At 48.9% G+C, this 67761-nt stretch overlaps 1 protein-coding gene across 1 annotated transcript; it reads left to right on the top strand.

Annotated features, from left to right (window-relative positions):
* TMPRSS5 (transmembrane protease, serine 5) lies at positions 13051 to 24660 on the top strand. The gene is given in 14 exon segments (XM_021063949.1): positions 13051 to 13164; positions 13339 to 13451; positions 13831 to 13916; positions 14624 to 14668; positions 14671 to 14748; positions 15989 to 16124; positions 16455 to 16568; positions 18351 to 18394; positions 19030 to 19192; positions 20154 to 20332; positions 21835 to 21933; positions 22410 to 22552; positions 22759 to 22911; positions 24003 to 24660. Coding segments are annotated over 14 exon segments (1482 nt in total). The 3' UTR covers positions 24018 to 24660.

Genomic DNA, 67761 nt, shown 5'->3' with positions numbered 1-67761 from the left:
TAGTCGGATTCCTTAACCACTGCGCCACGACGGGAACTCCAAACCTATGAAAATTTAACGTGACGTTCCCTGAGAACTCCATACAATCTTAACTTTCTGGGTTTTTGTCTGTTGCTAACTTCTGCAAAGCAGTAAGGAGAGTGTAAGGAGAGTAGTTCATTTAGAGGAGAAACAGACCTGTATTGACAACTATTTTTTTTATAAAATCATGGGCTCATTAAGAAAGTAATAGTATTCTTCCATGAAGCAAAGACAGTAAAAACCTTTTTTGATTTGCACCGAAGCATATTCCCCTTGGCACTGGCTTCAGAGCAGAAGAAAGAGGTTCCCTAGAAGCCCCTATTCTCCACTCTCTGTTTTTTTTTTTTTTTTTTTTTTTTGCTTTGCTTGGGAAAGCATAGCAGGAGCTGTGGGTGAGCATGTTGTAAAGAGAAGGGAAGAAGGAGCGGAAGGCACCCAGCTCTGATCCTCTGGAGGATCTTGCGGTGGCCAGCAGGTCTACCTGGACTTGGGTCAGAGGAAGGGTGAGAGAGGCAGGGTCGGAGGGAACTATGGGGTCACATTGACCTGGGGTCTGTACTCAAGCCCATAGTCACTTTGTTCTGCGACCTCAGACAAATTAATTATTCTCTCTCGGACCCAGAATCTTTGTTTGTAAAATGGGGTTAATAAGATAACTGACCTCATTGAAGTTTCAATGAGTTAATTTATGTGTTTTTTTTTTTTTTTTTTGTCTTTTCTAGGGCCGCTCCCTCGGCATATAGAGGTTCCCAGGCTAGGGGTCCAATTGGAGCTGTAGCCGCCAGCCACAGCCACAGCAATGCTAGATCCGAGCCGTGTCTGTGACCTACACCCCAGCTCACGGCTAGGCCGGATCCTTAACCCACTGAGCAAGGCCAGGGATCAAACCCACAACCTCACGGTTCCTAGTTGGATTCGTTAACCACTGAGCCACGACGGGAACTCCAATGAGTTAATTTATGTGAAACACGCAGCACAGGGCCTGACACCGAATACTTGTCATAGACATGTTGCTAGTGTTTAGCACCTGGAGCCCAGTGCACTCAATTCAGCGTTTAATAGGTAGCTCTCCAACTAAATTGAGGACAGAAATGGTGCCTAATGCTTTTCTTGGGCAGAGCAAGCATCAGAAATAAATATAGATTGATTTAAGGTCAGCCCCACACACTGTCTGGCAACACTGCCCAAATAAAGAGAAAAGTGGGGAACCTTTGTGGCAAGCGCTGGAGTGTCCTTGTCAGTAGCCCGTGAGACCCCTAATATGGGAAGGATTTGGCATAAGTTCCCAGAAAACCTCCTCTCTTTGGCTGTGTGTGGATATTTTTATTTATGTATAAAAACCTGTTTAAAATGTATACCACCTGGTAGTACAAGTTACCTCTAGTTCTTGTTATCAGGACTCTTCAGCACCGACCGAAGCCCTCACAACAACCCTTGCCAAATTCTGCAAGGCTTCTAAACCCTTAAAGAGCAAACCGTCCCAGTGTACTTGGAATTTAGCATATTTACTTTGCATTCTATTTCTTGGGAAGGAGTCAGACTTCAGCTTTGATAGAGTAACATTTAAATAGAATAGACAGTTAACCAAAAGAGCCAACCTCTCAACAAATCTGGACAAATAGAGCTTTATTCTTTCTTTCCTTTTTTTCTTGTTTGTCATGTCCATGACATGTGGAAATTCCTGGGCCAGGGATCGAACCTACACCACAGCAGTGACAACATTGGATTCTTAACCCACGGAATCACCAGGAAAATCCAAAATAGGGCGTTATTCTGTGATTTTATTATTACTGGAAGTGTCTTTCCATTTGGTTTTATTCTCATGATTATTTTTGGGTGGAGGTAGGAGGGTTTAAATAAAAGGCATTTTTTAAAAAGCAGGCAAAAATAAAGGCAAATCAAAGTGCTTTTCTTTTCTCTAGGTCCACATGGCTGTCTCCAGGCGTGAGCTCTCGAGTGAAGTGGTGAGAGGCAGGCCCTGGGGGCTGCTGAATTCCTTCCTGGCCCGAGTCTGGCAGGAGAGCTGAAGGATGGGGCTTGTGAGCATAGAGCTCAAGTGTCCAGTCAGAGAGAGAGGGAGGAAGAGATGTGAGGAGATGTAGTCGGAGGCCCTGGGGTTGGGATTTCAGCATATGAATGTTGGGGAGGACATACAGTTCAACCCATAACATCAGATAAATCTCTTACAGGTCACACTCTAGCAGCTGTGCTTTCGATGCCTTGTTTACAGTGACAGGCCTTTTCCTACAGCCCCTTATTGTCTTTGCCCATTCTATTTAATCCGTGAATGAACAGCCATGAACACAGTCACCTTCTAAGTGGGCCTGCCCACTGCATTGAGCTTCAGGTCAATAAAGCATTCAGTGGCTCTAATTTAATTAGCCAAGTTACTGGGACAGCTGCTTTCGTAACTGGCTCAGGCGCTGGCAGAGATCAGAGAGGAGACTGGCAGAGCGCACTGCTGATTCCAGGCAGCCTGAAGCTGCCCCAGGCCCTAGGATCTTTGCTCCTGTTCTGGCAGGAAAAGAGAGGGGAGCTGAACAGGCATTTGGAATGAGTCTTAAAATTACCTGGGAACCACAGTAAAAGTCAAGGCCCTGCAGCTTCATCCGTCTCTTTCCTCATTTGTCTCAGGTCAAGTCAGTTCTTTCCCATAATTTACAAGGTTCCTGAAAATCTCCTTCAGTCGGATTTATCAGCTGCTTCCCCCGCAGTTGTCCAAGCTGGTGTGGTTCCTCAAGCCTCTCCCTGTCTCTTCCACATAAATCCCAGCCCCAGACCTGCCTCTTGCTCCAAGGGCACTGATGTTGTCAGTTTCTCTCTGGGCTTCCTAGGTCTGTGGGAGGCAGCCTTGGAGAGGGGGGCTGGGGGAGAGAACTCCAGATTGATTGATTGATTAATTGATTTTGCTTTTTAGGGTTACACCCGCTCAGTATGGAAGTTCCCAGGCTAGGGGTCAAATCAGAGCTGTAGCTGCTGGCCTACACCACAGCCACAGCAATGCCAGATGCTAGCCAAATCTTCAATCTATACCATGGCTCATGGCAGTGGATCCTTAACCCAATGAGCAAGGCCAGGAATAGAATTCACATCCTCATGGATACTAATCAGATTCATTGCCGCTAAGCCACAACAGGGACTCCAGAACTCTGGATTTAAAGTATATATTCAGGTTTACCTTTTGCCCACCAGTGTGAACTTGGGCAAACCATTTAGCCCCTTTGCTCAGTATGATCACAAATCGAATGGAGGCAGAAATCCCTGCCTAGCTCACTTCCCAGGATGGTTATGAAAACTGAGGAAACTTCAAAGGAGCTGTGCTCATACAAAATGATGTGAAAACGAAGAAAACTGGAGTTCCCATCATGGAGCAGTAGTTAACGAACCTGACTAGGAACCATGAGGTTGCAGGTTCGATCCCTGGCCTTGCTCAGTGGGTTAAGGATCTGGCATTGCTGTGACCTGTGGTGTAAGTCGAAGACGTGGCTCATATCCCACGTTGCTGTGGCTGTGGTGTAGGCCAGCAGCAGCAGCTCTGATAGGACCTCTAGCCTGGGAACCTCCATATGCCGCAGGATCTGCCCTAAAAAAGGCAAAAAAAAAAAAAAAAAAAAAAAAAAGAAAAAGAAAAGAAAACTGATTTTCCTTATGTTGTATGATCTGAATGGTATGTTACTGGGGCCATTTGGTTGGCTCTGTTCTGCACGAGTATGTCAGAGTTGGACGGTGAATTCCAAAAGAGCAGAGAATTTTGCACAGGGCCTCACCCTCACAGTCTGCAACCAGCCATTGATGAGTTTTAGATAAATGATGTCTTGGAGAAGAAAGAAAAGACCAGTGGGTAACAAAACAGATATCAAAGAAAGTTGCACATGGAGAGAGTGGCTTACTTTCTCTGAGCGACAAAGGTTTTACAGTCAGGGCAGCTTAACATTGATTTAAGGTGTTAGCTATTGCTGACCTTGAGCAGACGTTTAGGAAGGTACTTTTTTTTATGGCCACGCACAGCATATGGACGTTCCTAGGCCAGGCATTGAATCCAAGCTGCAGCTGCAACCTATACCACAGCTGTGGTAATGCCAGGTCCTTAACACACTGTGCTGCACTGGGAACTCCGAGGAAGGTCTTTTTTTTTTTTTTTTTTTTTTGCTTTTTGCTTTTTTTGGGATTGCACCTGTGACATATGGAAGTTCCCAGGCTAGGGGCTGAATCGGAGCAGCAGCTGCCGGCCCACACCACAGCCACAGCAATGCCAGATCTGAGCTGTGACCTATACCATAGCTCAGGGCAATACTGGATCCTTAACCCACTGAGTGAGGCCAGGGATCTCTCCCACGTCCTCACAGATACTAATTGGGTTTGTTACCACTGAGCCAAAATGGGAACTCCAGGAAAGTACTATTAATTAACACAGGATTGATAATTTTTGCTACTCTTTTGCATCTTAATTAAGGCAGATGAAAAATGCCCTTTGTGTCTAATAGTGATACCACTGACTCATCATGTGGGGAATTCTTCTCATAGTTCATATTTGGCTGAGAATTTCATAAGTTTAAGTCTTTCGCTATAAATTTGAATGGCTCCCAAAGTAAACGGCTTTTTAAAAAGTGAAAAAAAAAAGTGGTTGCCTAACAAAATGAGCAATTTGAGGGGGGTCACTTTTATTTATAGTGTGTAAATTACAAATGTGGTTTTTTTTTTTCTAAGCTTGAGAAATTGTCCAGAAACAATGGATGATTCTTTATAGGCTTAGAAATCATTTCCTAGAATACAAGTTGGGTCTTTTTTTTTTTTTTTTTTTTTTTGGTCTGAAAATTTGAACAAGGGTGGCCTTGTTTTCCTTCCCCCCGGGAATGCAGGCTCCTGTGTGGGGAGGAGAGACGCTTTCCCGACCCTCCGACCCTCCGACCCTCCGACCCTCCGACCCTCTGACCCTCCGCACTTGCTTGGCCTTGGCCTATTCTAGACTTAGAATAACAAGACATGAGAGTGCTCAGAGACAATATGCTAATGAGGAAGCAGCTGATTAGCATATGAGACCACATAGATTTCTTTCCCTTCTAAATCCACGTTTATCCATTTCTTTGTATTCAAAGCAAGCAAACTGGCAACAGACACTTGAGGTATCTTCGCTGCTTATTGATATGCAGTAATGGTCTGGGATACGGTAACTGGATGGAGCATTTTCCCAATTTTCCCTTATTAAAATTTCTCTCTTATCAGACTTTGGAATCACTTCTCTCTCTATGAAAACCACTCTCCAGAGAGCTGGATGGAAAGGGTATGTGATTGGCTCTCATGAGGCAGTGGGGTGGTAGTGGAGGGGCTGGTGGCTTGAAGTAACCTCAGTGGGATGATCCAAACCCAATACGAAGGAGGTGGGGGGCTGTTTGAGGGGATCTGGGGGTATCATGGATGCTGATGGACCATGCGACAGATAGAGAGGGGGTGAGGATGGGGGATGCATCCTTGATGGACAGAGCCAAGGAGGGGAGAGGGATGGGACTGAAGGCAGTGTACAGAGCATCCCAGAATCTCGAGACTGCATCTTTTTTTCTTTTCACGTTTTAAAAATTATAGTTGATTTATAATGTTGTGCCGATTTCTGCAGCACAGCAAAGCAACCCAGTCACACACACACACACACACACACACACACACACACATATACATTTCCTTTCTTATATTATCTTTCATCATGGTCTATCCCAAGAGACTGGACACAGTTCCCTATGCTGTAGAGCAGAACCTCACTGCTCAACCATTCTAAATGTAATAGTTTGCATCTACCAACCCCAAACTCCCTGTCCATCCCACGTCCTTCCCCCTCCCCTTCAGCAAACATAAGTCTGTCCTCTATATCTATGAATTGGTTTCTGTTCTGTAGATAGGTTCCTTTGTGCCATATTTTAGATTCCATATATAAGTGATATGGTATGGTATTTGTCTTTCTCTTTCTCACATACTTCCCTTAGTTGCATCCATATTGCTACAAATGGCATTGTTTTGTTCTTTTTTATGGCTGAGTAGTATTCCATTGTATATGAGGACCACATCTTAATCCATTCCTCTGTCAATGGATATTTAGGTTGCTTCCATGTCTTGTTGAGTCTGCATCTTATACCATCTATGCTTTCATCACCTCCACCTGGAACACCAAGCTTTGCCTTTTCAGAGGATAAAGAGACAGTGATTCTGGAGGCTATCTAAGCAAGTCCGAAATCTGGAAGGGTGGTGGTCAGGAAGAGATGATCATGGGCAGGCTTAAATCCACACCAAAGTTGACGCTATCATCCACTGGCAGACACAAGGGGGAAATGATGATCCAGATGGTACTCAATAGGCACTGGCCAGAACTGTGATCCACAGGAGGAATTGCTTCTCTCCGAGTCTGCCTGTTCAGTGAATACGTGGATTTGGGGCATCATGGGAAGTGGGGGAGAGACGCTGGACCAGATATCAGGAGACCTGGGCTTGGATGATTTCCAAGTGCTGTGGCATAGTCACCTTTCAGAGCATCACTTTCCTCCTCTGATAGGAGAGAGAGTAGATTCAACGATCTCTTTAACAAAACCCGAGAATTCTGTATAACTTGGACTTGGGTATTTCTGTTTGAGTGGAGGAGAAGACCGCAGTGCTTTTTGTCTGGAGGTGCCAGGACCCAGCTGAAGGGCAGGTAGAAAAGGCCCTTGTTGGGAGTTCCCATTGTGGCATAGGGGAAAAGAATCTGACTAGAAACCATGAGGTTTCGGGTACAATCCCTGGCCTTGCTCAGTGGGTTAAGGATCCGGCGTTGCCATGAGCTGGTGGCAGACACGGCTTGGATCTGGTGTTGCTGTGGCTGTGGTGTAGGCTGGCAGCTGTAGCTCCGATTTGACCCCTAGCCTGGGAATCTCCATATGCCTTGGGTGTGGCCCTAAAAAAAAAAAAAAAAAAAAAATGCCCTGTTTGAGTTCCCATTGTGGTGCAGCAGGCCATGAGGATGCAGATTCAATCCCTGGCCTTGCTCAGTGGGTTAAAGATCCAGCACTGCTGTGAGCTGTGGTGTAGGTTGCAGATGCAGCTTGGATCCCGAGTTGCTGTGGTGTAGGCTGTGGCATAGGCAGGCAGCTGCGGCTCTGATTCGACTCCTAGTCTGGGAAATTCCATATGCTCTAGGTGTGGCCCTGTAGCAGAAACGAATCTAAATAGTATCCATGAGGATTTGGGTTTGATCCCTGGCCTCACTCAGTGGGTTAAGGATCCAGCCTTGCTGTGAATTGTGGCGTAGGTTGCAAATGCAGCTCAGATCCCACGTTGCTGTGGCTGTGGCATTGGCCGGCAGCTACAGCTCCAATTTGACCTCTAGCCTGGGAACCTCCATATGCCACTTCCATATGGACTTAAAAAACAAACAAATAAATAAATAAATAAGAAAAAGTCCCTTGTTTTTGAGATTAGTGATTGAAGAAGGAAAGCAAGCAAGATTTTCAGGGCTCATAAATGGAGGCTCATCCACAGAAGTGGTCCTGGGGTGTCAGGGAGTGGTCCATGGGGAGGAGGCCAGGACTAGGGTAAGGCTACATCTGAATCACCAGGTAGGAATACCAAGGGGCTATGCTTCAGTTGGTTTCAGATAAGGCACCCTAGGGCACACAATTGAAGAATGCATCACCCTTAGATTCAGGTGCTGGCACTCCCCTTGCTAGTGAGTGCCTGAAATTCCTGCCACCTTACTCTAGAGGAGGGTATTCTGTCCAAACCAGGGAAATGTTCAGGGCAACCCAGAAGAGTCATCTGGAATGGGAGGCGTATCAGAGAGATAGAGAAGAGAGACTGCTTGAACAGCCAGGCAGAGAGGATGGCCAGAAAGGGCCAACCTCAATTTAATCTAGAATCACTTTTTTTTTCCTGGCTGTACATGTGGCATGTGGAAAGTTCCAGGCCAAGGATCAAACCTGAGCCACAGCAGTGACAACACTGCTGAGCCACCAAGCATTCAAGAATCACTCTTTTAAAAAATGTTTTATTCAGGTATAACTGTCAAATAAAATTATAAAATAGTTCAGTGTGTATCATGATTTTCTATCCGTATATGCTGTGAAAAGATTTCTCCCATATTGTTCATTAACACATCCATCACCTCATCTATTTACCTTTTAAAAAAATTTTGGTGAGAACATTTAAGTTCTATTGTCTTAGTAAATTTCAATTACATCTTACAGTGCTATAAACCATAGTCACCATGTTATAACTTCTATGAGTTATAAGATGCTCAGGATCTATTCATCCTGTAACAGAAAGTTTGTACCCTTTTATTAACCTCTCCCTATTTCTCCCACCCCAGGCCCTGGAAACACGTTTCTACCCTTTATCTCTGTGAGTTTAACTGTTTAGATTGCAGTTGAGGCAGGAGAAGGTATTTGTCTTTCTCTGTCTGGCTTACTTCATTTAGCATAATGCCCTCCAGGTCCATTTATGTTGTTGCAAATGGCAGGATTTCCTTCTTTCTTATGGCTGAATAATATTCCCTTGTATATATATAAACCCCATCTTCATTATCCATTCATCCATTGATGGACACGGGTTTCTCCACACCTTGGCCATTGTGAACTATTCTGCAGTGAATGTGGGAGTACAGACATCTCTTCCATGTCCTGTTTTCATTTCCTTTGGCTATATGCCCAAAAGTGGGATTGCTGAAGCATATGGTAGTTCTATTTTTAATTTTTCAGGAACCTCCGTACCGTTTCCATAGTGGCTACACCAATTTACATTTCTGCCAAGAGTGCCCAAGGGTTCCCTTTCCTCCATATCCTCATCAACACTTGTTATCCCCTGTCTTTTGGATGACTGCCATTCTAACAGATATAAGGTGATATCTTATTGTGGTTCTGATTTGTATTTCTCTGATGATTATTGATGTTGAACATCTTTTCATGTACCTGTTGGCCATCTGTACGTCTTGAGAAAATAGTCTATTCAGATCCTCTGTCCATTTTAAAATTGGACTTTTTTTTTTTTTTTACTGTTGAGTTGTAAAGTTCTCTACATGTTTTTCATATTAACCCCTTATCAAATATATGATTTGCAAATATTTTATCCCATTCTACATGTTGCCTTTTCATTTTATTGATAGCTTCTTTTACTGTGCAGAGCCTTTCCTTTTAATTGTACATAGTCCCACTTGTTTATTTTTGTTTTTGTTGCCTTTGCTTTTGGTGTCAAATCTAAGACATCATTGCCAAGACCAAGATCAAGGAGCTCATACCCTATGTTTTCTTCTAGGATTTTTACAGTTTCATATCTTAAATATAAGTCTTTAATTAATTTTTTTTTTTGTCTTTTTGTCTTTTGTTGTTGTTGTTGTTGCTATTTCTTGGGCCGCTTCCGCGGCATATGGAGGTTCCCAGGCTAGGGGTTGAATTGGAGCTGTAGCCACCGGCCTACGCCAGAGCCACAGCAACGCGGGATCCGAGCCGCGTCTGCAACCTACACCACAGCTCACGGCAACGCCAGATCCTTAACCCACTGAGCAAGGGCAGGGACCGAACCCGCAACCTCATGGTTCCTAGTCGGATTCGTTAACCACTGCGCCACGACGGGAACTCCAGTCTTTAATTAATTTTGAGTTGGCTTTTGTGTGTGGTATAAGGTAGGAGTCCAGTTTCATTTTTTACATGTGGCTGTCCAGGTTTCCCCAACACTATTTATTGAAGAGACTGTCTTTTACACGTTGTATATTTTGCATCCCTTGTCACAGATTAATTGATGAAGGGTTTATTTCTGGGCTCTCTATTTTATTCCATTGATCTATGTGTCTGTTTTTATGCCAGCATCCTTCTGTTTTGATCACTGTAGCTTTGTAACATGGTTTAAAACCAGGGAGTGTGATCCCTCCAGCTTTGTTCTTTTTTTCTGACTATTTGAGAGTCTCCTGTGGATCCACACTAATTTTAGGCTTGTTTGTTCTATTTCTGGAAGGATAGGGAGTTCCCATTATGGCTCAGCAGTAATGAACCTAGCTAGTATCTATGAGGATGTGAAAGTTGACACACTGATTATGGGAGGAAAATAGGGACCAAAAAGGAAAATAAAGGTTGTGTGAGTGAGGTTCAACAGTAATAATAATTAATCGTAATAACAATAGCAGCTAATATTTACTTAATAGAGTCTGTGATGGATAATAGATAGAAAGCCAGGGGTTTTATATTCAATAGCTCATTTAATTACAGCATCAACTCTACGGAAGTAGGCGCTAATTGTATAGGTGAGGCTGAGAAAGGGAAGAGGCAGAACTAGGATTTCAGGAAGGCCTGACTCTAAAGTCCATATTCTTCACTGGCCCATCTGCAGGACCTGTGAGAGGCATTTAGAAGAGGGGGAACCAGATCAGCCTTTCCCTTCCCTGGGACCTCTTCTGCCTCCTTGACTAAAGAGATATAGCTCCCAGGTGTGCCCAGCCCATCTCAGGCTCAGCTGGGCCACCCTGTGCTTTGATGCAGCATAGTACTGAGAGCTCCTGTAGTCACTGGCCCCAAGGGCAGTGGTGCCCTTTCCCTGGCATTTGGATGACAGGCGCAGCCCAAGGAGGGAGGTGACAAAGATGCCTCCTCCTCATCATCCCCATTCCAGGATGGTGACAGCCCCAGACTGCTGGGAGAGCCAACCCACACAAAGGGGAGATCTAATCCAGAGGACTGAGCAACATTTCAACAAATGCTAATATCAGTTTCTTGAATGCAGCCCTGTCAGCAGGAAGGGGGCACTGTGCTAGCGTGCATGGGGCACACTTTTTGGCACAAGGGACCTGGTTGCTAAGCAACAGTTGTTGGTTTCCCCTCCTCCTCGTAACCTTTTTCTCTGTTTCTAAGCTTCCAGTGAGCTAATGGGAGGGGCTGAGGCTGCCCAGCCCCTGCCTAGCCCTTGGTCCTCTTTCCTGCAACAAGGGGTCTATTCATGGTTTCTGAGCAGAGTTCATTGTCTCTCCGGTGTGTGTGTGTGTGTGTGTGTCTGTGTGTGTGTGTCTGTGTGTGTGTGTGTAGGGCGATAAAGGGAGGAGCCATGTGTAAACTGGGGAGACCTTATACTTCAGCCAAGCTGGTCCGGCTATTTAATCAATGCTGATCCAAGATCAAGGGCAGAGCGCTGCCTAGCAGACCTTGAGGCTATACATCGGTGCCACTGACCCATATGGTAAGGCTACAACTCTGTGCCATCCCTAATCTGGCCTCTCTCTCTTTCAACCCCCACCCCGACCCCACCCTTGGGATTCTAGGCTTTGGGAAAGAGCCTCCTCTGGCAGCTCTGGTGCAGGATCTGGGTCCTAGAGGGGGTCCTTGTGGCCAATCTCCTGGGTTTGTTTTCCCCGGGGGTGGACTCCTACATCCCTCCCTTGTCCCCCACATACCTGGCCAGGTGCTTGGGCTGCAGGCAGCGCTTAGCAAATCATTATTACGTGGACGACTCCTCCTCAAAAGGAGGAGGACCAAGGAGTCCTGTATCATGAAAGACCATTTTCCCAGGCTGCCACACATGAGCTTGGACTGGCGAGTGTTGAAGTCGGGCAGGACCTGGGGTGAGGCCAGATTGTTCACAGGCTGAACTTCAAGCCAGGCTCCCTTGATACCGAGACCAGAAGAAGAGCTGAGCGGTCCCGGAGTTATCTCTGCATCAAGCTGTGCTGACCGGGAAGGGAGATGATAGCAACATTAACTTTAAGGGCTCTCTCTACCCTGCTGGACCAGAAATTCACTGAAGAAAGGAGCCATAGTGTGTACATATTTCTTAGTAATATTCTTATACTTGCTAATCGTGTTGTGCTTTATAAAGCCCTTTTAATTGCATAAACTTATTTAGTTTCTTCCTCCCTCCCTCCCTTCTTCCCTTCCTTCCTTTTATTCAATATGCATGAACTGAATTCCCACTTTTTGCTAGGCCTTGAGCTAGATCCTGTGATGCCTAGACCAGAGAGGAGGGAGCGAGAGAGAAATAAATGAGCATAATATAGGGTTACACTCTGTGCCATATGGGTTGAAGAAAGCTCCCTGGAAAAATGACATTTCAGCTGAGTCTTGAAGGGTCACAGGAGTCAGTGTGTGGGGAAGGGGACAGCAGGTGCCACGTCTCCCATGGTGTGAGAGGGTGTGAAGATACCAAGCAAGGATGGGCACGTGTGTTGGTATCACCCTGGGCTCTGCTGCGGAGGAGTTCGTGCTGGCAGGTGAGGATGGAGAGGAGAGGAGGGGTGAGAGCACAGAGGATGCTCTGAGCCCTGCCATGGAGTTTTGGGTTTATCCTGGAGGCTGCAAAGCTCATTGGATACTTGAGAGATGGGGTTAACTTGCTCCTGTTCGTATGTCAGAAAGATTGCTCTGGCTCAGAGAAGGAATGGACAAGAGGCCAGAGGGGAGACCACTCATCGGGAAGAAGGGTTTATCGCTCGTATTTCATAAGTGATAAAGTTGAAGTTTGGAGGGCTGACGAGTTGTCAAGTTCACGAAGTAGGCTGTAGACCTATCTTTGAACTGCTGGTCCAGTGTTTTTGCCAAGATCTTATTTCCCATTACTCCCCCTCATGGCACATGAACTTTAGGGAAATGTCTGACCCACCCACTCTATGCCTGCTTATCCCCAAGCCTTTGCCTCCTCCCTACCTTTTTCCTGGGACCCCCAATGTCCACACCTATCAGGTCAAACCCGATTCACCTGTGAGGTCGCCTTTCTGGATCTCCCCAACAAGAAGTAAGCTCTCCTAGTCCAGTGGCAGCTAAACTGAACTGTCACTGAGCATGTACTGCTTTGTTTACATGCCCTTATCTTCAGGACTCACACACAGATTCTTTGAGGCAGTGGAGGTGGGGTCAAAGTTCATTTATCTTGCGCTCCTTACAGTATCTTCCATCATGGCCTAGCCACTTGGGCTAAAGACTGTTTACTGGGTGAATGAATGGATGGTTTCTTGGGGAGGGGCATTTCTTCCTCTGAGACAGGAGGGAATGAGGAAGGGCGGGATCTTAGGATCCAGGCGGGATAGTGAAGGTTACAGCGATGCCCTCCAGGCTGGTGGAGGCAAGGGAGGGGGCAGGGAAGTGTGTGGGCTTTGGAGTCCGCAGGTCTGGGTTCACGTCCTGTTCTAACACTTACTGGCTGTGTCAGAGTAAGGTGGGTAGGGGTAGGGGCTCCTGGAGAGTGGGACCCCTGAGGGGCGTCGACAGGAACACACATGGAGTCCCCAAGAGGAAAAAAGGCTTCAAGTGGCAATGAGGGTGCACCACAGGGACTCGTGGTGGATGGTGATTTCTCTCCGTGGTGAGTGACTGACAGCTCTTTCCCCAGAGCATGATGCTGGATGGCCCAGCCCCTGTGGAGGCTCAGTATGCAGAGGAGGGTCCAGGATCTGGGATCTTCAGAGAAGAGCCAGAAGACCCCCTACAGAGCCCGGAGGCCCAGCAGCAACCCAGTAGGCCAGACTGGGCCATAGGGGAACGACTGGGTGCGGGCAGTGAAGGGACACTCTTCCTATACCCCAGATTCCTTCTCCCCAGATCTTCCTGGTCAGCCTTAAATGACTGAGGGGGAGAGCTGTTCACTCTCTATCCCCGACCTGCTTTTGCTCTGTTTCCCACATGGGGGCTTGAGTGGGTGCTGAGGGATCCAGTGATCAGAGCTGTGCCCCCCACGCATCCAGGACAAAGGGGCAGGGGAAGGGGGGCAGGTGCAGCCCCTCGGGGCTGCCTGGCCCCAGGGGTGCCTCGGGGTGGAGTGAGGCTGGCAGGTAGGGGCAGGGCCCCCAGACTCCTCTGCCCTCCCCAACAGTCTCCTCGGCAGGGCGCTGCTGCACCGGGTGGCATGGCTGGGCGTGCTGGGAGCCCTAGGGCTGCTGGCTGGTGTGAGCATCGGCTCCTGGCTTCTAGGTCAGTGCTGGGACCCTCAGTGGATGGGGGAGGGGCAAAGGACAGGATCTGGGGATGCGGGGAGAGACTGGCAGGTGTTAAAGGCAGGTAGAACGAGCATCTTCTGCATCTACTCTAAGCAGATAGCAAATGGAGGTGGGCCGGGGGTACCGGAGGCGGGCTTGGGCTCTACATCAAGAAGACTGTTTTGGGGTTTCTGTTTGGGCTCAGTGGGTTTAGTACCTGATCAGTGTCCATGAAGATGCAGGTTTGATCCTTGGTCTTGCTGAGTGGGTTTAGGATCCGGTGTTGCCATGAGCTGTGGCATAGTTGCAGATGTGGCTTGGATCTGGTGTGGCTGTGGCTGTGGTATAAGCCGGCAGTTGCAGCTCTGATTCAGTGTGGCCCTAAAAAGCAAAAAAAAAAAAAAAAAAAAAAAATTTTAGTCCTGCCATGAGAAATGTACTCAAATGGATGGCCCAGGGCCCTCGTCAAACTTTTCGCAGATATTGTTCCCAGACAGCAGGGGAGACAGACACAGAGACGGAGAGAGTGTGATCCACGCTTCTGTGTGCTGGGGGGACAGGGTGGTGCTGAGGAGTCCCCAGGAGGCAGCCTCTGCCCCTTTCTGCCGCAGCTCTCTTGTTCTGCTCCTTGATCCTCCGACAGGAATCGCTTCCTTCCTCAGCCTCTTCTCTGAGACCCTCTCCTGTCTTTGTCCTCTGCAGTGCTGTATCTGTGGCCAGCTGCCTCTCAGCCTGTCCCCGGGACCCTGAGGATGAGGAGATGACTTGGAACTGCTCAGAGGCCAGTGATGAGGAAGCCCTGCATCCCTCGTTCCCAGAACAGGTAGGTGACACCCCCAAGGAAGCAAGACTTCCACCCTGGCCAGGGCCCTGCAGAGCTGTGGGACTGTCTCTTCTTCCCGGGGGCGAGGGGACCAGCACGAAGGGCCGGGCGTTCGCTGTCATCCACTGTCTCCTGCGGTGTGAGGGGGGCTGCCGTCCAGCTTTGAAGAGCTGACTCTGAGTTAGGGCTTTCAGCACTCTGGGGACTGTCTTGATCTCTAGCTGCGGGTGGCGGAGAGCCCAGGCTGGCAGGAGTGATGGCGACTTGCCATGTGGGGCAATGAGCCTGCAGGGTGGCGGGAGGGGGCAGGTGTGTCTGGGAGCTGGTGTGTGATCCGCAGGGGTCTTGGCCCAGCGGCAAAGAGCACATCGAGGGCTGGGGACCTCACACCACACCATCTCCCCCTCCCCGACCCCAATCTCAGCCCCTCTGCTCCAGGTAAGTGTAGGGGGTCAGAAGACACGGTGCTGCCAAAGCTGGGGTTAGAATCCATTGCAGAGGTTAGTTAGGTGCAGCTTGGAGCCTGCCTTTCTAGCTGTGTGTGCCTTCGGGGACGTTGCTTTTTTGAGCTTCTGTTTCCTTCTCTGTGAAATGGAGCTAAAAGTATTTACTGCACCAAGCTGTAAGCATAGTAAGAGCTTAATATTCAAGAGCTTAGCACAGGGTTTGGAAAAAGCAGATGTGCAATAAATGGGGACCATCATTAGTATTGTCACAAGACTAGAAATCCGAAGACCAGGATCTAGCACTTGCAGATCCTGTGACCTTGGACAGGTAACCTCACCTCTGTGCCTTACTGCCCTCTGCAGTGTGGGGAGGACTGGAATGCTCCCCCCACAGGGCTGCCTGACACTTCGTGATGGAGCACGTTTAAAAGCACTTGGTTAAAACCCAAAACTAGGAGTGTGGTGCAATGGGATTGGCAGCGTCTCTGGAGCACTAGGACGCAGGTTCGGCCCCCAGCCTGGCACAGTGCTGTTGTAGATGGGGCTTGAATCTAATACCTGGCTGGGGAATTCCATAGACCCCTGAGACAGCCAAAAAAAAAAGGTCCCCCCCCCAAAGCTCAAAAGGAACACAAAGAGCGGTTATTTTCTTTTTGGAAGAGGCTGGGCAAAAGGGAACCTGACGTCCAGCGACTCAGATGCTAGTATGAAGGCCTCTTCAGGTTGGGCTTGCCCTGCCCGCACTGCCCCTCCATCCCACAGCAGGCGGGGAGTGTGGCTTTCATGCCTCGGTTTCAGTATCTTTCAGGATAAACCCAGAGGAATTCTTACTGGAAGTACAGGTGAGGGCCCGGCCAGACTGGCTCCTGGTCTGTCACGAAGGCTGGAGCGCTGCCCTGGGGGTGCAGATCTGCCGGAGCCTGGGGCATCTCAGGTAACTGGGGCCAGACCTGGGCCTGGGGAGGGCTGGTGGGCAGGAGGAGGGGTGCTGGTGACCTCGATCTGCTTGTCACCATCAAAGTACTCAGGAAATGGCAAGAGGTCATTGTGGTCATCTCCTGGCCTCTGGGCACGATGCTGCCCCAGCCTGTTTCTCTTTGAGCATCCCTGCTTTTTAATAAATATAAATCCCTGAAGAGGTCATGGTCAAAGCCTTGTTTGGTCGCTATGCCTGTATCTCTGACATGCTGGTTTGATTGACCCCATCTCTTGCGCTGCAGTTTAAAGCCAATTTCTTCCTGTTCTGTTCCCTTCTCCTGCCAAGACTCACTCACCATAAGGCAGTGAACTTGTCTGACATCAGGCTCAACGGCTCCAGGGAGTTTGCTCAGCTCTCTCCTAGATTGGAAGGCCTCTTGGAGGAGGTGTGGCAGCCCAGGTAGGGCTTCTCAGGAGGCTGAGGGATGTCCCTCACTTCCTGCTGAACAACCCAGCAAAAATCTTCCTATCAGGGCAGCCTGGTGGCAGGACCCTGAAGGTATGAGACAGGATGACAATGAGAAGCATTTCCCACCAGATCTATAACTCGGCTCACAGGAGCCCTGCCCACCAAGGTTTAAAACAATTTATTTTTTATTTTATTTTTTTAATAATGATTTTAATTTTTTCACTATAGCTGGTTTACAGTGTTCAATATTCTACTGCATGGTGAGGTGACCCTGTCACACACACATGTATACATTATTTTTTCTCACATTATCATGTTCCATCACAAGTGACCAGACATAGTTCCCAGTGCTACACAGCAGGATCCCATTGCTTATCCATTCCAAAGGCAATAGTTTGCATCTATTAACCCTAAATTCCCAGTCCCTCCCCGTCCCTCCCCCTCCCTCTTGGCAACCACAAGTTGCTCTCCATGGACATGATTCTCTTTCTACCAAGGTTTCACATATGTCATCTTGTTTGCCGCCTGTAAGAATGGCAGGATTGGAGTTCCCACTGTGGCACAACAGGAACGGTGTGTCTTGGGAGTGCTGGGATGCAGGTTCCATCCCTGGCCTGGCACAGTGGCTTAAAGATCTGGCATTGCTAAAACTGCAGTGTAGGTCACAACGATGGCTCAGATCTGATCCCTGGCCTGGGAACCTTATATGCCACAGGGCAGCCAAAAAAAGAAAAAAAGGGAGCTCCTGTGGTGGCTCAGTAGGTTACAAACCTGACTAATATCCATGAGGATGCAGGTTCGATTCCTGGCCTTTGCTCCGTGAGTTAAGGATCTGGTGTTGCCGTGAGTTGCTGTGTAGGTCACAGACATGGCTTGGATTTGGCATTTCTCACCACTGGCACATTTAACTTGGATAATTCTGGTATCTCAGGAGAGAGGTGGTTGACTACATGGAACTTGGGAGACCTTCCAGAAAAGAGAGGGCTCTGGATGGATCCTCCTCCCAGTCCTGGGGTGGGTGCAAGCTGAGCAGGCACCCTGCCAGGGCATCCTCCCATCACTGCTCTGAAGCCTTCTCACCCCCACACCACTGTTCTGTCCACACCTCAGTTCCCTCCAGTCCAGCTCTGTCCCTGAGGGTCCATCAGGGGAATGTGGTACCCGGTCTCAGACACCTGGATGAGCAAAGGGAGGTCAGGGTGGGATGGGCTCAGCCCGGAGAGCCAGAGGGCTGTGGGTTTGGGCAACTAGGAGAAACTTAGGCTCCAGACACTGGGCTGCTGGGAGCTGGAGATGAGTGAAGAAAGAGCAGAGGACTTAGGTCCAAAAGGAGCTGAGGTTGTTAGAAAGAAGAGGGGAGCGAGGAGAGCAGGCATTTGAGTACGAAGGGCCTTGTGAGGGGCTGGGGGTAGAGCAGAGTTGGCTGAGGCAGGGACATGGGACAAGAAACCTGGTCCTCTCACCCCCCCCACCCCCCCCTGGCTTCTCCACTCCTCTGAGCACACATTTACTCGGGGGAGGGGGGGGGACTTAGTGGGAATAGCTGAATTTTCACACTTATGAATGTTTATTTGTAACTTTGGGCCCTGCCCAAACTGACCCTGAAGGAGCGTGAAGCCTGGTGAGCCAGTGCCTACTGTTGGGGAGACCTGCCACAGGGAGGGACCTGGTGCTGGGTGGGGCAGGAGGCAGATGCCTGTGGCTCCAGGCTCTTGGCTGGGTGTGCAGCAGGGGGTGGGCCAGCTTCTTGCTAGAGCTACCTCTGCTTTGCAGGGACAGTTGTACTTCTGGGCAAATCGTGTCCCTCCAATGCTCTGGTGAGTCCTGACTGGGGTCCGGGATGGTGGCAGTAGAAGGAGGGCGTCTGCCCTGTGCCCCAAGGGTGGGAATGCCCACTGGGAGGTTCAGCTGGGCCTGGGGTGGGGTTCCTGGCCCACTTGCCTGCTAGACCCCTTCCTGCAGACACAATTCTGCCCTCGGCAGAGCCCTGTCTATGCCTCTGTCACATCCCCCACCAGCCACTGGGCTGGGCGTGTGACCTTGCTACACCCCCTCCCTGGCCTGTGACACTCCCCCTTCTTTTGGAACGCCCCAAAGGTGGACCAGCAGCTTCCGGAGACTAGGAGGGTGGGGAACCAGGGGCCAGATGGGAGACAGTCTGTGGAGTTCCTTTAACTCGTCTTCCGAGTCATCTAACCCTCTCTTCCTCTGTCCTTCCATGCGTCGGTGCACGCACCAGCCTTTGATGCCTCCCAAGGGCCAGGCATTTTCTTAGGTCCTGGGGCCCCCCCAGAGAATGCAGGCACAGTCCCTGCTCTCAGCGAGCTCACCACCTGATGGGCCAGGTGATGGTAACCAGCAGTTCTACCTTCCCGCCGGCCGCTTTCTCAACAGCTGGCACACGCTGACACCCCTCTTTCTCTCCCTCTCGCCGGTGCTTGTTTGCTTGCAGAGTGTGGGGCCAGGCCCCTGGCTTCCAGGATAGTCGGCGGGCAGGCGGTAGCTCCCGGGCGCTGGCCCTGGCAGGCCAGTGTGGCCCTGGGCTCCCGGCACACGTGTGGAGGCTCCGTGCTGGCCCCGAGCTGGGTGGTGACGGCGGCACACTGCACGCACAGGCAAGTGTGGGGCTGCACCGGGGCAGAGCGCCTCCAGGGCCTTCTCTGCTTGGCCGCCAGGATGTCCTGTGTTAAGTGTCCTTGTCCAGCTGCCTGCCTCCCCCATGCACTGCGGGCAGGCACGGGTGTCTTTGTGAGCTTCTCCCTGTTACGTGCCAAGAACTGCTCTGCCCAAGAGCAGTAATAATACGAGTGTTGGCTCTTTAGATCTGTCCGGTTTTATTTTAAAATGCTTTCACGCACACAGCACTCCGTGCTTCTCAATTAATCTGTGATGAAATTCTTTTCCTTGTAATTATTTGTTTAATGTCTTTCTTCCTCTTAGACCGGAAGCTCTAGGGGAGCAGGGAAGAGGCTTGTTTAGTACTGAACCCCTTTGTTGATTTTCCCCTGCCTCATCCCCAGGGCCTAGAACAGTTCTAGAGTATAGTAGGTGCTTAATAAATACTTGTTGCAAGGAATGAATGTGCTGTTCAGCCTTTTTCTTTGGTGGGGGGCAGGGCGGTAGTGTGACCCCCTCCGACACTGAGGACACCGAGGCTGGGAGAGCTGAAGCGCCTCCCCCACGATGACACCAGGAAGTGGGGAGATGACACTGATGGGAACTGTGCTGACTCAGCTTAGAGTCACATCTCACAAGGCCTTTCCGTGTTTACTGTAACACCTGAAGGGGGCTACACAGGGGAGAGGGCTGGTTGTTGCACATGACCCATGGTGTCTCCTTTCTCTATCCATCAGTGCCTGAGCATTTATTAAGCACCTATTGCATGTCCAGTGTCTTGCCAGTTGCTGGGGGGATTCTAAGAGCCCTGGGTTCTGGGAGCTTGCAGTCTGGTAATGGCCTCTCCTCTTGCTGTCACTAATAACCTGGCTGGTGGCAGCTTCCTCCACCCCCCAACTCACTTTTGTCACCTTATTCACTCTCTTTGGCCCCCGGGCTCAGCACGGCTCCTGTGTGCAGTTTCAGGCTGTCCCGTCTGTCCAGCTGGCGGGTCCACGTGGGGCTGGTCAGCCACAGCACAGTCAGGCCACACCAGGGGGCCGTGGTGGAGCGGATCATTGCCCACCCTCTCTACAGCGCCCAGAATCACGACTACGACCTCGCCCTCCTGCAGCTCCGGACCCCGCTCCACTTCTCAGGTGAGGCTGTGGTGGGAGAGCTGGCACCGGGAGGGAGAGAGCCAGGCTGGTTGCTAAGAGTCCCTCGTGTTGTGAACCTTACGACATTCACGGCACGTGGTAACTGTCGTGGATTCTGGAGGTTGCACTGACTCTCCCATGGGCTCTTTTGGGGACAAAGGTTCTGGCCCTGTTTCACAGCTGGGCTGCAGGCAGGATTTGCCTCAAGGTCCCAGGAAGAGCTTCACGGGGGCTCCATCTGCCAACCGGCTGTTCCACCCCGTCCCCAGACGGGTGCCAGGTCCCAGCTGGGTTATAGTTGCTAATAGTAACCATATAGTTAAGAGAATAACAGTTCATAACTAGCACCATGTTATGGTTAGTAAGAGTTACTTGACCCAGGATTCTTTCACCCAATCTTCATCACATCCTGACAAGCCAGGTGGACACAGATAAAACCCTGATATTCAGGGAGGGAAGTGACTCTTCAAGTTCACGAGGCAAACAGTTCCCGGGCCAGGGCATCTCCTGCACAGCACCTGCCCTCCCTCAAAGGGCAGCTCTGCCACATGCACGTGCCAGGCGCACTCACCTACAGACACACACGCACACATGAGCATGCCCTCACACAACCCACGCTCGTGCAAGGCTCACGTAAGTATGCCTACACCCCCACCCTCAACCACATCCACACCCCCCCACACATACACACACGCTGAGCACTCCTCCATCCTGTTGTTACTTGGAGCCTTGGATTTTGCAAACACCGTTGTTGCTATATGCTGTTCACAAATTCTATCATATGTGGGTGCTCTCTGCACTGTTGATCCACAGTTAATACTTCTGAATTCACTTAAATATATTTAAAGGGAAACTTTAGGTTACTACCTAACTGGAGAATGCATATAATTTATAGTAAATAGATAATAACCACAAAAACACAGAGTGAGAGTAAACCAGTGCTCAGGTCCTAGTGAGGTGCTGTGTTCTGCAGAGCTGCTGCGCCCGGCCGCTCTCTCTGTGCTAGAAGCAGGTACGGGTGCAGGGAGAAAGGCACAGAGTGGCATCAGACTGACTCTTTCTCCTTGATGCAGGAGAGAGGCTAAAAGAGAACCCAAGAGGAAATACTTTCTCCCAGCAAAGGGGTGTTTATCTAATGGCAGGTCTATGCACTACCTAAAATTAGGCTTGGGCTCCTCTCACCGGATGGGTCCCACGCTTTTGGAAACGATGCCCTAACGAGGGTCCAAACCCCCTGGGAAAATCCAAAATGGTCCTCATTGGAGAGGTTAGGTACAAACACCTAGACGTTTCTATCCCCCCTCTGTCCCTGGTGGGGGCTGCACTGTAAGTACCCACCCAGCCTAGGGCACAAGCGCACTGCAGTTTCCACCCTTGTCTCCTGTGTGAATGGTGACTCCCCAGGTGGTACAGGGCCCGACCCCCACAGCTGTACAGGAGGCCGGACTTGGGGGCAGGGAGCCCGAGCCTGAGTGGGGTCCAGGACCACTGCCTCTCCACAGACACCGTGGGAGCCGTGTGCCTGCCAACCGAAGAGCAGGCTTTTCCGAGGGGCTCGCAGTGCTGGGTGTCTGGCTGGGGCCACACTGACCCCAGCCACAGTGAGTCCGCCCCCCGGGGCCCTGGCTGCAAAGGGGTGTGGGGATGGGGGAGGGGTCCTTCCCCAAAGTGGGGTACCTCCGCCACCACCTCCTCCTCCCCGGCCACAGGGCACCGCCAGTCCCCTTCTCCCCTGGTATCCCCCTTGGCCAGACCCAGGGCCCCAGCCTCCCCGGCTTGGGTCTTTCTGAGAAAAAAGCCCAGTGTTTCCCTTCAACCCAGGCCCTTTCTTTCCCTTCCCCTGGTCCCAGGAGTGCCAGGGCCTCAGCATCGGGGTGTATGTGTGAGGTCTACCCCACTTACCTCCCAGTCCCGGAGTCTGTCAGACTCCTACCTCCTTGCCCAAAGTCCGAGACTCCCATCCTGGGCTCTCGTCCTTGGGTCTTCGTGGTTCCGTCCGGGGCCTCGAACCCTTCTTGCTGCTCTGCCTTCCGGGGCCTCGCTCTGTGTCCCCCCATTGCTGCGTCTGCCTCCCCAGCCCACAGTTCGGACACGCTCCAGGACACGGTGGTGCCCCTGCTCAGCACCCAGCTCTGCAACAGCTCTTGCGTGTACAGCGGGGCCCTGACGCCCCGCATGCTGTGTGCCGGCTACCTGGATGGGAGGGCCGATGCCTGCCAGGTGCGTGGGTGGGCAGGGCCTGCGGGGAGCAGGGGGCCCAGGGAGTGGGCAGCGCGCTGAGGACTGAGGAGGGGCGAGGCAAGCCAGGACACATCCTGGAAGCAGGACGGCCCGGGATGGAGGGTGCTCTCTCGCCCCGGGAGGTCTGGCGCCTCTGCACCAGGAAGGACTAACTGCCTGTTTTCCTTGTGGTCTGGATGGCTCAGGGGGATAGCGGGGGCCCCTTGGTGTGCCTGGACGGGGACACCTGGCGCCTGGTGGGCGTGGTCAGCTGGGGCCACGGCTGTGCGGAGCCCAACCACCCGGGCGTCTACAGCAAGGTTGCTGAATTCCTGGACTGGATCCAGGACACGGCGCAGGTGAGTGGAGGGCGAATGGGCAGACGGTTTGTAAAGGACCCAACCCTCAGAAACCGGGACCCCCTTAGGGCTGGGCTCGGCTGGGGCTGGAGAATATTCCCAAAGTGGAGGGTGGAGAAATGCTTATAACGTTAAATCCATTCCACCAATTTAAGCATTTGCTAGGGAAGCGTGGGCCTGAATTTGTAGTTCAGATTTGTCATTTCCTGTGTGACCCTCTGGCAAATTCCCAACCTTGGTAAACCTCAGTTTCCTAGTTACCATCCTTGCTACCTTATATGTGTTGATAACATGCAGTAAGTCCTGCCCAGTGGTAGGCTTAGAGTGAGTCAAAACCCTGGTTTTATTATTATTATTAGCCTTTCTGTCTTTTCTAGCGCTGCGCCCGCAGCATGTGGAGATTCCCAGGCTAGGGGTCTAATCCAAGCTGTAGCCACTGGCCTACACCACAGCCGAGCGTGTCTGCAATCTACACCACAGCTCACCGCAACGCCGGATCCCCAACCCACTGAGTGAGGTCAGGGATCGAACCTGCAACCTCATGGCTCCTAGTCAGATTTGTTAACCACTGAGCCATGATGGGAGCTCCTTTTTTTTTTTTTTTGGCCTGGTTTTATTATGAACTTATTTATGACTATTGCTCACGCCTGGTGGTGCTGTGCCCTGCCTGCAGTAGGGAGAGAGCTTAGCATTTAGCAGTAATGGGTTCAGCAACGAATTCCTTCTGTGTGATTTTGGGCAAGCCCCTCCACGTCATCCACTCGGTGGGAAAGCCAAGTAAGAGACTAAGTGTAAAAACATGTGATTTGTATAAAGAACTTTACAAATGCAGGGTGTGAGGAATGGGAAGAACCTTTCTGCAAGGCTGGGCTCAGGGTAGGTGGAAGATAATAAACTTTAAAGTTTACAGAAGACATTTATCTTCTTGTTCAAACCTTGCAAACAACCTAGAGGAGCAGATATTTTAGCCCCATTTGACAGAAGTGAACATGAAGGTTCTAAGTGGCTGAGTGATTTAGTAAAATGCGGGTTACTCATCTAATGGTGGGTGAAGGCACACTGTGGACCAGCTCCTTTCTCTTTCCACCCAGAACTCCCTCCACTAGTCCCGTTGTTCTCTCCAGCTCACTGCGTACAAGCCTCATGTTTCCTGGGGTCTCTGGCAGGTCCACTAGATGGAGGAGAAGCAGCAGCCCTGGATGCAGAAGGCATGGATCTCTTATCACTGCACAAGGGACAGTCACCACCCATGGGCCAGCTTCCGGGTCACAGGGCCTCCCCCTTGGGCCCTGAGTTGCATCCCTTCATCTCACCAGAGAGCCTCAATGACAGGAGAGACGCCAGGGCTGGGTTGGGAAGGTGGAGGAACAGAGAGATGGCAGGAAGCATCTGGAAAGGAAGAAGCTGCTGGCAGCAGCTGGGAGCCTGCCCTTCAGCACCGCCGCCCCCCCCCGCCCCAGCCCTAGTCCATATCTTTTGGGTGGATGCTTAGGGATGCCCTGGGCCTGCCTTCCCCCTGTGCTCTCAGGAGGGGGGTGTGCCTTCCTAGAGATCCAGGCTGGGAAGTTCCTGGGCAGAGAGGGTCAAGGCTGGCCCAGCCCAGGTTAAAGCCATGGAATCTTCTCTCAGTCTCATCTGCTTTCTGCTCTCAACTGGCTTTGGTTGGACCTGCTAAGAACACATTGTAAGATCACACTGGTTGGTGTTGGAATCGGGTATAGGTTTTAAAATGACACTTCTGTGAACTGGTCCAAGACGTTCGTTATTAAAACAAAGCGATGGGGAGTTCCCGTCGTGGCGCAGTGGTTAACCAATCCAAATAGGAACCATGAGGTTGCGGGTTCGGTCCCTGCCCTTGCTCAGTGGGTTAACGATCCGGCGTTGCCGTGAGCTGTGGTGTAGGTTGCAGACTCGGCTCGGATCCCGCGTTGCTGTGTCTCTGGCACAGGCCAGTGGCTGCAGCTCCGATTCGACCCCTAGCCTGGAAACCTCCATATGCCGTGGGAGCGGCCCAAAGAAATAGCAAAAAAAAAGACAAAAAAAAAAACCCCCAAAAAACCAAAGAGATGTATGGTCTTGGTCCCGGCCTCCCCCCAGCCCATCCTCTTTTCTCTCTTTCTCACACACACCTTAAGGGGAGGAGGATCACAGGTTTCTCCCTTACATGCTTCTTAAAGCTCTGGAACTGGCTCCCGCTCATCTCTCTAGAACTCCACCATGTACTTCTTTGTATGATTCTTTACACTTGTTAACTCTCCATGTCGCAATTGGCGACAGAAAGCCCCACCCGTCCAGGTGCTCTGATTCTGCAAGATCGAGCGCCCCTGAGTCGGCGTTGTCTCCAGGCAGGTCTGGCTTCGGCACCAGACCCATCTCTCCTCACCTCTTGTTTCAGGATTGGGGCCGTCTGGACTCTGGGAGATATCTTTCTGAGTTTCTGCCCAGTTAGCATTTTCCTGGTTAAGCTTCTCCCCACTCTCTCCGCTCTAGCAATTAAAATGCAATTGGCATCTTGTTTCTAAAAACTGCAATGAATTTTTTATGGTGCTTACCCAAGGAAATGCAATTAGTGTTTAGCAATAACACAACTTTTTTTGCGAGTTTATCAGCATTTTTTGGAGGGGTAGTACAAATGAATCTCCATTTCTGGAGGGTCTACTTCCTTTGCCAGAAGTGCACTAAAAAGCGAGGGCTGCAATTTACTCTTGTTTTATTACCTGGGGAAGTGGTTGCTGGGAGTCTGTCAACCTGCAGAAGCCCCGTGGGAGAGGCCCTGGCAGGTGGCCGATGGCCTCCCCTGTGCTCTTAGAGCCCTGACCTCCAGCCTCCATCCTGAGATCAGCATTTACTACCTGACTTTGCTAAGCTCCCACTTCAAGAGGAGTTTCAGGCCACTGATCTCCCCGGACGGGGAAGAGTTGCCAGCAAATCCGTCAGCTATGTTCACATGAGGTGTTCTCCATGTGCATTTTTTGGCCACACCTACAGCCTTCGGAAGTTCCGAGGCCTGGGATCAAACCAGGTGCCATGGCCGTGACTTGAGCCACAATAGTGTCTACACCCGATCCTGAACTGCTAGGCCACCAGGGAACTCCCCATTTGTTTATTTAAAGTGAGGTTTTTATTTGCCACAGTCATTATGACCTGTTAATAAAAATCAGTAACATTTAGAAACCACAGTACCAGTTTGTCAAGCCAGTTTATCAATCCTGCTCACACTGACTTCTCACTTAAATCTCACACCATCTCTGGGTGGTGAAGATATTGTTATGGTGCCCATTTCACAGGCAAGAAAATTAGTTCAGAAAGATTAAGTGACTTTCCCAGGACCAGCCAGCTAATAAGTGCTAAAGCCAAGATGTGAGCCTTGGGTCTTTTTCCTTCAAATCCACATCACTGTTTTGCACACAGATGAGTGAGATGGTCCAATATTGCACAGAAGTGTAGAAAGGAAGGCAGTTTTTCACCTGGTTTAGTCACCTGTCTATAGCAATGCATTGCACCCCTGTTCATTTCTTTTTCTTTTTGGCTGCCCCATGGCACATGGACTTCCTGGGGCCAGGGATCAGATTGGAGCCGCAGTTGCCACCTAGGCGGCATCTGCAGCAGCACCGGATCCTTAACCCACTGTGCGGGGCTGGGATGGAACCCACATCCCAGGGCTCCCAAGATGCTGCCGCTGCCGATCCCACTGTGCCATAGCAGAAACTCCGCATCCCGACTTTTTATAGATGAGGTAACCAAAACCTGAGCAGTTAAGGGGCTCCTACCAGAGACCGTTCCTGGGCAAGCTTCTTACAGATTTCCAGTTGTGCATGGTCTGACTTAAACATTACAAATGCTCTTCCACAGGAAGACGATAAAGAGAACCCTCATTAGAGAATTTGCTAATAGCGATTCCCTGGTTACCTGTAGAAGGTTCTGTTATTTTTTGCCAGACTGCTAGTCGAGATCTACAGACTCAGAGATTCTCGGCTGCCCTCTCCTGCATTGGCACCTTCCGGTCTCAGCCTTTAGGAAAGCGAGAAGTGAGTGCTCTGTGCCGGCTGCTAGAGAGCAGGGCTGGAGATGGGGACAAGGAAGGGTGGGAAGATTCAGGTCCAGAAGGATTTTAATGAGGACCAGCTGGGTGCCCAGCTGTGTTAAGCTCTGCAGGGAATTCGGAGGTAGAGAAGTGGCTGCTTTATTGGAGTGATGAGACTTATTTGCAATAAATTATTAGTGGCCAGCCGGGCATGACGTCGAGTGGGGAGATTGTAATTGCTAAGGGAGCTCTAAGGGCCTATTGCTGACTGAGTCAGGGCATTTCTGTGTGCAGGAAACCCGTCTCTCATCCCACCTGCCTGGCAGGGCTTGCCAGCCTCCTGAGTCTCCCCAGGAAGGTGGCTCCTGGCTGCCAGGCCCAGGGCAGAGCCCTTCTCTTAACTACTTCTCTGTGTTTTGGGGTCTGGGGGGGGTATGGTGGGGTGCAGGCTCTCCCTCTTTCTTTCCCTGGAGTCCTGCTTCTTGTGGCAGAGTTGCTGTGAACAAGGGGGAAGCCCTGTCATTCCTCAGGAACATTTCTCAGGCTCTTTCCTGCATTTTATTTTTGGGAACGTTGGGTTCATCCACAATAGAACAAAACTGGAAATGCTATCAGTGCCGAAAGCTGGGTCGGGAGATGATCTTCTGGAGTCTTTCCATCGTCTTCTCTCTTCTCCGTCCTCTGTCCTCTCCTGGTCATGCACTTAGGGGCCTCCTGGCTGCTCCAAGGAGAACCCACCTACACCTGCCACCACGCCTCAAGCCTCCTGCAGCATCCTGGGTCTGGATCCCTCTCCACCTCCCTCCTTGGACACCCCAGAATATATCTCTGGGTTTGCCTCTCTCTGGGGTTCTGCTTCCTGCTAAGCTGATTGGAGCACAGTATGGTTAATGGCCCTTTAAACTGTCCTAAATACCTCAACTTCTAGAAGGCTCCTTGTCGTATGGAGGCAGTAGCTTCCTACTGAGAGGTCAGGCTGGTCTTTCTAACACATTACAAGGCCAGGAAAGGGTGAGGCAGAGCCTACAGGCCCCCTCTGCAGATTTCTAGCACCCTGGAAGCCCCCAGGCCCGAGCAGTGCAGGGACACTGCTGGGGAGTTCCTCCTGGGGTTGCTGCTGGGGTGGACCAAGCTGGGGACTCAGACAGGATGGAGAGAAGCATCCTGGCTCCAGAAGGTGCTGTATCACGTTAATGTGCCCGGAACACAGGGGCTTTTCCGGGGCTGGGCTTCTCTTCTGAGCGTCCTCCCTTTGGTCCTATCCGGGTCTCCAGCTACTTGAGAACATGCTGCCCTGAGCCAGTGACTCAGCCTCCTTGGAGCCTGGCCTCTCTTATGTCAAAGAAGCAGGCCTGGGCCAGGTGGTCTCCGTGGGATCTGCCTTGTCAGACCCGCTTTAACGCAAACCTCTGCTGCCCCTGGAGACATCTGTCTGCCCGACCATTTCCAGTTGGACCACCCCTGGGTGAGAGCCTCTTCCCTGGGACAGATGTAAAGGAACACGTTTGCTCTGGCGTTGGGCCACAGCAGGACCGCGCTCCCACTGCCCTCTGGGTCCCTGGGAGGATGATGCACCAGACAGAAGATTTGAAAGCCATCTTCCCCCTTGTCCCATGTACCCTGGTGAAGGGCTCAAGGACAGGTTTTCTCAGGGGGTCCCCTGCTCACTTCCCAACACCCCAGGCTCTGAGTGGGGCCCCATGGGTGCCAGTGCCCTAAAGACAGTGAGGGAGTTTCCTCCTTGCCCTGAAGACTGTGGACACTTTCTTTCTGCCTTCTCCCCCTTGATGCTCCTAAGCTTCTCATGGGACCCTCTGCCCCCCAGACTTTCCTCCAGCATGCGGCCCAGTAGAAAAGGAAGTTTTGGGGTTTTTTTTGGTCTTTTTTGCTATTTCTTTGGGCCGCTCCCACGGCATATGGAGGTTCCCAGGCTAGGGGTCGAATCGGAGCTGTAGCCCCCCGCCTACGCCAGAGCCACAGCAACGCGGGATCAGAGCTGCGTCTGCAACCTACACCACAGCTCACGGCAACGCCGGATCGTTAACCCACTGAGCAAGGGCAGGGACCGAACCCGCAACCTCATGGTTCCTAGTCGGATTCGTTAACCACTGCGCCACGATGGGAACTCCAGGAAGTTTTTTTAAGTTTTAAAGCAGAACCATTACCAGGCAGCTTGGGTCCTAGCCATCCACTTTCCCAAGCCATGAGCCAGGCTCACAGAGTGGGGAGCTTTTCCCATGGCCCCTCAGTTAGGGGCACCCCACTTTGCCAGGCTGTCCTGGTTTTAACAGCAAAAATTCCACATCCCCTGAACTCCTGTAGTCCTGGGCAAACAGGGACAGAGGGTCACACCAAGTCCACTGCCTCTCTTCTGTGTAAAAGCATTCTGCAAAATCCAGTGCCCCTTGGCCTCCTGCAGCCCCCTTCGGTCTGATTGAGCTTAAAGGAAGTCTTTCCTGTTGCCCAGAGTTGCAGGACAAGGCTCCTGGGAATTCTTGAGATCTGGATGTTTTGCAAAGATTGCTAATCAGCAGATGCTGCCCTGAGGATGTTGGAGCTAGAGGCCCTCCTGCAGGACCCTCCGTGATGACCCGGCTGCCCCTCCTTCCCCTTGGCGGCTCCTCAGATGGTTCCCAGGCAGCAGACCTCATCTTGCCCTATGTTGTGAGCAAACAGCTGGGGCTTCCCAGCCCAGAAGCTCTCCTGGACCTGGGGGAGGCAAGGAGGGTGAGGCAGACTTGGTGCTGCTCCTGGAAGCCAAGAATACTGCCTGCCTGGTTTCCCCAGGTCTTGCTGATTTCTGGTCCCCAGAGCCTGGTACGGGGCTCGGCATGTGGCAGGTGCCCGCTGAGCCCTCTCAGGAGGAGGAGATGGGGGTGGGCACCCTCACTGGAGCTGGGTGGGTCTCTTTTCCTGGCCTCTGCCTTCCAGGGGGAATCGGATAGGAGCAAAGAAGAGGCTGCCAGACTGCTAGAGCCCGGGGGATTTGGTGGGGTTTGTTTTTCCTCGGCACTGTCTGCCAAGGCGAGGGCATGAATAAAAGAGTGAGGAAGATTTACTGTTCCCACAGCTTGGCAGTAGCCCTGTGTTTGTACAGTGGATCTGGGGGATGGGGGGGAGGGGCTGGAGCAGGTGGGGTGATGCTGGGATGCAACGAAAGAACTTAGTCTTTCTGCAAGGACCCTGGGGTGCAGTCGATGGTGAGGCTGAGAGAGGAACACTTAGGCCAACTCTTCAACCACCAGGGCCCAGAGTGTCCCCTCCCCCCACCCCCAGCCTTGCTGCTGCAGGAACCAATAGCAGGCCACTTGGGTCCTGGGATCTTTAACCCCAGGGGCACGCGGTGGGCCTGAGAAGGGGTGCTGCTGATGGGGCCTGGAAAGAAAAGGCCTCAGGCTGGGCTGGTCTGTTACTCATGGCCTTGGAAATGGCACCATCAAGAAATGACTTTTATCATGGCCTACCCTGGCCTGGGGCTGCGATTTGGAACCTTTCAGCTGAAGGTGGCCGGTTGCGGACAGAGTCCAGTGTTAGCTCTGCATGTATGTCCAAGGCTATCCAGCCCATGTCTTGACAACATCCCATCGTACGTCTCCTGGGGCCACAAAAAATGAGCCACTTTTTGAACAAAAAACATCAATTTTAATGGGTCAAACTGGTGGGGAGAGGGAGAAAGGGCAAGTCTGAGAGACCAGGGGTGGCCCCTGGGAGGTGACACAATCCGTAGTGTGTGTGTATGTGTGCCTGTGTGTTTCGCTGAGTGTGTGTATGTGTGTGTGCCTGTGTGTATGTGTCTGTGTTTGTGTATCTGTGTGTGTCTGGGTGGGTTTTTCTTTTTTCTTTTTTTGATCTTTTTTAGGGCCGCACCTGTGGCACATGGAAGTTCCTAGGCTAGGAGTCAAATTGGAGCTGGAGCTGCAGCTACTGGCCTATGCTGTAGCCACAGCCATGTGGGATCCCAGCCGTATGTGTGACCTACACCACAGCTTGTGGCAGTGCTGTGTCCTTAATCTACTAAGCAAGGCTGGGGATTGAACCTGCATCCTTATGGACACCACGTCAGGTTCTTAACCCACTGAACCATAATGGGAACTCCATTGGGTATATTTTTTGCTGAGTGTGTATTTGTGTGTGTGGGTGCATGCGTGCGTGTGTCCTGTGGGAAACTTGAGGGCCGGAGGGAGAAGAGGGAGGAGGCGAAATGGGAGGAGTCGGGGCAGCTCTGCAGAATTTATGCCCTAAGGCTGATGAGGCAGACCTGAGCCTGGCCGTTTCCACACACAGGGCCCCATCCCCTTCACTGCTGCCTCCACGGTCAATGGCAGGGGAGTTCTCATGCAGAGTTTATATTCCTTCCTCACCAAAAGTGTCCTCGTCCTTCTGGCTGACCATGCTAGCCCCCCACACACACACCCCCCAACACTTTCCCCGGGCAGACATGGTTGTAAATTACTAGAGGGAATTAATCACAATGGTTGTCGACCAGAAACACAGGCTTATAGTAGGATGTGTGTGTGTGTGTGTGTGTGTGTGTGTGTGTGTGTATGTATATATGTGTATGTGTTAAGGCGTGGATGTTGGGGTGTGTGTATGTGAGGGTGTGTGTATGTGTGAGTGTATGTGTGTAGGGGGTCTGCCCTCTGGGTGGGGTCTACCCTCCAGGTCGGAGGCCAGGAAACCCCAGGGTCACTTGAATTCCAGAGTCAGCCCCAGTGGGTCCCCCCTCAGGGCAGGTCTGCTGGGAAGAGCAGGGCTGGGACCGGGGTGGGGTGGGGAGGCAGGCTCTCAGGGTCACACCGGGCAGGCTGGCTCCTGCCGCACCCCAGCCTTGACCCCACAGGACAGTGAGCAGCCCGGAACAGGGAGGGCTTCTCTGGCCTCGCCTCCTGGCTTCCAGCGCATCAGGGGAGACAGAGGCAGGACAGCACTCCGATTCCCGCAAGTCCTGTAGTGCGCACCCCCTGCTGCCTTTCACGGAGCTCCGTCCCATGTGAGCCCAGCTGCACGGTGGTCTCAGGGTCACACCCAGTGGAAAAATATCCGGAGCAATTGTTTATGATTCCCATTCGTGAGGTCTCTCAGAAATTGAGGCTAAACATGGAGGAAAATGCTAGTGTGCCCCGAGACTGCCCTCCAGAACTCTCTCACAGAACAGAATTCAATAAAAACCAAAGAGAAGCAAAGCTGGTTAGGACAATGGATGTGTAGGGTCAAGGAAAGTCTATGCAACGGGAGCTGGGATTCAGATCTGTGTGCATTTTGAAGCGATCTGGAGGAAACTCGTTATGGGCTGAGTTGCATCCCCCCCTCCCCAGGCAGGGGTCAAAACCTCAGCCCCCAGTGTGGCTGTATTTGGAGCAGGGCCTTTAGGGAGGTAATTCGGTTAAATGAGGTCTTCAGGGAGGGGGCCCCTAAAAGGATAGGCTGGTGTCCTTTTATGAAGAGGAAGAGACACCAGAGCTTGCTCCCTCCTGGTTCACCCGGACAAGGGGCCATGTGAGGACGCAGCAAGAAGGCGGCCATCTGCCAGCCAGGAGGGGAGCTCTCACCAGAAACCCACCTGTTGGCACCTTGAGCTTGGACTTCCAAGTTCTAGAACTGTGAGAAATAGATTTCCGTTTTGTTTAGTTTTGTTTTTGACTGGGCCTACAGCACTAGAAAGTTCCCAGGCCAAGGAATGAACCTGAGCCATGGCAGTGACAATGCTGGATTTTAACTATTAGGCTACCAGGGAACTCCTAGATTTCTGGTTTTTTGGCCACCTAGCCGGTGGTTTTCTGTTATGGCGCCTGTAGCGGACGAACAGAAAACTAAGTCACCTGAGAAGAGACACTCATAAAACAGTAGAATAAATGCAAGAGCAGCCCAGGGTGTTCCAGCCTGACATGGAGCCTGGGGCTCAGACCCTCCTTTTGTGTGTCGGGGAGGCATGGGGGGGGCAGGAGGAGACAGGAGTCCTGTGGCCCCGGAGCGCTGAAGTCTGGTCCTAACCTGGCTTCCATGGCTTGTTAATGAGCCCAGCTCCTACTGGACTTGGCTGGTTTCTATCTTCTCCTCTATGTAATGGGACTAATAATATAATGTTACACATAGAACAGATGGGAAGGCCAGGAACACGAAATGATGAGAAGGCTTTGGAGATTGTGCAAATCTAGACAAATGTAAAAGGTCATTGTTTCCAACCTGTCATATCTACTCAGTTAAATCATGTATTGACTGGCTTCTTAGGACCATGTTCCCGCTAAGCTTTGAGCACCCAGAACTGAATAAAATGCACTGCCTTCAAAGGTTTATGATCTAGTTGGAGATAGACATTAGACATGGATTATGTTTGGCATTCCCACTGTGGCTCAGTGGTAATGAACCCGACTAGTATCCATGAGGATGCGGGTTTGGTCCCTGGCCTTGCTCAGTGGGTTAAGGATCCGGTGTTTCCATAAGCGGCAGTGTAGGTCTCAGATGTGGCTTGGATCCTGCGTGGCTGTGGCTGAGGTGCAGGCTGGCAGCTGCAGCTCCAATTGGACCCCTAGCCTGGGAACTTCCATATGCTATGGGTGTGGCCCTAAAAAGACAAAAAAAAAAAAAAAAAAAGAAATGGGTTATGTTTATTATTTGCTAAACAGCACAAACATGAATATTTTGAAGGAGTTTGCCACAACTGCTTTATAACCATTTACAGACAGATGCTTGCTGCCAAGAGAGAATCAATGTGGTCAATGTGGAAGCTTCCCACCTTATAAGGTTTCAAGAACAATGGAAGCAAATAGTGCTTTGATCTTAACCTCAGAAGTGTGGTTTCCTTACCAGCATATTTGTGAGAATGAAAAGCCCAAGACAAAGCTACGGTTCACCTTGGTTGACTCATGTTTTTAATAGAAAAGACAAAGTCCCTCAACCACGGCAGCCACCAGCACCTGGCCAAAGCGTGCTCCCATGTACATACACGCAAACACAATGATAGGTGAACTGGGGCCCTCACTGGGGTCAGATCAGGCTCTTCTTGGAATCCTGGGTTCTAACCCTGGCCCATCACTTTACGTCCCCGAGTCTCAGTTTCCTCATCTGTATAATAGGAATAATCCTGCCTCCTATGGCTTATTGTCAATTAAAATGAGATCAAATGTATTAGTATCTTGAGAGAGGGACTAACAGAATAGTCTCACGGGTCATCCAGAACATAGCTCAATCTGGAGGGGCTTTTCCCAGGCTTCTAGAAGGTGGGCTGCCATGGCAGGAGAGGCTACATTTTGTTTTGTGTCTGCTTTGTTAGGACTGTCACTTGGAGGACCCAGTCCTGCTGGATCTCCCCTGCTGGCCTTGGACCACCCCTTCCTCTCTCTTTCCTGTCCTCCCCTCTCCCCTTTCCTCTTCCCTTCCTCCTCCTCTCCTTCCATCCCTTCGGGGCTACTGAGGACCTGTTGAATGCTGGGATGTAGAGATAACTATTGCATTATTTCAGTAGAAGCTCACAGTCCTGTGGGAACTTGGAGATGTGCATTTCAGGACAGGGCCAGGAACGAGGTGCTACAGGAGCATCGGTAAGATAGGATGCTGGGTAAGGAGAGCCACTTGTTAGACCAGAAGAGAGTTAGAGCCACATGCAACGGGAGCCTGTGAGTGTATAACGGAGAGGCTGCTCTGGGAGAGGCATGCACGTGGGCTTTGAGGGGAACACAGTGATATAACCATGAGAATTGGATTTCAAGCTTCTTTTAAAGATAAATTGGAGTTCCCATTGTGGCTCAGTGGGTTAAGAACCTGATATAGTGTCTGAGAGGATGCAGGTTTGATCCCTGTCCTCCCTCAGTGGATTAAGGATTTGGCATTACCACAAGCTGCGTGCAGCATGAGTCGCAGATGCAGCTGGATCCCGAGTTGCTGTGGCTGTGGCACAGGCCGGTAGCTGCAGCTCATATTCGACCCCTAGCCTAGGACCTTCCCTATGCTGCAGGTGAGGCCCTAAAAAGAAAAGAAAAGAAAAAAAGAATAAAGATAAAATATTTCTTTGGAACTCTTAAATATATGAGAACGAAACAGTGTTTTGTTAGTATACATTTATCTTACAATTCCAAATTGGTGTTACCTACTCAGTGTAAAATCAATGTGAACAATGATGTTGTTTCGATGAGCATAGGAAGTTGAAGCTGGGGGGTCGTCCATCAAACGGCAGAGTTCTATCCATTTCTGGACACGGTTCGCCTCTAGGTTTTGGTACTGTTGCATAGCCCCAGGAAATTCCGACCTACATGGTTAAGCAGTTGCTAACATCAGTGGTTTTTTTCACAGCTAGACTTTAGTCTCAGGACACTCTTTAATTAATGGGGGAGACTTCATTCAGAGGCCTGCATAAAAACGAGTTAATATTATATCCTAAGTTCATTGACTGAGGGTCTCCATGTACCAAAATTGGTATAAAACATATTTTTATATGTCTTAGCTTGGGCTATCAAAACAAATTCTATAGACTAGGTGGCTTAAGCAACAGGAATTTGCTCTCTCACAGTTCTGGATGGAAAGTCCCAGGACTGAGGTCTAGACGGGTTTGCTTTCGGGTGGGGCCTCTCTCTGGCTCGCGGCTGGCCGCCTTCTCACCGTGTCTGCACATGGTGGCGAGAGAGAGCGAGCTCTCATTTTCTTCCTATAAGGACACCAGTTCCATCACAGGGGCCTACTCTTGTCACCTAGTCTGAACCTAGTTACCCCCCCAAAAGGCCCCACCTCCAAATACCATCACATTGGGGGTTAGGGCTTCAACATACGAGTTTTGGGGGAACACAAACACTGAGTCTGTAACAGTCCTGTAGCACTGAGAAATCCTGATTTTTATAGTTAAGTAGTTGTAAACGGCAATAAGTTTTTCACAGCTTGACTTTTAGTGTCAGGACAGTCTCTAATTAAGAAGGGAAACTCAGAGTTCCCATTGTGGTTCCATGGGTTAAGGACCTGACATTGTCTCTCTGAGGAGGCAGGTTTGATCCCTGGCCTTGCGCAGTGGGTTAAGGATCCAGCACTGCCGCAGGCTGCAGCGTAGGTCACAGGGGCAGCTCGGATCTGGTGTTGCTGTGGCTGTGGCTTAATTTGACTCCTAGCCCAGGAAATCCCATAAGCTATAGGAGTGGCCCTAAAAAGAAAAAAAAAAAAGAAGAAGAAGAAGAAGGAGACGTGCTTCGGCGACCTGTATAGAAACGAGTCATTCTGGCAGCCTAGGTCGATGGGCTGGTGTTCTCCATGTACCACAATTGGCTAGATCACATTTTCATTATGCTTTAGACGGTTAAAACATATTTTATACCAAATTTAAACCAAATATTTGAGAAATCCCAAGCACTATATGAAAACTAAAAGTATGCGAGATCACTCCTGCCCTAAGAGTAAAGGGTATTATGTGACGTGTGTGTGTCTGTCGTTCATGGAGGAACAGAAGTCGACCCTGGCCGTGGCTGAGGTCAGACAAGTAGGGTTGTACCAGTACCACTTCTTCAGTATGGCTGTTGAGAGGTGCTTCTCTCAAGACAGGCAGGGGTGTGTGTGGGTGTGTGTGTGTGGATGTGGCTACACTGGGTTCATCTTTCCCGTGGACAGCATGTGGCATTTGCATTCTCTTAGTACCTGTCTGGTCTATGATTTGTGTGCTTTGGGAGAACCCCAGCCAACTGTCAGGCTATGGAGAAACCTCTCATCCAGCTGGAAACCCCTACCTGCATGGAGCTTCCACAGACAGACTTCAAGCCCGGTAACAGCTCCTTTTACTGAGCACCTACTATGTGCTAGGCCCTATTTTGTGCACTTTGTAGTAACATTTTAAATCTTTGCAACAACCTTATGAAATGATTGCTATTATTATCTCCATTTTACAGATGAGGCTACTGAGGCACCAAGAGGTTAAGCATCTTCTTGCTCAAAGCCACACAGCAAGTGGCCGAGTTGAGAGCTGAATCCACAGTCTAGCTCTAGAGCCTTCATAATTAATCACTGTGTTTTCTTATACCTCTTGAGCCTAAGAATTCGCATTAGATCTCTGAGGTCAAAACCTTATCGTTGGGAATGAACATTGCCTTGGTTCCTTAATTTTTCCCAATAAGGCCCTCGGGGCTGGTTGTAGAAGGTGGGTTCTTCTGATGAGGTTCAGGATGGGGTTTCAGGAGTCACCGTGCAACACACAGTACGGTTGGGGAGGGGGACTTAACATGTGTGGGAACGTCTGGAAAATGGACTCTGTGGAGCTGGGCTTGAGCCCTCTCAGGTCTGATGTACGATGCTATCATGAAGTATCAGATATCCTAAAGTTAATAAACTGTCCTGGGGGTCTGTGAGCCAGGCAGCCTCTGTTTCTCTTTTAATTGCAGGATCCAAGATACCAACAGGGTGGGGCCCACCGGGTGTAGACTGGTGGTGGGAGCCCGAGGCGAGGGGTGGGGTGTGGTTCTGGCTCCTAAGCTTCCCCAGCCCCACAGTTTTCTGACCTTGGCCCTTCCAAGTAAAGAGAAACAGCCCATTAAGGCTTCACTGAAGGTAGGAGGTTGAAAAGCTTAAGAGGAGCCTGGAATGAAAATGGGTTGGCAAAGAGGCCACATTGCTAGGCGGGTGCAGAGGAGGGGCAAGGGGCAGCCACCGCAAACCCCGTTGATTAAGGGAAGGTCCCAAGAGGCCAGGCTGGATTTTTCTCAAGAACAAGCGCTAAGCTGAGCAGACTGAGTAAATGAAGACACCGAATAAATGAGTCAGTCAGAGCCGCAGAGCTGGGCAGGACCAGAGGACCTGCACACTCTAGCATCAGGTCATGGTCAGGATGGCAGCTGACCTGCTCAGAGGGGCCACCCCACCTTGAAGTTGAAAAGAGGTTATTTCAGGATTGACAAAAGGCGTCTCCTGCTGGGAGCAATTGTATGGGGCTTGTTATCTCTGGTGTTCACACCAGAGGAGGAGAATAGGGCCAAGGAAGGATTTAATGAGTTCCCGGTGAGCAGAGCGCAGAGCGGGAAAGGGCTGTAAAGGGGAGGGGGGTGGGTGCGGAGAGCTGCCTGAGCTCATGGATGGTCACGGTGAAGTTCAGCAGCAGGAAATCCCCCCCACCCCCGCCGCCAAGCCCTCGTGCCCCTGGGCACCCAAGTGGACACCAGTGATGATGCCACATGACTCTCTAGGGCTTCTGCTCAGCTTCTGGTGTGTGGTACCCACTCCCGGAGCATCCTGCTCAGGGATCTCGTACCCCTTACTCATAGCCCCAAACCTCAGGGTGTCAGCTTCTCAGGTCACGCTGAGCCCTGGTCTCTCCACGAGCAAGGAACCAGTTCCAGCCTAACCACGGCTGAAAACTGAGTGCATGGTCCCTTTCCTTTTGACCAAACCACTGTCCCCAGCTCAAAACAATGCTTCTGGGGACTCCTCCTCTGTATCAGGCCCTTGAGCCGGGCTTGCCAACCACATTGGCTCACTGACTCTTTACAAAAACCCTCCCGTGGTTCTTTTTTGTGTAAATGAGGCAACTGAGGCTCAGCGAGGCTAAGTAACACACCCAAGGTCATGCAACTGGGGAAGGGGAGGGACAGGGTTCAACTACACATTTTTTGGGGGGGGGTTTCCAAAATTTGTGATTTTTAAATTCCCTTTGCCTCCTAAGCAGAAGGCTAGAAGCTCACCTCTTTCCCTGGAGCCCAGGAGCAGAGAGCACAGTGCCTTCCAGCAGGCCCTGAGCCGGAATGTTCCCCACGGGGGAGGGGGGGGGGTCGGAGGCTATCAGTCCTTGCCCTGACCTCGGGCAAGTTATTTGATGTTCTGAGCCTCAGTTGCCAACAGAGAATGGGAATCACCCACTCCCCTGCCCCTTTCAAGGCTGTGTGAATAGAAGATGAAAGCAGATGTGCAGAAGCCCTTCGTCATCATCAAGGACATGTTTACCTGGGGCTTTTTGGTGACAGAATTAGCAGCCTTACGTGGCCCAGTGAGTTCACTCCTCTCTTCTTGCACATGTGCCTGTGTGGATCTCGGGGGGGGGAATGTTGAACCCTCAAATTCTGGGTTTGAACGATGAAGAAAGGTCTCACTCTTCAGCCAGGAGGAAAAGTTAAGTTTCTTTCAGGGTCTGGTCTGGTTGTTGTGGGAAAGAATGACAAAAAAAATCCACTTAAGGGGCAAAACCTTTTTTTGTGCCAGCATAAGAAAGGAGGTAATTTTTGGATGCAAGGCCCGGGCAGCCCGCCATGTGCCAGGGAATGATGGAGGGGAGGGCAGGCCACGAGCCAGTGCCCCAGAAGAGGGCGGCAGGATAGACATTTACAACTAGCCACCTGTTTATACTTCGAGACAGAGATCACAGCAGGAACACAGTAAATAATGGGGTTTCTTTCTCCTGTGGATACTTTAAATAACTAAGCCCTGTTCAGGCAAAGGATCAAGAGGTCACATGCTTCCCATCCTGGGTCAGGGCAACTATACCTGTGCAGAAACACTCCTCAGGGTCAAAAAGGGAGGGGGCACCATTGCTTGTCAAATTTCCCACAAGCTCCTTTTTTCTTTTTCTTTTTGGTCTTTTTAGGGCTGCACCTGCAGCATATGGAGTGTCCCAGGCAAGGGGTTGAATCTGAGCTGTAGCTGCCGGCCTACACCACAGGTCATGGCAACACCAGATCCTTAACCCACTGAGCAAGGCCAGGGATTGAACCCACATCCTCATGAATCCTAGTTGGGTTCATTAACCACTGAGCCACGATGGGATCTCCTCCCACAAGTTTTTGCATTGAAATTCATCTCAGCTAAAAGATGCACATGCATAGAGGGGAGGGCCCTGGGTTCAATCCGGTCTGAGAAACAAAGCAAGATAATCGGCCAGAGGGAAACTACGACCTGGAAGATTTGCCCCTATGTAAATGATTCAAATCACCCCTTTGGCAGCTTCTTACTAGTAGGGGTGTCCACACCCCCCTCTGAATGTGCTGTTTTGCTTCTAAGCTGCTTCCTTGTGTGCTCTCCCACATGTGCTGTGCTTGCAATAATAAACTTTGTACTTGTTTTTACAGTTTTTGCCTCCTTGAAACATTTTTGCTTTCAAGCTGGGCAAGGTTGAGGGCAACTTGCTTTTAGCCCCTAGCCTCTAGCTGGGTCGAGCGGCTAGGACTCCTGGTTTTCACCCAGGCTGCTCAGGTTCCATTCCTGAGCAGGGAATTAAGATCTTCCTTTAAGCTATCACTCGGCTGCTGTCTCTCTGAAATCAGAACCATCTTGGCCTCAGGCCGAGGCTACAGGAGGACTGAACATCCCAGTTCTCGATTAAAGGGATAAGAGGCATAGCCTGGGGGAGGAGGACTCTCGTTCTGATCTTGAGTTTATGTTGAAATCAGCACATTACACCTCCAATCAGCTGGAACACTAAGATGGGAACCTGCTATGAGCCCGGATCTAGGATCTTCTGAGGTCTGAGGTCACTGCCTTTACTCCAGACAATGCTTCTCTCTCTGGCTCCTTTCTCCACAATTCCACGCTTGGCCAGTGATGGAGATGCACAGAATCCTGTGACCTGGAGTGAGGCTTCTTCAGTCTTAGCCACATGGAAGTGGGCTCCATGGCAGATGTCTTACCTTGCCCAGCTCTGTGCACGTGTTTCTCCCTAATTCTGCCTGGGCTTCTCCCCATTAGGTCCAAACAGAAGCCTGACCACTCAGCTTTAGTGTGCACCAGAATCACCTGCAGGGATTATTAAGATGCAGAGTGTTGCACCCCCTCTCCCCGTTTCTGACTTTATAGGATTATTTCTGGTGGCCTTGAGAATTTGCATTTCTTTTTTTTTTTTTTTTTTTTTTTTGCTATTTCTTTGGGCCGCTCCCGCGGCATATGGAGGTTCCCAGGCTAGGGGTCCAATCGGAGCTGTAGCTGCCAGCCTACACCAGAGCCACAGCAACACAGGATCCGAGCCGCATCTGCAACCTACACCACAGCTCACAGCAACGCCGGATCATTAACCCACTGAGCAAGGGCAGGGACTGAACTCGCAACCTCATGGTTCTTAGTCGGATTCGTTAACCACTGCGCCACGACGGGAACTCCAGAATTTGCATTTCTAATGAGTTCCCAGGTGGAGCTGATGCTTCTGGTCTGGGCAGCATGCTTGGAGGATTGCTGCTTTAAAGAAAGAAGGTCCTGGAGTTGCTGTCATGGCACAGAGCAAACGAATCTGACTAGAAACCATGAGGTTTCGGATTTGATCCCTGATCTCGCTCAGTGGGTTAAGGATCTCGCATTGCCATGAGCTCTGGTGTGGGTCACAGATGTGGATCGGAACTGCTGTTGCTGTCTGTGGCTGTGGCGTAGGCCGGCAGCTGTAACTCCGATTTGACTCCTAGCCTGGAAACCTCCATATGCTGTGGATGCAGCCCTAAAAAGCAAAAAAAAAAGTCTGGATTGTCTAGGCATTAACCTAATATAAGGCGTTGATGAGCATTTAATCAATTGATCTAAGAAAGAAATGGAAAATTTTATTTGAGCCAAATTGAGGATTATAACCCAGGACCAGCATCTCAGAAAGCTCCAAGAACTATTCCACCCATTACAAGTCAAGGCACAGTTATGTAAGTTTTTTGGCACAAAGGGTTATATATTAAATGACATATTATTGCCAGTTTACACAATCCAGATCTGCAGGTACAAAGTGATGGGTCATGATGACCCCTTACAGGATCAAGGAGGAATGTTATCTTTTAAGGAGTTGTATTGTCGCTGGTCCTAGGGGAACGTTGCTCTTTACGGTTGAGAAAGTATTTCTGCCGATGGGGGAGGTTTGGCTGATGCTTAATGCAGATACAGACTGCACAGCAGAGGAGAGGGGGCCAAAGGTCAGAGAAAAATTTTTTATGTTTAAGTTTTTTCTTCTCTTGCCATAACATGTGAATTTTATTTCACAAGGGAGCATCAAATCCTGACACACTCCTGGAAACCAGGATAGAAAGCTGTGCACCTTGCCATCATCTCAGAAACTACATGAGAAAATTCTCATTAGGCTCCTCCAGCATCTTCCTTAACACTGAAAAATGCAATCCTTGTCTTTCTATTACTTTTCTTCTGTTTCATAGGCTTTTCCTCTTTTTTCACCCTCATCGTTTAAATTTTTTTTTAAGGGCAGCACCCGCGGCATATAGAAGTTTCCAGACTAGGGGTTGAATTGGAGCTGTGGCCGCCAGCCACAGCAACGCCAGATCCGAGCCGCATCTGTGACCTTCACTGCAGCTCGTGGCAATGCTAGATCCTTAACCCACTGAGCAAGGCCAGGGATCGAAACCGAATCTTCATGGATACTAGTCAGATTTGTTTCCATTGTGCCACAACGGGAGCTCCTGCTTAAATCTTTTTAAACATCCTATTATTTAATGGCTTGGGTCTTTCATTGCACATGCTGAATTCTGTGCCTGGAATTCCCTCTCCTTTTCTGTCTGGCTGACTTATTTTCCTCTTCGGGTTTCAAAAAAACAGGCAGTCATTCAAATTACTTTGTTTTGGGGTTCCCCTTGTGGCTCAGTCATTAAGAACCCAACAGAAAGGGAAAAAAAAAAAAAAAGCTCCCGACAGAGTGTACATGAGAATGAGGTTTGACCCCTGACCTCAGTCTTTGGGTTAAGAATCTGACATTGCTGCAAGCTGTGATGTAGGTCGCAGATGTGGCTCAGATCCTGTGTTGCTCTGGCTATGGCGTAGGCCTGGCGTAGGTCTGATTTAACCTCTAGCTGGGAATTTCCATATGCCAGACGTGTGGCATAAAAAGGAAAACAAACAAACAAAACCCAAAATTACTTCATTTTTTAGGGCTTCTATTTTATTTTATTTTTACTTTTATTTTTGTCTTTTTACCATTTCTTGGGCTGCTCCCATGGCATATGGAAGTTCCCAGGCTGGGGTCTAATCAGAGCTGTAGCTGCCGGCCTACACCACAGCCACAGCAATGCCGGGTCCCTAACCCACTGAGCAAGGCCAGAGATCGAACCTGTAACCTCATGGTTCCTAGTTGGATTCGTTAACCACTGAGCCACAATGGGAACTCCCAAGGGCTTCTATTTTAAAGATCCCAAAGAGAGGCCGAACAGTTTTCAAGAAGAGCAGAAACAGTTGCATGGTTCTGAGTTCAGGGTGGCTGAAGGGACATCAGCAGCAGAAATTTGTGTGTCTTTCCTTTAGTTTTCGGCCACTAAGTGATTCAGCAACTCTGTGTATCTGCCCTTCACTCTACTCTCTACCAACTAACTTATGCTCCCCTAATACTCTATTTTTTCACCCTTTCTATATCCTCTGCTTACTCTTCCTCATATTTTGTGTTTCCTCATAATGCTGGCTTGCCACAGCTCAACTTCTACCTCACTGATGTTCTTTCAGGTAGGGCCACTGACTAAGGTGTTCAGGGCCCCTATTTATATAACAAAGTTAAAGTGATTCTGGAGTAGCGGCATAAGAACCTCCAAAAAACTTCTCCTTCATAAAAGCAATGAGAACACTGGCAAAAATTGTCAAAACCAACTTTTCCAGAACTCTGGAAATTAAGCAAGATGTACAACAATTTGAGAACCATCCACTCAAGCAATGGCTGAATGTCATTAAAAGTAATGTTTCGGTAACCTTTAAACTTGCCCTATTTCCATCCCCCTCTTCCCAGCTCTGTGTTAGCCTTGGAGATCTGCAGCATCACAACTACAGTTGCTGTGAAAATCAGCAGCCTTGTAGCCACTGGAAATGGAAGAATGGGTTTTGACTCTCCAAAAAGCCCCACACCTAGAGAAGAGTTACTGCTTAAGCTGTATGGGAGCTCCCTGATAGAGACACATTCCCACGGTTTGCCTTTATTTGACCCAGTTCAGACAATAGTTAGAGTCCATATAAAGAAATAAAGACCACTAGTAAAAGTAACTACATAAGTAAGTATAAAAGACATTATATTTTATGTCTGTAACTTTTTTCCTATCTGATTTAAAAGAATATTTCATAAAGCAATAATGATAAGACTGTATCAATGGGTTTATAAAGATGTAATTTGTATGACAAGAAAAGTATAGGACATGGGCAGGGAATAGGGCTATACCGGAGCAGAGGTTTTATAATCTATTGAAATTTAATTTGTATTACTCCAAAATAGATTAAGATGTTAATTGTAATCTCCAAGGCAACCACTAGGAACACCATTCAAAAAACAGAGTAACAGGAACAAAGGAATTAAAGTGGCATACTAGGACGATCTATTTAGCACAAAAAAGGCAGAAATGAAGAATCAAGGAATAGAAAAGCCATGAAATATAGAAAACAAAAGTAAAATGGCAGATGTAAACCCTAGCATAGAAGGAATTACATTAAGTGTATATGGACTAAACACTACAATCCAAAGGCAAGACTGGCAAAATGATAAAGACAGAGAATGGCCGCTCTTGTTACTTTTATTCAACACAGTATTGGAAGTCCTAGCCAGAGCAATTAGGCAAGAAAAGTAAACAAAATGAATCCAAATTGGAAAGTAAGTAGTAAAACAGCCACTATTTTCAGATGACATGATTTATTTATAGAAAACCCCAAAGACGCCATCAAAAAGCTGTTAGAATAAATGAATTCAGTAACGTAAAGGATATAAGATCAATATGGAAGAAAACTGTTGAGTTTCTATGCACTAATAACAAACGATCAGAAAGAGAAATAAAAAAACAATTTCATTTACCGTGGCAACAAAATAATGAAATACTTAAGAATAAATTTAATGGAGGTTAAAGAATGGTATATTGCACAGGAAAAGAAACCACCACCAAATGAAAAGACAACCTGCTGAATGGGAAAAATATTTTCAAATCATAATATCTGATAAGGGGCTAATGCTATGTATCTATATCCCTGGCCTTGCTCAGAGGGTTAAAGATTCGGCGTTGCTGTGGCTGTGGTGTAGGCCAGCAGGTGTAGCTTCGATTTGACCCCTAGCCTGGGAACTTCCATGTGCCACAGGTGCAGCTCTAAAAATCAAAACAAACAAACAAACAAACAAAAACAACCTCCCCAAAACCCCAGAAGCTAAAGGCTGCATATTGTGTAATTTCATTTATATGAAATGTCCAGAATAGGCAGAATTGTAGAGGCAGAAAGTAGATGAGTGGTTGCCAGGGTTTAAGAGTGAAGGGATGGGGAGTGACTGCCAATTGGCACAAGGTTTCTTTGGGGTGATTAAAACATTAATAATTAGTTATCATGGTTGACATCTCTGTGAATATACAAAAAGCTACTGGATTGTATATTTTAAAAGGATGAATTTTATGGCATGTGAATTATATCTTCATAAAGCTGTTATAAAAATGTGTTATAGAATTTATGGGCCTGTATGAGGTATAAATAATTTATCAGTGAATATTTAGAATAATGGGTAAAGGAGAGATGCTTCCGTATTTGTTTATTGTCCAGTCCGGGTATGTGACGAGCTCTTCCTCGTCCGGCCCAAGAACCTCTCTTTTTGTTCTGGATTGTAAAAGTTGCTGTTCTTGGCTAATTTTACATCTCCTAGGGAGAAAAAGGAAGCTTCGGTGTTATTATGCACAATTCCGTGGCTCTTAGGAAGGTGTTTTTATTGAAACAATGTAATCTTCTTGCCTCTGCAGCTCCCTAATACCCTGTAGTTAAGGCTGGTTTACATCATTACCTGAGTAATGACCCTGCATCATCTGTCATACCTGCTGTGAGTACTCGCTTCGACTGACTCTCAGAGCTTGTTGCTCTGCTTCTTTGTTGATGATGACCAGAAATGCAAGTCTTACTCAGAGCCTAGAAGAGACTGTGAACCATACTTTGTATTCGGTACATTAAATTCTTCCTTTGGAATTTTATAGTGTAAACTTTGAGCAACACATTTTACAAGCTTGTCTTTTGACTTTTCTAGGCACTTAAAAAATTTTTTTTTCTTTGTTTTTTTCGGGGGGCACTTTAGAATATGATTTCTTTCAGTGTTGACTCCACTCCTATTCCACACACTGCCACCTGCAGGGAGGGTAGATGAGCGACACATGGGTAGAAGAAGAAGGGCAGTCCATTGTCTGGGATGATTTAAGACTAACCTAGGGGAATATCCATCAGAATCAAAAGAGGGCATGACAGAAATGGTTTGCTGGCATCATGGAGCAGTGATCTCCAAAGCCCTTGGAGGAGGTGGCCCAGCCACCTACAGGGCACTGCCTGATATGTAGCATGGAAACTGTGATGGGGGGTGCCATTGGTGGGGGAGCTCGGGTCCCCCACTGCACTTCAGTGCTGAGAACTGAAGCAGCATCATGGACAGAACACAGATGGGTGAGAGCTGATGCCCGCCCTCCCCACACCCTGCAGCTCAGGCCCAAGGTGTGGTGACGGACCTTCAGTGCCACAGAGTCCTGAACTCATCTTGTGTCTGACATGAGTGAAGGTCACCACAAGAAATGTGACAGGCGGCACAGCTTCTTTGCCTGCCCACTTGCATCTTTCACAAATATCTCATGTTAATAAATCTATTTCTTAGCAATCAAAAAAAAAAAAAGAAAGAAAGAAAGAAAGAAAGAAATGTAACAATACTGTTCTGGCTACCTAATTTTGTATAGTCTCTTGAAATAAATACCATATTGGCCAGCAGAAATAATCCTCAGGCTGGTTTGCTCTTCTGGAACCCAGGCCTGCCTAGGAAGCCTGGGACAACCACATGGGCACAGCCTTTGAACTTTTATGTCATCTGGTCAACCCCACATGTGGGAGGGTTTAGAGGACCCTGCAGGAAATAAGCAGGGAAGAGAGCCTATGAAAATCCCAGTCCAGGCTCGGTGGGCCTCATCTGGAAGCTAGCCCCAACAGGTCTCAGGCCTCAGGGAGAAAGTGCACCCCCCTGAGGTGTGGGCCTGGCATAGGGGCCCTGTCGACTATCATCTAAGAGTGCTGCGGTTCTCAAGCTCACTTCTCATTACCAGCTATCTTATTGGTCCAGTGTTTCTTGGTTGAAACATTCCAGAGAGGGGATCTGGTTGTCCTAGTTCATCATTTTTGCTCTGGCCCAGTCGTACCCAAAGCATGGCCCATAGACCCCCTGAGATCTGAGATTTTTCGGGGGTTCTATAGGTTTAAAACTATTTTCATGATAAAAATAAGGTTTCTTTTCTCTCTCTTTTTGTTGGTCTTTTTAAAACTAAGGTTTCATGTGCCTTTTTCATGGTGCTGGTACTTACGGTGATGGCACAAAAACAACTGTGGATAAAACTGCTGGGATTTTGGCACAATCAAAGCAATGCCACCAAAGAGTTCTAGCAGTCATTGTGAGAAAGGCGGGGACCTGGAACCTGGGACCCTTTGCTGCTGTGGCTGCGTGCGGTGCTTGCACCTGGACAAACCTCTCCTCGAACAACAAATACAAAGAAACTATAAGGGACTAAAAAGAACTGTGGACATGCGCAGTTGGAGCAAACTATGGGCAAGAAGATACAAAATTAAAAAAAAACAACAAAACCCTAAAAACCAAAATTAGGGTGTTGGAAATAAAAGCAGGATTCTACACATGCCCCCTGCACACATCACCACCAAAGAAGTGGGAAGACCACCTAAGCCACCCCGCTGGACCAGCCCTTACCCTCACCCCATAACAGCTTCCCCACCCCCAACCCCCACCCCTGAGCAAGGGAGCAAGCAATCAAGGGACCCTGCTGTTTGTTATTACTCCCCCCTGCTGCAGTAGACACCCCAACAAAGCCTTACCTGAATTTTCCTTTCTGGTCTCTTGTCAATTTGTATTGATTAAGAAAGGCCATTAAGAAAGGCCAAGAACCCAGGTAGTAATAATTGTATTTTTCACCACACGCAGCCTCAGAAAAAAAAGTTTTACTGAAAAACATCCTTGGTCTTTGATGACGCGGAAGGGGTATTAATTTGGTTGCATCTCAACGCTTGAGGACGTGTCTATTTAAAGTCGGCGTTAAGGACACATCTGGTGCTTCTCTTCCAGGCTGAAGTCGGGCGGTCGCTCGTCTCCAGGAAGACACGGTGTGATTGAATTCCAAGCTGAACCTGCCACTTTTCCTTGTGACCATCATTTTACTTGTGAGATGTGTGGACAGAAAAACCATGGTTATTTGATACTTTGCAGACATTTCCTTGAAAATGAACAAGCAAGCCTGCCAGTTCCAGAAAATACCTGACAGTGTTGACAATGATGCCATTTGAAGGTTCAAGTGAACATTAGGGTTTCGGAAAGCTTGTGTCCGCCATGAGCTGGATAGCTTTCCAATTCTTAAAGGCTTTTCTGATTGGTGGTGAAATGGATGAATGTGGCTTTGGGGATATTGTATAATGAAGTATGTCATTTGAAAAATCTATATACGTCAATAAACCAATATTTTCCAAATGACTGTGTTACACAACCATGCCTGGGTATAAAGATAAAGCACTGGAAAGACCAATGGACATTAATGCAACAGAGTGTGAAAATTTCACTGATACAGGTTCAGGTTCTACATCACAACTGAACTTTAAAAATGTATGTGTCGAGTTTCAGTGATGTAACAAAGAAAACGATCCAAAATTATCTGAAAAAGCTGTTAACTACCTCCTCCCTGTTCCAGCTCCATATTTTTGTAAGGCTGGATTCTCTTTATCAACCAAAATGACATATCACAATCAATCACATGTAAGGGCAGTTATGAGAATCTGATTGTCTTCAGGTAAGCCAGACTTAGGGAGATTTGCAAAAATGTGAAACAGTATCATTTTTTTCTCTAAATTTTTTTTTTTTTGGAGGGGGGGAAACTTCATTGTTTTTCATAAAGATATGAAAACCAACTGCCCCTGCAGCATATGGAAATTCCTGGGCCAGGGATCAAATCCAAACCAGAGCTGTGACCTATACCACAGCTGAAGCAATGCTGGATCCTTAACCCACTGCGCTGGGCTGGGGAGTGCCTCCACAGAGACAAGCTAGACCATTAACCCATTGCACCACAGAGGGAACTCCTATTTTTTTCTTCTTAAATGAAGTTTAGTTGTGTATAATATTATATAAGTTACACAACTAAACTTCATTAAAAATTTTATATATAGGAGTTCCCTTCATGGTGCAGTGGAAACAAATCTGACTAGGGTCCATGAGGATGCAGGTTTGATCCCTGGCCTTGCTTAGTGGTTTAAAGATCTGGTGTTGCTCTGAGCTGTAGTGTAGGTCACCGACACGGCTCGGATCCTGCATTGCTGTGGCTTTGGTGTAGGCCAGCGGCTACAGCTCCAATTCAACCCCTAGCGTGGGAATCTCCATATGTTGCAGGTACAGCTCTAAAAAGCAAAAAAAAAAAGAAAAGTTACATATGTTATTCATGTGTAATGTAGTGATTCACAATTTTTAAAGATTATAATCCATTTATAGTTGTTATAAAATATTGGCTATATCTTCCATGTTGTACAATATATCCTTGTAGCTCATTTTATACCTAACATTTCATATCTCTTAATCCCCTACCCCAGTATTGCCTTTCTCCTCTTCCCTCTCCCACTGGAAACCACTAGTTTGTTTCCTATATCTGTGAGTCTGCTTCTTTTTTTGTTATATTTACTAGTTTGTTGTAGTTTTTAGATTCCACACATAAAAAAATCAGATAGTATTTGTCTTTCTCTGTCAGACTTAATTTTTCTTAGCATAATGCTTTCCAAGTCCATCCATGTTGCTGAAAATTGCAAAGTCTCATTCTTTTTATGGCTGAATAGTATTCCATTGTATATATATACCACATTTTCTTTACCTGTGCATCTGTCGACACTTAGGTTCTTTCCAAATCTTGGCTATTGTAAACAGTGCTGCTATAAACACTGGAGGACAGGTGTCTTTTTGAATTAGTGTTTTTGGTTTTTTTGAAGAGATATATTTTGGAGATAGAATATTCTAGGCTAGGCAAAAGAATGGATGACAGGGGAGGGTGTGGAAGAAATGTGACAAAGATGTGTCCGGTTTGAGCACCTGGAGAATGAGAACGTCATTCTTGAGACAGGCAGATTGTGGGAAGAGCAGCTTGGAGCAGAGGAGAAGGACTTGCCAGGGTGAGGTGTTCTTATTACAGAAAGCAGCTTCAGTGGAGGAGCTGGAAATCAGACTCCAGGAGCCCAAAGAGGTAAGGCTGAAATGTTCCTGGGGTTAGACACTGGTGGTCTGTACTCTGCAGGACTATGTGGGCAGCTTCCTTGTGTGGACTGAGAGTTTCTCTAGAAGTTGATTTGTATCATCCAGCAACAGCAGAGCTTCTGTAGGGAAGGCTTGGGAGGGACTGACAGCAGGGGGTGGGCTCGATGCCCTCCCTCAGGCTGACTACCCTCCTCTTGGAGGTCCTGGGCGTCCTGGAAGGCGACCTCTGACACCCAAAGAGGAGAAGGGAGCTTGGATGGACCCACTTCTTCTAATCATAACAATGCTAAAAATAGGAGCTCCCTCTGTGGTGCAATGGGATTGGCATCCTCTCTGGAGCATTGGGATGCAAATTTGATCCCCAGCCTGGCACAGTGGGTTAAGGATCCAGCATTAAGGCTCTGATCTAATCCCTGGCCTAGGAACTCCATATGCTGCCAAGTGCTCCCCCTGCCAAACCTCCCTCCACTACACACACACACACAAACAATGCTAAGGGAGTTCCTGCTGTGGCTCAGCAGGTTAAGAACCCAACATAGTGTCCATGAGGACACGGGTTCAATCCCTGGCCTTACTCAGTGGGTTAAGGATCTGGCATGGCTGTGGCTGTGGCTGTGGCATAGGCAGGCAGCTGCAGCTTGGATTCCACCCCTAGCCCAGGAACTTCCATACGCTGCAGGTACGATACTAAAAAGAGATAAAAAATTAAAAAAAAATGAAATAAAAAATTAAAAAAAGAGAAAGGTTCAGAGAGAAATAAAACAGAGAAACACAATGCTAAAAAGAAACAGCTCAGCATCCCATGCTCTGCTTAGAAGTGAGGCAGACACCCCCAAGTCTTCTGTAGCATATCAGATACAGTGTTTTTCAGAAATCCCAACTGAAGTCTGCATATTACCACACAAACACCCGAGCCAAAATGCAAGGAAAGACAAATAAGTCTGAAGCTCTGGCAGAAAGGCTGAGCCCAATAGACCACGAGAAAAAGCTGGCAAAACATCAAAGGTTCTGGGCTTGTTCCAAATGCAGTAATCGAATATCTGGAGGAGCAAAGAATTCGTCTGGGGCTACTGTTGTGATCAGAGTTTCCCACTTATAAAAGTGCTCTTATTTAACCCTTTTCATTTTTTCCCTTTCTTTCATTTGTTCGTTCTTTCTTTTTTTTTTTTTTTTTTTTTTTTTTTTTTTGTCTTTTTACCTTTTCTAGGGCCGCTCCCTTGGCACATGAAGGTTCCCAGGCTAGGGTCGAATCGGAGCTTTACCAGCCAGCCTGCACCACAGCCACAGCAATGCAGGATCCGAGCTGTGTCTGTGACTTACACCACAGCTCACAGCAACGCCGGATCCTTAACCCATTGAGCAAGTCCACGGATCGAACCCACAACCTCATGGTTCCTAGTCGGATTCGTTAACCACTGAGCCATGGCAGGAACACCTGTTTAACACTTTTCTACGTTTCTGCCCCTGGATGAGTTGGTCCATAGCTTAGGCCAGTGGTCACAATCCCCGAGGCCCACTGGCCACAAGGAGAAGGCAATGATGTGTGTGGGGTGGGGTGGGGGGGTGGGACATGGGGGTGGCATGGAGGGATTTTAGCTGAAGCAGAGTCGCTGGTCCATGGGCACTTCGACGTCCCTAGTGGAAACCTTTCCTGTGTAGATGGGTCTCATTAGTCTCTATACACTCACTCATCTCTATATGCTCTGCCTAACGAGGCTGGCCGTGGCAGGCAGCTAGTACTTGGTAAATATTTGTGGCATCATACTGTGAACTGCTTTGTGGGAATAACATAGAGGGGATACAACATCCCAGGCTGGAAGGAGGAATAGTCTTCATGGTGCCAGCAGCACAAGAGGCCGGAATTTCCTTAGAGGACTTGTTGAAGAAGGCAGGGCTCTTAGAGGGGGAAACGGGAGAAAGGAGGACAGTCGGAATGGAGAAAAAGGGCTGACACAGGAGAGCAGAGAGAGATGAGAGATCCCCCGTGGAGATGAACAGGCATTAATTACAAAGTATTTATTGCGTGCATGCTCTATGCCAGGAACATGTTGGGTACAAGAGTTAAAATAAGTCATTCTCAGTGTGGTCCCTGGACCAGCCTCCACAGCATCATCTGGTGTATTAGTTATCTATGGCTGCCTAACCAAAACCACTCCAAGACTTAGTGGCCCAAACCAACAGTAACCATTTGGTGTCCCTCATTGTTTCTGTAGGTTCTGGCTTAGGGTCTGTCCTGAAGTAGCAGCCAGATTTTTGGTTGAGGTTGCCGTCATCTAAAGGGTTGCCTAGGACTGGAGGATCTGCTTCCAAGGTGGTTTGTTCACAGGGCTGACAAGCCAGTGTTGGCTGATGGTGGGAGGCTTCAGTTCCAGCCCATGTGCACCTCTCTGCAAGGCTGCTTGAGTGTTCTTACAATACGGTGGCTAGTGTCCCCCCAGGAAACAGTCTAAGAAAATAAGCAGCAAGCTGCAGTTTCTTCTGTCACCTAGTCTTGGAAGTCACACACCATCATTTCCATGATATGAGATTGGTCCCACAAGTCAACTTTATTCAGTGTGGGAGGAAATCCTGCACAGGGTTTACCAGGAAACACAAATCACAAGGGCCATTTGTGAGATGGGGAACTAGGTAGAAATGCAAATTCTTAGGCCTGATCCAAGACCTATGGAATTAGACGTTCTAGGAGGGAACCCCAGAATTGGTGTTTATTTTTTTTTTTGTCTTGTTTTTCTTTTTTTTTAGGGCCACAACTGTGACATGTGGAAGTTCCCGGGCTAGGGGTCGAATCAGAGCTGCAGCAGCCACAGCAATGCCAGATCCTTAACCCTCTGAGCAAGGTCAGGAATTGAACCTGCATCTTCACGGACACTGTGTTGGGTTCTTAACCTGCTGAGCCACAATGAGAACTCCGCACGATTGGTGTTTTAATAAGCCCTCCTAGTGATTCTGGGGTACCCTAGAATCTGGGAATCATTGAAACCAGTGAGGTATGAACAGTCCCCACTTCCGAGTTTCTCATGGCCCAGCTTAAATTATTAAGTAGTCATGAAACAGTGCTACGGCCAGCTCGGGGAGCGGTCCGGGGAGGCTTGCGAGCGCTGCATTTATTACAGTCTGTCTTAGCCTGAGCTCCTCTGCCCCTTCCCCTCACTCCTTATCCTTCCTCTCCTGCTTGGGCCCCTGCTGTCATCTGCTCCCTTTCCAGTCCCCCCCCCCCACCCCTAACATATGCTTACTCCTGCTTCTGTCTGGATGTGACAGCATCTGGCCTGGTGCCTGACACATAGTAGTTGTTTAATAAATGCATCCTTCCCACTGTAGAGCACAAAGAAAATCTACTCAATAGTTTGTAGTAACCTCTATGGGAAAAAGAATGGATATATGTATATGTATAACTGATTCACTTTGCTGTGCACCTGAAACTAATACAGCATTTTAAGTCAACCAGACTGCAATAACATTTAGAAAAGAAAGAAAGAAAAAAAAATGTGTCCCTGCTTCCATTCCCCTGGTTCTGGGTTTCACCTTTGGAGGACCCATCTCCTGCGTCCTCCACCTAATGGAATTCTTCCCTTGTATCAAAGCCCAAAGCAGAATTCCATTTCCACGAGGCATCTCAGCCTTCTTTTCTATGCTAGTTTCTCTCTTCCCTGAATTTCTGCGCACTTAGAGTCTGACTCATCCAGCCTAGCCTTTGTATCGGCAGATGCATTTTGTCCTGTGTTTTCCCCCTAAGATGCTCCATTTGTGACCATTTCTGCAGCTCTCATCGCTATCCGAGATTGCCTTTATTATTCTGTTTTCTTGCTGCTTCCTATTACCACCACCTATGCATCAGCCTTACCCCCACCTACAGGCTTTAAATCACCCCCCCCCCCCACCCAGGGCCCCGCAAGAGAACAGCGTCCAAGGTCAAAAACCTCTCCATCGGTTTGTCTTAGTTAATGAAATCCTCCAATGATCAAGACCCCAAGGTAGGACGTGGAGCGAGTTTCCTTTTAAACGCTGTTGCCTGTGGAGTATTCCCATCTCAAGACAGAGACCTCCTGTGGCGGAAAGTGTACAGAGCAGAAAACTGGATTGTGCTGGGCTCCTGGCTCTGGCTCCTGATTGCCTAATCCTGGCCAAGTCCTCTTCATCAATTCCAATTTCAGTCTTCTCATCTGTGACATGGTGCCCATAGCCACCCACATCTGAAGGGTCATAAAGCCCTAAGGAAAGGATGGATGTGAAATAATTAAACTATGCAATTGCCAAGGAAATGTGGGCTAATGCTTAAGAGTTATCTGTTATTTATTACCTATATAGATATACTATAAATAATATACTATATAAATATACCATATATAGTACACAAATATACTTGAAATAATAGTAATAAGTATTTATATATAGTAATAAGTACACATTATTTATTGTTACTATATACTAGGACCTGTATCAGGACCTGGGTATAGGATGATGAAAGAGCGCCCCTAATTATCACTTGAGACTTTGGAATGGTCATCAGGGAAAACCAGGCAGAGCTACATAGTGCCTTTCTTTATCCCACTTTCAAAGTATTTAATTATCTATTTAAGTGTATTTGGAATTTAGCTATTTTTTTTCAATCAGAGTATAGTACAGTTACAATGTCATGTTAGTTTCATGTTTCCAGCACAGTTACATGTGTGTGCGCGTGTATCTTTTTCAGATTCTTTTCCCTTATAGGTTATTACAAAGTATTGAGTGTAGTTCCCTGTGCTGATACAGTAGGTCCTTGTTGTTCATCTGTTTTATAAATAGTAGTGTGTATCTGTTAATCCCAAATTCCTAATTAATTCCTCCCTCCACCTTTCCGCTTTTGTAACAATAAGTTTGTTTTCTGTCTGTGGGTTTATTTCTACTTTGTAAATAAATTCATTTGTATCTTTTTTTTAGATTCCACATGTAGGTGATATTTTATGATATTTGTCTTTCTCTGTCTGACTTATTTCACTTAGTATGATAATCTCTAGGTTTATCCATGTAGCTACAAATAGCATTGTTTTATTCCTTTTTATGACTGAGTAGTATTCCTTTGTATATGTGTACATCATCTTTATCTTTTCATCTGTCAAGATTTAGGTTGTTTCCATGTCTTGGCTATTGTGACTAGTGCTGCAAGAACACTGGAGTGCATGTATCTTTTTTTTTTTTTTTTTTTTTTTTGTCTTTTTGCCTTTTCTAAGGCCACTCCTGTGGCATATGGAGGTTCCCAGGCTAGAGGTCGAATTGGAGCTGTAGCCACTGGCCTACGCCAGAGCCACAGCAACGCAGGATCCAAGCCGTGTCTATAGCCTACACCACAGCTCCCGGCAACGCTGGATCCTTAACACACTGAGCAAGGCCAGGGACTGAATCTGCAACTTCATGGTCACTAGTCGGATTCGTTAACCACTGCGCCACGACGGGAACTCCAGCACGTATCTTTTTGAATTAGAATTTTTACTGGATGGATGCCCAGGAGTGGGATTGTAGGACAGATCTTTGAAGAGGCAGGTAGAGACTGTGTGTGAGGGCTGGGCCAGCTGGGACCAGTCCCTTTGGTGCCAGTCCGCAGGCAGCTCCCCAAGGCCTTCACCTCCCTTTCTTCCCACCCCCAAGACCCATCACAGTCCTCGATTTTGCTGTAGCAAACTGCTGCCTTATATCTTCCCAGTGGGGTGGGGCCAGGGAGGGCAGGTGGATGAGGTCTCTGTGGATGTCTCTGAGTTGGGTTTCTGAGTTGCCCCACAGCCGTGATCCTCCCCCAGGACCATCCCGAAGGCCCCATCTTTTTTTTTAATGTGGCAGCTGAATGTCGACTTGTAAATATTTCCAAGATTGTTTTCAACATTAAAAGCAGGTGTCAGTTCTAATTGTCTGGAGGACTGAGTCTCCTGTACAACCAGCTTAATGGCAGACATAAACACGCTTACCCACATCGCTTCAAAGACCAATAGAGAGAGGGCCCATTGTGGGATAACAAAGAACTGCTCAGGCAGAGATCTCTTTGGGGTGCTACACTCCAGCAGCTGGCTTCTAATCAGGACCCGTGTTTGGCCCTCTCTCACTAAAGCGATGCTCTTAGGATCCCCCTGGGCTGCTTGGGAAGGAAGGCAGACATCGGCATGCCCCTGCTGAATGCATGTTCAGAGAAGATGACAGCCGGATGTAGTGAGAAGATCATCAAAGCGGAGTCAGGAGACCTCGTTGGGTCCCAGCCCCGTCACTAACTAGCTGGTAACCTTGGTCAAATCACAGAGCCTCCTTGCGCCTTGTGTTCTCATCTGTCAGATGCGAGGGGAGGATGAGGGTGAGGCCAAAATCCCTTGCTGTTCTCACAGACTCTGACTGCAGCAGAACCTTCTAAGCTTGTTTCTTGCCTGATGATGCTATGGCTTCTGGCGGCTTTTCTCAGTACCTCCCCCCCTTCCTCCCCACGAGCTGGTATTTCTTTGCACATTAGCATTTGGCCAGAAAGGAGTCAGTACTGCACAGAAGATAAGAGGTGAATATTGTAATCCAAATACCTGGCAGCCTTCATGTGATGCTTTTTGTTCTCTTTCCTTAAGAAAAATTAAAAGGCGAGCTCTGGGGACTGTCCAGTCGTAGACTTCATGGCTAGTCTGAATTTGGGTCTTTGCCAATTCCAAGCTTAAATTGCCGCCTCTCTGGCCCAAAGCCCCTGAATAAGGTAATAGTCTCCAATATCAGTTGTTGCTGAAATGGATTATCCCTGGTCATTAAGGAACTTACCTCCATTTATCAAAACGCTGCTGAGCTCTTATCATGGGCAAAATCATGGAGGCTGTAGGAAGCATAAAGGACAGAACATTCTCTTTTGGGGAGACATAATTTTATGTGAAGTGTATTTTATGCACTGACTGTCCAGGGGGATAATCATGTCTTGAGCATCTTAAGGTCTCAGCCTTCATGACAATAGCAGTGACTATTTTTTTTTTTAGTTAGTGCAAAAGCTCTGTGCTAGCCAGCCTGTCAAGCACTTTGTAGGTATTTCCTCAGGTAGTCCTTACAACGATCCCATTCTAGAGATATGGAAACTGAGGCCCAGAGACTTGAAATAATTGGCCAAAGTCGTATGTATAACCAGTTGCAACAGGATAGGAACTACAGGCAGGTCAGTGAGCCTCTAAAACCCATGATGTTTATCATCTGAATGGTCTACTTTGTGTAAAGTTGACAATCCGCAAGTACCCATTGGGAATGGAATGAAGGAGACTGAGGGCTGGGAAGAATGAATAAGAAAGCTTTTGCCAGTGGCGCTGGCCCGGACTGGCTGGGGTGGGGTGGGGTGGGTGGGGTGGGTGGTGGGGTTCCACAGCCCTCCTTCCACCTCCAGTGGAATGGGGCCAGGCCCTGTGGCTGGTGGGTAAACTTGCCCCTCTGGGGTCCCTTTTAGTTCTCTCTGCTCTTGCTTTACCAAGGACCCCACCCCTACTCCCAGCACATATTCATCTATATCTACTTTTTTTTTTTTTTTTTTTTTTTTTGTCTTTTTAGAGCCATACCCTTAGCATATGGAAGTTCCCAGGCTAGGGGTCAAACTGGAGCTTAGCCACCAGCCTATGCCACAGCCATGGCAATGTAGGATCTGAGCCATGTCTGCCACCTACACCACAGCTCACGGCAATGCCGAATCCTTAACCCACCGAGCGAGGCCAGGGATCGCACATGCTTCCTCATGGACACCGCATCGAGGTCTTAACCCACTGAGCCATGACAGGACCTCCCTATAGTTACTTTTTAATTTGAGGTTGGCCTCTGCTTTGAGTCCATCAGGTCACTGCTTTTCTTCTCGTCTTCACTCCCACCTCTACCCCAGGCTTATTGCAGCCAGGCTATTATGTGGTCCATTTCCTGGGCTGAGATCCTGAGACATCCTGGGCTATGTCCTCAGAGTCATTGACTTATCTCCTTTCGGGTGTCCAGGATGGAGACCAGCCAGAGCAGCAGGGAGACAGCCTGACTGAGGTCCTTCAGTCCCTTCTCAGCACCTCGTCCTCACGCAGAGGCTCTGCAGACACCTGGGGGCTGGGAGCCACCAGCGGGTGACAGCCCTGCCATGGGGCCCTCCACATTTGTGACATCAGTCCTTGAAGAGTGGATGAGCGGGAAATGCCAGGAAGCCTGAACTCACCACAGACCCTGCAGCCAAAGGAGGGCTGACCTTGGGCTTGGCTGCCCTTGCTCATCCCTTGGGCTTCTGTGTTGTCTCAGAAGCCCAGCCCCTTCGGGCCTCTTCAGTCTCCCTGCAGCCTCAGCCCTGCCCCAGGAAAGGCTGAAGGACTCACTGTCACTGGATGACGGAGGGAGGGAGGGATGGAGAGCGCAGGCCGGCCCGAGGGATGACCTCTCAGAGGGTGAGCTGGAAGCGCAAGTGGACCGGGCAGGCCTGGCCCTGCACTGCCGGCTGCGGGAGACTAGGGCATCTACTGGGAGCTTGCTACTGGGAGCCAGGGCTGTGCCAGGGCCTTTCCACACGGCCCTTCCTGGGACTGCGACCATGATCTCCAGGCTTGGACTTGACAACGCCCATCTTACAGATGAAGCAGGCACAAAGAGGCTAAGGAACTCAACCGTATTTTCACAGCAAGTGGTGGAGTTTGAACTTGAAACCAGGTCTGTTGGATGTTTCCTGGAGAGGGGGCATTTTGCATCCAGCCCTTTGCATTCTCAGTGGTGTGGGTCCTGGCAGCCTCCCTGCAGCTGGCTTGGACTAGTGCTTCTAGAATTAGTTGTGAACCCCCTGCTTTTGTACATGTGCATGTGCGTGTGCGTGTGTGTGTATGCACGCACATGTGCACGTATGTGTTCATATACAGCACACGAGGATGGTGTGGGAAGCACGGCAGGTGGGCGGAGGAAGGCTGATCGCTCTCAGGGTTGTGGACTCGCTCTCAGGGTTGTGGACTCTGCCCACACGGGGGTCTGTAGGAGATGCCTCTCACCCCGACCTCTCTCCTCAAGTCCAGATGCCAGGACTGCGGTCTGGTCCACAGGCTGCCCCAAAGCTTCTGTGTTGTGTGACAGGCTCTAGTCTCTTTCCCCAAGTGGGGGGCGGCTGCCAACGGCCCACATGTGGAGCGGAATCAAAACCAGCTTTATTTTACTCAATTCCCCCTTCTTTGAAAAAGCTTTAGGTGGGAATAAAGGCTCTTCCAGAAAATTACACCCTCCATCTCTCTTTCTGCTGCTCCTAGAAAGTCATTGAAGATGGAAATTAGAGCCCATTATTGCACGTTTAATTACCCACCAAATGAATGGCATATTTAATGGAAATGGCAAAATCCTCCAACATGTGTAAGATTTCTAGTTCATGCATCTCCAGACGTGTTGCAAAACAATGCATTTACTAGAGGTGTGAGTTGCTGGGGCTTCCTGGGGGGAAAGCAGGGCCAGGGAATGAGGAAAAGGATGTGTGAGCCCTTGAGCCAACATCCTCCACCCCCCACCCCCACCCACCCAGAAATGGGGGAAACAGAATTCGTTCCTAACATACTCTGAGGTTGAGGCCACCTCCCCACCGAGGGTAAGGCAGGAAGCCAGCACTGGAGCCAGGGGGCTGGGCCAGCTGTTCCTCACTGTGCCAGGCAGGGGTGGGGTGGGTGGCTAGCCTATCTCTGGCCCTCTCCCTGCTCCCCAGTTCCCATTATCTCTGTTTTGCAGCCCAGGCTGTCTGCAGAAGCAGCTGTGGGGGTTGGGGCCTCTCCAGAAGGGGCAGGGACCAGGGGACACTTTCTGAGGTAGTTACTGGGTGGCGGTCGCCATCATTCCTCTCCCCACACCCATGCTCTGGCTGCTTCCTCTCTGGCTTTGGCTCTAGGCTATTGTTATATTTTAGGAAGGCTTGTTTATTCACTCAACCAGGCAACGTTTATGAAACATCTGCTATTTGTGGAGAATCTGTTTGTTTGTTCAACCATGCAAACAAGCCAACCTTCTTACTAAATACTGTTATTCAGTCCTCATTCACTCATTTGTTTTAAGCAAAGAACCAATCAACCAACATATATTGGCTACCTACCGATTCACTTCTTCATGTAACCAGTCAGCAACACTGCTTCTCCTGTTTGAACACACATCGCTTACCCATCCATCCACCAATCAACCAGCCAACCAATATTTATTGACTATTAAATGCCTATTCATTCACTCAATCCACAAACATAACGAACACCTACTATATACGAGGCATTGTGTAGACACCAAGGAAACAAAGATCAAGACACAGGTCATGCCTTCAAGGAGCTTAGAGTCAAGTTATAACAATAATAGATTTAATATACATGCCCAGCACTGTGCTAAATGCTTTACATATACTGTCTCATTTTCTGTGACAGGTACCATGAAGACACAGAGAAGTTAAATAAAGTTTTCAATGTTACACAGCTTTTGAGTGAGAGGGTTTTAGAGTTCGAACTCATGATTGAAGAAAACTTGCTCCTAACCATGACTCTGGATCTGGTGGGGTGCGTGTGGTGGGTAAGATAGAGATGGCACACATTGTGGGAGGAGAAAGAGAAGATGAATTGGCTCTGCCTGGAAGAAATACAGGCATTAGCATTTGATCTGGATTTGAAGAAGGTGTAGGAGTCCGTGAGTTAGGAAAACATCCCGAACAGGACAATGCTGGGAACTGGAGAATGCAAACACATCAAGACTTGATCCGTCTCTACCCTCCAGTGCTTTCAATCTGACAGGGAAAGTGGTACATGGAGGCAGATAACTTCAGCCCGTGATGGGATGGATGACAAGTGTGAGAGGAGGTGTGAAGAGCCACAAGTGGTATAAATGAAGTTGGGAGAGAGGCAGAGGGAAAGAAGGAGCCCCCCCTGTTGGCCGTGGTCAGAGGTGAGATTATGGAGGAGACAGAGTTTAAGACAGATCTTGAATCACAGGATCTCCTAAAACTGAGTTGGGGCTGGGGAGAACATTTTCATGGGTGAGACATGGCATGAGACGGTGCAATGGGTGGGAAATAAGTGGTGCCATTGCAGCCTCCAGTATGTGAGCCGTGAGGGAAGAAGAGTCGGAAAGTGGTGTAGATGGTACAGCAACTTGAATGGCCATTTAGGGAGATTAAGCTTTATTTAGCAGGCAATGGGGAGCCACTGGAAATTTTCGAGAGGGGAGAGTGCTAATTATTCTGTTTGTCCTTAGTCTGTATGTACCAGGAGAAGGAGTCCCAGAAGCTGCATCACCCAGCTCCCTTGCTGGCCAGCTTCTAGGGAGGCTCCATCAATGGGAACACAGTCAGGAGATCTGAGCATGGGAAGAAAAAGGGGATCAAGAAACATTTTCTCGGCTCTGTGCTACTAGTCTAGCTGGGTCCCTCCAAAAATCTGTACTTTTAGCATTCACCCTAGGTGATTCTCCCCCGCTGCCATTTTTTTGGCTGCATCAGCTGCATATGGAAGTTCCTGGGCCAGGGACTGAATCTGAGCCAGAGCTGTGACCCATGCCACAGCTATGGCAATGCTGGCTCCTTAGCCCACTGTGTTGGGCTGGGGATTGAACCCAATGCCACAGAGATGAGCTGGATCATTAAGCCACTGCACCACAGCAGGAACTCCCACCCTAGGAGATTTTAATATTCAAGTAGGTCTGGGAATCATCGATCTATACTGCTTAGAGGTCAATTTCTCATTTGATCTTATTAGTGAAAACAATATTCTTATCCATATTTTATAGCTGAGAAAACTGGCTCAAAAGGGGTGTGATGTGTCTGAAACTGACAGTATTGACGGCCTGAACCAGCCAAAACCCAGACTGGGACGTGAACCCTCGGTTTTAAATTAGAATCCCTCACCCTGCATCTGGACTCACTGAGGTTCAGGTTCTTCATGTCTCCCCACAGAAGGAATTCAGCGAGAGACAGAGTGATAGGCAAGAAACAGATTTCTTAAGATTGGACACTTGTGAGAGATGCAAGCGGGCAGGGACAGAAGCTCTGCCTCCAGGATCTGGTGGGCTACAGGTTTATCCTCCAAGGGGGTGTGGGGGTGGGAAAAGCCCTCCTCTTCCTTTCTGGGAGTAGCAGCTCCTCCTTGGTATCTGGTCAGGTGTGTATTCAAATTGACAGAAGGGGAATTCCCGTCGTGGCGCAGTGGTTAACGAATCTGACTAGAAACCATGAGGTTGCAGGTTCGATCCCTGCCCTTGCTCAGTGGGTTAAAGGGTTAAAAATCCGGCGTTGCCGTGAGCTGTGGTGTAGGTTGCAGATGTGGCTCAGATCCTGCGTTGCTGTGGCTCTGGTGTAGGCCGGTGGCTACAGCTCCGGTTCGACCCCTAGCCTAGGAATCTCATATGCCACAGAAATGGCCCTAGAAATGGCAAAAAGACAAAAATAAAATAAAATAAAATAAATAAAAATAAAAATCTTAAAAAAAAAACAACAACAACAACAACAAATTGGCAGAAGGGAGGTCCTCAAACTCTTGCCCTTGGTCTGAATCTGACCGCAGGCCTCACCCATCTCCCACCCAACGACCTGAGGCAATTTTCAAGGTTCCACTAATGAAGCCTTGTTCTGATGGCTTTTTCGAGCAATTTATTTACTTACAGTGGTCTCCCAATGTCCCCTAAGTTTCCCTGGTTATCCGTGGTCCTTTACTGGGACTTCTAAAACTACCTGTGTCTACTCCATCCCTATCGTGTCCAAGTGTCACCAACTTTTAAGCAGAAGGGTATGGATTAAAATCCGCATTTCTGATTCCATATTCATTTGTGGGAGAACCAGAACCAAATGGGGAGAATTTTGTAACTGAAATGGACAGTACTTATGGCGTGAACCTAGCCAGAACCCAAATTGGGACTTTTTTCACTTGCCCGGTGTCTGGACTCACAGGTTCAGGTTCTTTGTGCCTCAGCACAGAAAGACTTCAGCGAGAGACAAAGTGATAGGCAAGAAATAGATTTATTAAGATAGGATGCTTGTGAGAGATGCTAGCGGACAGGCAAGCAGGTAGACTCTGCCCGGAGGATTAGGTGGCTAGAGTTTTATAATCCATGGGGAGTGGGGGTGAAAAAGACAGCCTTTTTCTCTTTCTTAGAGTAGTAGCTCCCTTGATATCCGGTAAGAGAGTATTTGATCCTATAAGGTCAAACTAGGAAGGTCGTGGTGCTTATTCAAATCAGCAGAAGGGCGGTCCTTAAACTCCTGCCCTCGGTCTCAACCTGAATGCAGACCTCACCCCATCCCCCATCCAATGACCTGAGGCATATCTCGCGCCTCCACCAGTCAAGCAGGCCTGCCTCTTCTGATGGCCGGCTTGAGCTGTTGTTAACTTACCCTGGTCTCCCAACTTCCCTACGTTTCCCTCTCTCTGGTCCCCTACTGGGACTTCTACAGCTACCTGTGCAACTACACTCCTCCATCCCTATCACAAGGACTGAGTCATCATGGTCTTTTCTCAAACCTGTCTCCTCCACTCTTTGCATCGCCAGATGTTGCCCACATGTTCTCTAATGCTCATCTTCACTAGCATCTCCACACAGCCCTCTCTCGTTCCCCAGCTAATCATAACCTCATAATCCTGTGGCTGAACCTGGTGTGTATAGACACGTCTTCTCTTTCTTGTTTTGGCTAAACTTTAATAGGCAGTATGGAATTAGTGCGTGGCTTCTGGAATCTTTGATCTCTCGGGCTCAGTAGTTTCAATGATCCCCTCACTCAACTCTTGTATCTCATCATCAGCTAGATAACGAGTGGTTCCATTTACGAAGCACCAGGACTTCAGCCTCTGACCACACCCCTGCCCAATCCCTCCAGAATTATTGCTCCCCTTTTACAGATTCTTCGTTAATAATTGCCCAATAAATTGCTCTTGTCTTATTAGTGTAACTGAGCAGGGCTCTGTGGGGCTCCTGGGTACAAGTCTTTCTGTGGCCCCCATTTCTTATTTTTAGGGAATAAGCTTCAGGCTCCATGACCTTCCCTGAGTTCCAAAGGTCGGGTTCAATCAGGGAAGGGAGGGGATGCCGAGATTAGGGAGGAGCGGTCAAGAAACAATCGTGCAGCCTTGGGACAGGATCCTGGCTCCTCCTCAAGGAACATACAGAACAATGTCTGAGTCTTTCTGCAGAGCTAAAACCCCCAACAAATGAAAACCGGAGGGGATGACCCCCAGAACCAGTCCTGGGGCCACTACACACCAACTCTGAAGAAGAATGCAAGCTTGCCTCTACCTGATCTCTACCCGTGGCTCTATTTTCTTTCTTTCTTTCTTTCTTTCTTTTTTTTTTGGTCTTTTTTGCCACTTCTAGGGCTGCTCCTGCGGCATATGGAGGTTCTCAGGCTAGGGGTCAAATTGGAGCTACAGCCGCCAGCCTTCACCAGAGCCACAGCAACACCAGATCCAAGCCACGTCTTTGACTTACACCACAGCTCACGGCAATGCCGGATCCTTAACCCACTGGGCAACCATGGCTCTATTTTCTACTCTCAAACTATAAAACCACTTTCTAGTCTTTCCCAAGGAGAGCTCAGTCTTTTAGGGCATTAGCCTGCTGTAGCCTCCTTTGCCTGGAAAAGCAATAAAGCTATTTTTTTCCCCCTTCACCTAAAACTTGTCTCTGAGGTTCTATTCAGCATTGGTGGACCAAGGCTGAGTTTTGGCAACACTAGGAAGGACCTATTATATAAGTCCCAGGTACTTCATGATACAAACTGAATATAAATCTCACAATAAAATTCTATGAATTTGCATTTTTATAATCCTATTTTTATTTTGCTGGAACAAACACAAGTTCAGAGAGGTAAAGTAAATTTCTCTAGCCCCCCCCCACCCCCAACTCACGGTGGCAAAGCCAGGACTTGAACTCACTCACACCATGCTCCATCTGCCATGCCTGTGACCTCAGGAGTGCTGAGACGAAGAGCCCAGGGCGGAGGGATCACTGCAAGATAACAGGGTCGCAGGCCCCAAGCTACGTCCAAGGATCTCAGTTCCACTTTCCAGATCACCCGTGACTCCTCTGCTCCTACTCCAAAGTGGCACTGGGCAATGACTCAGCTGGGAGCCATCCAGCCCCAACCTCCAGACCTAGTAGCACAGCCTTCTGAGGTTGATAATGGCTTTCAAAATGTAATTTGAACTTGATACACTGCTGTATTGTTACTAATGTAAGCCCCATTTGTGTGTCTCTGAGGCAGCCAATCATACAAGCTTTCAAACGAGAATGTCTCAGCTGAGGCAGCTGTTACTTTTCTGAGCAAAGGGGATGGGGGTTAAGCCATCTGGCCAGGGGATGGCATTGTGGCCTCAGGGACTCTAGCTGAGATTCCAGGCTTCCAAGAAAATGTCTGGAAGAAGGTCCCCATTATATGGAGTTCTGCTGTGGATCAGCTATAACAAACCCAACTAGTAGCCATGAGGACTCGGATTCCAACCCTGGCCCCTCGCTCATGGGTTAAGGATCTGCCCTTGCCATGTGCTGCGGTGTAGGTCGCAGACGTGGCTGGGATCTGGCATTGCTGTGGCTGTGGTGTAGACTGGCAGCTAGCTCCGATTTGACCCCTGGCCTGGGAAATTTTATATGCCATGGGTACAGCCCTTAAAAAGACAGAAAAAAGAAAGAAAGAAAAAAAAAAAAAAGAAGGTCCCCATTATCCTCTCCGGAGTGGCAGAGAGACTTGTGCCAAGAGTCCCTCTGTTCTCATGCCATCCCCACCGCCCAGCCCATCATGGTGGAACAAGGCTGCCATGGAGATTTTTGTGTGCACCTGGACTGAATTTTTCATGTTAATAAAAAGACACTTCGGAAGAAAGAAAAGAGGGCTTGCAATAAATATTCTTCAGGCTAAGTGATCAGAGGTAGTCTTATAACAGATTGCTGGCATCCGGGGACACTGAGTCAAGTCACAATTCAACCCTCATCTGACTGGTATACAAAGAAAATGCTTAAAATATACTCAGATAGGGGCTCCACTTACCTTCCTTCCAATTTCTGACACGAATCTCCCCTCCCCTTCCCTCCCACACCGAAGCTGTCACCAAAGGGTTCCACTGGGTTCCCTGCAGGGAGCCACCCTCCCTCCTCCTCTCTGTCACTCAAGCCACCTTTCAGCATTCCTGCTCCAGAGGCAGGTTCAAGGCCCTGCACCCTGGAGGCAAGTGTGTGCCCCACTTCCCGGGAAAATGTATGCCTTGTCACATCTGGGTTGCAGCCCCGGACGGCTCTGAGATTTCCAAGGGCCACAAACTGAGTCCCAAAGTGGCTTGTTTTAGAATACTTTTAAAAAATATTTAATACAAATTTTAATACAATTTAGCATTGTTTTAAATTGCATAATGTTAAATGAAATATTTAATACAATTTAATACAAAAGCAATCTGTGTGTCCAATGCTGAAGATCTCTCTCTTTGAGTGTGTCAGCTTGGAGAGGGCCTCCCTCTGGGACTTGGGAGTCAAGGGTCTTTATGGCCATTGTGTGATATGGGGCGTTAAGGGTGTGTGTCTCTGTGAAGTGATGAGAGTGGGTGAGCAGGGCTGGCTGGACAAGGAGAGGCTCTCTGGGTCCCTGGGCCAGACACACAGAGTGGAGAGAGCACTGGGGTCCGGCGGAGTCTGGGCTTTGCCAGCCCTGGTCTTCTGCATCTTGGGTATCCAAAAGAGAACAAATCCCTGCCTCCTTGGTGGAGCCCATGCTGTAGGTTTGCTTGAGACCCCGCTGTGATACCCACCCATCACCACTCCATGTGAAACTTGACAGTATTGATGGCCTGAACCAGCCAAAACCCAGATTGGGACTTGAACCCTCGGTTTTAAATTAGAATCCCTCACCCTGCATCTGGACTCACGGAGGTTCAGGTTCTTCATGTCTCCTGACCCTCTGCTTCACGGTCTACACCCTGTCGAACGGGCTACACTCTCTTCTCCCCTCCCAGCTCCACACACCTTGTTCCCCCAGCTCACATTCTCTCTAGCTTGACTCCTCTGGCCCATCCATCTCCCACTTATTTGTGCTGAGATGCCGCTTCCTCCAGGATGCCCTTGCTCACATCCTCTCCATTGCCCACATCTGGGTCAATGCCCTCCTCATTCCCGCTTCCTCAGCATCCCGAGTGTACCCCATGAGGACATCAGTCACCCTATAGAGGAGGCCATGAGTGTCATCTCAGGTTGGACAGGTCTGATCATGGTCCTAGACCAAGGCAAGGCTGCTGGTACCTGTGGCCAAGGCTGGTTCTCTCCCTCCCACTGGGGGACATATAGGTGGCTTCCAGAGTGATCCGTATCAGTGGGTCTCCCTAGAAGGGCAGCTTCCAGCCATGAAGAAAATCTCAGATATTGATCTGAGGTTGGTCCTGAGCTTCGCAGGGGTCAGGGAGCTGGGGGCTGGGGGTGTGTGATGATTAATTTTATGTGTCAACCTGACTGGGCCAAGGGCTGCCCAACTAGCTGGTAAAACATTATTTCTGGGTGTGTCTGTGTGGGTACCTCCAGAAGAGATAGGCAATCGAATGGGGTGCATTGAGGAAAGAAGATCCTCCTCACCATTGAGAGTGGGTGTCAGGCAATCCACCGAGGGCCCGAACGGAACGGACAGACAGTAAAAGGGGAATTCACTCTCTGCCTGACCCGAGGCCCCCATCCTCTCTGGCTCTTGGACATCAGCGCTCCTGGTTCTCAGGCTTTTGGACTCAGAGTGGGACTTACCCTATCAATTCCCCAGGGTGCAGCCTGG

The sequence above is a fragment of the Sus scrofa genome, chromosome 9 (genome assembly GCF_000003025.6).
Source record: "Sus scrofa isolate TJ Tabasco breed Duroc chromosome 9, Sscrofa11.1, whole genome shotgun sequence".
In the NCBI taxonomy this organism is placed as follows: Eukaryota; Metazoa; Chordata; class Mammalia; order Artiodactyla; family Suidae; genus Sus; species Sus scrofa.
Note: the sequence above shows the minus strand (reverse complement) of the source record. Positions and strands in the feature narration are given on the sequence as shown.